The sequence below is a fragment of the Lutjanus erythropterus genome, chromosome 14, assembly GCF_056507025.1.
Source record: "Lutjanus erythropterus isolate fLutEry1 chromosome 14, fLutEry1.hap2, whole genome shotgun sequence".
Classification (NCBI taxonomy): domain Eukaryota; kingdom Metazoa; phylum Chordata; class Actinopteri; order Lutjaniformes; family Lutjanidae; genus Lutjanus; species Lutjanus erythropterus.
The window spans coordinates 29,811,602-29,883,690 of NC_139330.1; the positions used below are offsets into that span (position 1 = coordinate 29,811,602).

The 72,089-nt window shown below is 38.4% G+C and overlaps 3 protein-coding genes across 4 annotated transcripts; 1 reads left to right on the forward strand and 2 right to left on the reverse strand.

Annotated features, from left to right (window-relative positions):
• Positions 1-11,062: 11,062 nt before the first annotated feature.
• LOC146315723 (cytochrome c) lies at positions 11,063-15,607 on the reverse strand. The gene is made up of 3 exons (XM_084735801.1): positions 15,457-15,607; positions 12,956-13,130; positions 11,063-12,387 (listed from the first exon to the last, which is right to left on the reverse strand). The coding sequence occupies exons 2-3, from the start codon at positions 13,122-13,124 to the stop codon at positions 12,242-12,244; spliced, it is 315 nt and encodes a 104-aa protein (XP_084591927.1). The 5' UTR covers positions 13,125-13,130; positions 15,457-15,607; the 3' UTR covers positions 11,063-12,241.
• Positions 15,608-18,479: 2,872 nt separating this feature from the next.
• Positions 18,480-28,027, forward strand: rbm45 (RNA binding motif protein 45). 2 transcript variants are annotated; one of them, XM_084736301.1, is made up of 11 exons: positions 18,480-18,812; positions 20,710-20,832; positions 21,112-21,238; positions 21,432-21,506; positions 23,148-23,318; positions 23,502-23,631; positions 24,158-24,251; positions 25,143-25,300; positions 25,638-25,713; positions 25,863-26,001; positions 27,373-28,027. In XM_084736301.1, the coding sequence occupies exons 1-10, from the start codon at positions 18,537-18,539 to the stop codon at positions 25,977-25,979; spliced, it is 1,347 nt and encodes a 448-aa protein (XP_084592427.1). In that variant the 5' UTR covers positions 18,480-18,536; the 3' UTR covers positions 25,980-26,001; positions 27,373-28,027. The 2 variants fall into 2 exon arrangements, with proteins under 2 accessions (XP_084592427.1, XP_084592426.1); XM_084736300.1 differs by having other exon boundaries at positions 18,482-18,812; positions 21,432-21,557.
• Positions 28,028-29,608: 1,581 nt separating this feature from the next.
• zc3h15 (zinc finger CCCH-type containing 15) lies at positions 29,609-41,222 on the reverse strand. Its single transcript, XM_084735953.1, has 11 exons — positions 41,007-41,222; positions 37,283-37,384; positions 36,779-36,890; positions 36,488-36,640; positions 35,082-35,173; positions 34,317-34,499; positions 32,601-32,681; positions 32,331-32,396; positions 32,115-32,222; positions 30,907-31,042; positions 29,609-30,717 (listed from the first exon to the last, which is right to left on the reverse strand). Exons 1-11 carry the CDS (start codon positions 41,079-41,081, stop codon positions 30,539-30,541), a joined length of 1,287 nt encoding a protein of 428 aa, XP_084592079.1. The 5' UTR covers positions 41,082-41,222; the 3' UTR covers positions 29,609-30,538.
• Between the last annotated feature and the right edge of the window lie 30,867 nt (positions 41,223-72,089).

The following is a 72,089-nucleotide window of genomic DNA, read 5'->3' on the forward strand; positions in this document are numbered from 1 at the left end:
GCAATACTGTAACACTTACTGTTATTATCCCTTTGCATCGCAGAGAAGCTTTATCATGTTTTTAACTGTACACTCTAACCTGTTTTGGGCTTGTTTGAGTTTTAACTACAGGGGCACCTGTTTTAGTCAGTGGACATAAATATGAAGCACAAAGGCTGATTGCATTTTCACACCAGCATGGTTTTTTACCATTTTTTCATTTTTTGAAAGCTTTGTTTTAATTTCTCATGTATACACTAAACTTCTTTTTGTTACATCTTAGTCTGGATGACAGCTGGTGAGTTCTACTGCACTTTTATTATTGTATTATGGTTTTATATTTTTCCTCTTACCTGTTATACTCATCATCCATCTATCTAGGAACTACTTTATTTCTACAACAGGAAAAAAGTAGTTACTACATGAAACTGCTCACAAGAAGGTCTGTGGAGAAACTGGGTCATGATTTTTGGAAAGAGACATTGCTGTTGAGTTTTGCAAATGTATATTTTGCTGTTTTGAGCCAAGTGCCATCCACTTTTATACTAGAGCAGACCAGGGCAAAATGCAGCCCACTGAAGGGCTTCATGTGGCCTGCAAGGCCCTCATGGAAATACCAAAAATTAAAGGTAGAAGAAGACAGTCAATAGCATTTTGCTTGCCATTAAACTGTTATCAGACCCATATTTTGAAAGGGGTCAGTGCTGTGTTCATTGATAGTGTTAATGAACTGTATCTTTTATATTAAACTGCTACTTTATTCAATCAGTGCTGTACATCAGTGTTGTTTCTGTTGTTCCTCTTCTACTTTTGCTGCTGCTGCAGCATACATGGTACACTGTGAAACATCAAGGTTTGGACATTGCCAACAAAATTTTAGCTCACAATTCATCACATGACAATTCAGAAAAGGGTGACCAACAGTAGAAGTGTATGGAACATTTCTGACCATTCCATTTTTGGAGATTTGGCTTTTATTAGGACCTTATATCATTTATCTCTGGCCCACAGCAGCCTGATCAATATCACATGTGCCCCCCACCACCACCCCCATGAAAAATAATTGCCCACCCCTGATCTAGATGGATAAATAGGAGGGTTGTTTTTTTCTCTGTTCAATTTTTATTTTACTTTGATAATTTAAGGGTCTTCACGAGTGAAAGCCACTGCTCCATGACGCACTCTCATTAAGTGGCGCAGTCACGTTGAGCCAGAAGACAGCCTGTAGAGCCAGACTATTTTGACACCCAACTCTGATATATGGATTTATATTTGACCAAACCAGAGCTGGCGATTGTTTTACTAGTGGAAATACTAAAGGAGGCAAGTTTTATTTTATTTCTGACTGAATGAAGTGTTTTATGAAGTTGAGGCAATTAAAGAGAAACTGGACATTTGAAAATGTTTTGTTGTATTTTTCAGTTTAAAAAAAAATTGTTAGTTCATTTTGTTAATTTATTGGACATAGCAAATTTAAGTAGTAAACTAGTCATTTAATGGCTGGTTGGAAAATTTCACCATGTCACCCAATCCTAATAAATAGTACTAAAGGTAAGAGAAAAAGTATGTACTTTTGATTTTGGGATGAATTGTCTCTTTAAATAGTTGCAATTGTTCCTATATTGTATTATTGCACATTCAAGAATGTGAATGTTGTTATGTTTAAAAGACTTTGCAGATAAAACTATGCAAATCCTCAATCTGTTCTGTCTATAAGATGCTATAACACACGGGCAGTTTTAGAAATACAGAGTATACGATGGACACAACAAGACAAACATTTAAGACCTGCAGTGCTCATCAGTTTTCTTTTCAATTCATGGAGCAACTACCTCTGACTGTGGAGGTCAATGTTGTCTGGAAAGTGGACACCTGCTGCTGGCTTTATATGTTATTATGTTATATGATTAAACAGAGAAAAGTCCCATCAGCTCTGGTTGAATGATGCTTTAAAGGGATAGTTCGCCCAAAAATTAAAATTCAGTCATTATGTACTCTCCCTCATGCTGATTTAGGTCAAGTTTAGTTTTTTTTCAGTCCACAAAACACTGCTAGAGTTTCGCAGGAAAAAAGCATTGCAGAATCTACCAAACAATGTAAGTGAATGGTGACCAGTTTTAAAATGTAAAAAAGAACAACTGAAAAAAAAAAACATACAATGCCTCCTTACTGCTCGTCTGATGTAATCCAAGTCTCCCAAAACCCCCAACATGCCAAGCTGACTTGTTTTTAGGCTAAATCTTAACTGTCAATCCTTAGCTTGAAGCCACATTCATGTGTGCATGTACACTGTCTGATTTGAGTGTGTGTGGTGTGACGTGCAACTTACATATTGTGCATTTAATTACATAAATTTAAAGGAATTAATTATGTTGGTGAAAAGTGATTTGTGTGTTTTAATTTGTGTGCATACATTTTTAAAAACTTTACCCATGCTATGTGTAGTTCAGAATTGCTCTGCCACTGTTGCTGTGAGCCATCATTATGAAAACTAGACATTAAATTACATCATCACCTGAAGGCCCATCATATTTCTACTTTTCTGACTTTCTGGCACAAAAGCTGAACACGAGAGAACTTCAGTCAGACAGTTAGATAGTTGGCTGCTGAGGAATGCTGAATAGTTTAAGGAAGGGGCACTCTGGCTTTTAAAAAACATCTTGCCTGATTCCCATGGCAAAGGTCCAGCTTGGAACAGGGGCTGATGGGAGAATTCCCAGTAAGGTCATCCAAATACATCAGGAATGTTTGGGAACAGCAACACTGAAGTGTCTTCTGTTTTGTTTCTCATCTGTTTACACAACAATCATCAATTTTAGACTGAATTAATTATGGATTATTATATTAGTTCCTAAATGACTAGTAATAATGAATAGTAAAGTCTTACTGAATTACATATACCGTGCAGGTTAATGAAATCACCAGCTAAAATTAAGAAATCACAAAAAGTCAGTAAAATTATACAGTATATAGAGAATAATTCTATTTATATGTAAAATTAAAGAGGAATATGCAGCAGTTGTGCATGCAAAAATAAGTGCAGTGGTCCAAATACTGAGATGGAGCTATAGGTGGCATATTGAATAGGTTGTAGTCCTATTTAATACCTCACAAACTGTGCACTGCACTGGCTTACATGATGTTGGAATAGCCCATCTGCTAGGGGTTTACACAGTACCAAAATTGTCAGTAGGTTACCTATACTGTAAGGCAGGTGCAAGAGGTGGTACTGTAGTACTCAAATGTATCAGTCCGTCCATGTCAGAGTCAAGAGGGAACTAGTCAATGAAATCTATACAATTGAAACTGATGGAGAATTGAAAAAGCAAAAAGTGTGAGTGGAAAAGGTCAGAGAAACGTTAACCTTTCACAAAGACATACCTTAGCTATTACCACAGACATAAACTTGTATTATATTTGTGTATTTGCATGTTATGACTGATCCACATACAAAGCAGCTGTAGACATAAAGTAATGTTATATAAAGTGGCTGATACAAACAACAATAAAAGCATTGCATAGCTTTGCACAGCAGCCACATATTCACACACACACACACACACACACACACACACACACACACACACACACACACAGCTGACAAATTAAACAGTGTCATTAATCAAGGTCATGGATAGGTGATAGAGGTACTAACACATTCAGTGACATGTGAAAGCCACACAAAAGCACGGCAGGCGCACACACACAAAGCAGGCATGGCAACATCAGGATAAAATCCAGTTGTACACCCACAAAACTACACCAAATAAAGAATAATACGCTTACTTTTTACAGCAGGAGACAAGTTGGCTCGGTCTCGATTACAGTCCAAAGATTAGGTCAGTTCTCCTTCAAAGAAGAGCAGAGATAAAGAGTTCGGTCTTTGTGTCATCAGTGATGTCCTGATGCCGGTTCTTATCCAGCTGATTGCTGAAAAAAGTCTTTCAACAGCATAGCTTTTTATGGGTGAGGAGGGCACATAGCAGATTTTGGGCACCTCAAGAAGTGATGGAAATACCCTGTCTGCTGTGAACCTTCTCTTCAGCTGGTGTACACACACATTTTTGATGGAAGATGGAAGAGCGTGTGCTGGTGGGTTGTATTAATGCCTTATATCCAAAGGTGTTTGACTGAGGCAAGCAAGAAGCTCTCAGCAGCCTGTAAGTGTCTGCCTTAAAACAAGTGTTCAGTCCCATAGTCAGTTTGTCTAGTATATCATGCCACATATTTTTCAGGTCACAGGTTTTTAATTTGCATTTGCTGAAATAGAGAGTCATCTTCGAGTTATGTGCAGCTAGAGCTTTCAGAGAATTTGACACTTTACTTACTGCACTTGACGTTGAGCTCCATCGGACATTGCAGCATCTCTCTAGTTCTAGATCGTTTCCCTGGTTGCAGCTGTTGTTGGATTTCCATAAATCTATCATGTCTATGCCACCCTGAAACAACACAGGTTGTTAATGGCATAGTGAAATCATATGTACGTCTCCTGGTTGCCGGACACAACCGATGCCCAATCCAAACAAAATCCAATGCACAATGCTGCAGCTCCGGCTGCAGCGGCTCCAGTTCTGGCAGGATCTTTGTTGATATAGCATTTGCACTCATGTCCCCAGTCTCCACAAAACCAAGAACCAAGAACATGTTCATGTATGTACCGGATACACACTGCCACAAGCTCTAGTTTTTACAAATCTTCCCACTCGTCTGTCAGAATGCCATAGTACGTGTCTGTCTCCTCCAAATTCATCTTTACTTTGCAGATGCTGCTATTTCCACAATATCGTTCTGGATATTTGAGCTTGTAAGTTTTCAGTCTCTTGGCAATTCGTCCAGACACCGTTTTATTCCTGGATCAGTTAGAAATCAGTTGAAACAATTCCAAGTTCCCTCTGTCCAGTCCCTCTTCAGTTTCATGAAAAAAGGTCTGTTACTGCTTTGAGATCCTCTCCATTCTTTTCCATAAATTACCTGTTATAGCACTGTTGTGTGGCTGGTTGACAGTAAGTTACATCCCAGTCCAGGATGATGACTTGTATCTTTCAGCTCTGCCCAACGCTGCAGCATGAGTCTGGAACAAATGAACACTACAGTAAAATATGGTTCAAATTGATTTAAAATAATTAAATGTGCTTTTCTGAGTGCATCATTACAGGACAGACTCCATAAAGTTATTTCTATAACATTCCCTGAATGTTATGTCAGTAACGTTTCCGTAACATTCCCCGATGACAGCTGGCCCTGTGTTGTTTTTGATGAGGCTGAATTTTGGCTCCAACGACAGGCGCCCGGGTGTTGTAGTCAGGGATGATTAATTTTGGTTCTGACGACAGTCCCCCGGGTGTCGTTTTTGAAGGGGTTGACTTTGGGCTGCAGGATCGGGCGATCAGGGATCAGGCAATCAGGGGATCGAGTGATTCGGGGGACGGGCACCCATTAGACGGGATTGGATGATCGGGGGAGCAGGGTATAGTGGGCCTGTCAGACAGGGTCAGGGAATCTGGCGGGGGATCAGGTGATCAGGCAATCAGGGGCTAGGGCACTCATCAGGCGTGATCAGGGGATCAAGCGATTGGCAGATCGGAGATCAGAGATAGGAGATTGGAGATTGGGGATTGGAGGTAGGATATATGAGATAGGAGATGCATAGCACAGATCTGCAGATCAGGCAATTGGGCGATCAGCAGCATGGGCGATCGGGGGATTGGATGTCCATCAAACAGACTTTTTATCTCATAATTCCTACTTTTTATCTCATAATTTTGACTTTTTATCTCATAATTTTGACTTCTTTTTATCTCGTAATTATCACTTTGTATCTCATTATTTTGAATTTTCTATCTCATAATTCTGACTTTTTATCTCATAATTCTGACTCTTTATGTTAGAATTCCAACACTTATCTCATAATCATGACTTACCTTTGGGATATTTTTTTTCTCTCAGTGGCGGAAAAGGTCTTCCATATGTTCTTGTATTACATACAGATAAAGATAACTAACAAAATAAAGACTCAAGGTATGCCAAACTGGGTCGGAAGACGGGATTCCTTAAGACATAATCATCTCAAACTGGGGGTCTGTGTTTGGGAACCCCTGGTTTAGGTTATATATAAGTTTTTCAAAAATTGTAAAAATCACTGCAGACATGAGACATCTTTGAGTATACAGTTAGCTTACTTGGAAGGTTATGCTGAAAGTTAAAACTTGAAAACAAATTCATAAGAATGCTGGGAAAGAAAAAGGCCATGGCAAACACCAGTCAGGTTACATAAATGTATTTGGTGGAAAAGGAGGCCCTCTTGTGGCAAAATATATAACTGCAATACTAAAATATATGACAATATTTTTTATGTTAGTCTAGGGGTTGTATTTTTCATCCAGTACCCAACTGAAATAAATAGTTAGGCAAAGAGTCATGAATAAAACATGAACTCCAAGCTGACAGACCGAGTCAATTCATATTCATTCCAGTGTACTGAAAAGACTTGTAGCAGTAGTTCATGATAATTTGCAGTCTACTGTTCCAATAACAAGTAAACAGAGCATGGCTGCAAGGCAGCAGACAATAAGAATGAGAATGGGGGTAACATAAAAAATGTATCGCTAAACAAGTTTGACATAAACATACCTTTTGAGCATCTGACATGATGTGTTAAACAACACAATGCAGAATGTGTTGTTTGTTCTGTGGTCATTGGAAGAGGAAGCGAGAAAAGAAAAAAGTGAAAGGTCGTGACAAGAGCCGGTGTTTGGTTTGTCTGTTCTGGGCTATATGGCGACCTCTGTGGATATAAAACTTATAAATATTATATTCTATTTCTGCACACAACCAACATTTAAAATCTGAAACAATTTTCATGAGGAACAATGCAAGGCATAAAATTAGTTTGGATTTTTCTTTGCCAGAATTAACACTTTGTAGTCATGTCAGTATCGCCAACATTTCCAATACTATTTGTGTGCATATCTTTGTGATTTTGACTATTTTAAACCACCTCAGTGAGGATATTTCTATACTGATAGGACATTTAGGCCGGTCCTCACTACTTCAAAGTACCATTTGAAAGTTACGACTTTATTTTAAGGTTAAAGGTTGGGGTTAGACATTTAGTTGTGATGGTTTTGCCTGCAATAACTTTACATTTTATGAATGTACATTGCCACTTGGGGGCAGCAGAACGCAACATACAACAGCATACAACATATGATCACCTTTTAGAGCAGTGAGAATGAACCACACAGTAACACTGTGGTCTTAATGGCTGAACAATGAGCTGAAAATTACCACAAAGCTCTGTTAAGCCGAGTGGAGATGCAAATCCAGGCAATAACTCTCCCTGTGGGGTATCCTTTAACACTGGGATTTGATACATCATTTTTATTTTTAAAAAAGTCAATTATACTCGAGTGTGTTTGTAGTCAAAGCAGCCCTGTCGTTTCCACTTTTAATGTTTATAAAATAGTGACAATAATATAGTGCACTCATAAGGCCTCACACGACCTCAGACATACACTGAGGTCTCTGTATCATATTTACTAACAGAGTTATCCATCCTGTGAGTCTGTCACAACCACCACCTCCCTAAACGCCACACCTGTTTGTCATTCATAATCCTGTATTTGAGTCATATGCCAGTTTTATTTATATCTCAAAAGGGAGACCCTTGTTTACTCTGTGTGTGTGTGTGTGTGTGTGTGTGTGTGTGTGTGTGTGTGTGTGTGTGTGTGTGTGTACCATATGTCGCCCTCTATAACTGTCACCATAAATCACAATTAAGGAAGTACCATTTTTAGAATATCATTAACATGATCATTTATGATATCACAAGTATGAAATATAGCAAATCTGGGCCACACACATTTCCCCCTGTAATGCACATACGATGTATTGATTTATTTATGGATTTGTCAGTAAATACACATACAATGTCAGAAAATGTTGCAGCTTTTGTTAATCAAACTGATAAAGCTGAGGTCAACGTGAACATACCTCACTGCATATACAACTTTACTGAAACGGTTTTAGTTTTCTAATCAGCACATTTACAACATCACATAATCTGTGTCATAAAAATGCATTTTATTGTGAAACACCTGCTTAGATCACCAGAGATCAAGTCCTCATGAGTCTCACACATACATGATAACTTCTCCACCTTCCTCATTCATTTTAACTACCCATATAAAACTATCTGTATTCTTATGGTCCCTTTTGTCTCCAAGGAAGTTATGAAATCTTTTATCTTTAGGGCTCATTCAAACTGGAGAAAAAGTTAAACCACAATAAATTCTGTGTTTGCATGAGACTTATTTCAGATGTTTAATTAACTTATCCCGAAAACAAATTGCATGTGTTTTCTGGGATGGCATCACTGGTTATTTTCTTAGAATCTGTATTGATTTGGTTTCCAGTCGTTTTTGTGTAAAGGTTTATGAATGGTAAATAGACTGTATTTTATAATGTGGCCAGCGCATGTATTGTGGGGTAGCTGTGGCTCAGGAGGCAGAGTGGATCATCTACTGAGGAGGATTAGGGCCATGTGTAAAAAACTGACTTGAGTTTTTGCCAATTAAACTCAAACTTAAAATTCTAATCTTATTCACAAAATGTTAACTTGTTTCTCAGTATTCCAACTTTGAACTGAATTTAAACTCAGAATTCTAACTTGGAACTCAGACTTCCGATTTTCTCAGCACTCTGATTTTGAAGTCTAAAGTCTGACTTTATTTGTATAATCCTGACCCTAATTCTCTTCTGTAGTCGTCCACTAATCGAAAAGATTGTTGGTTTGATCCCTGGCTCCTTTCATCTGCATGTTGAAATGTCCTTGGATAAGATAGTGAACCACAAAATGATTGTGTGCAAATGTGTGAATGTGACAGGCAGTTCTATAGTGCTTTGAATCTGAGCCATGTTCTTTTGTCTTTCATTACAAAAGTGTCAGTGTTACAAAATTCATTTTATTATGCAAGACCCACTTTGACCACTGGGTGTCACTGACTCCCCATGAATCTGTCCTTCATGGTGCTGGGTTTCTTTACATTTTTCATATTAAACATTATATTAAACATCAATATAGTCATTATAGATAAAATAAACTACACTTATGGCTAATTAATTAGATTAATTAGGTGGAACAAATAATACTCAACAGCTGTTTATCTTAATTACAGTTTTCCACAAACTAGGTCCTCATATAATTTAATAACTTTACAGCCTAACAGCACAAACCCCTAAATTTATTCAGCCCTCTGTAACCAGGCAGCAAGCAGGCAGATTGTTTGAAGACAGATCCAGACTGATCCTGTCACATCTCTGCTGTACGTGAGCTTTGATCCGGGGGGGGGATGTGACAGGGTGCAGGTCCTGAGCTGCCCGAGTTGGCTGACTTCCTAGAAAGACTTCATGGACAGCAGAGGATTATGTAACATCATGTAGTATATGACCAGACGTGGATCTCTGAGTTTAAGACCGAAGTCCAGCTCAGTCATAAGTGATGATTTGCATTTACGCAGGAGAAAGGGGCGGAAAAGGTGATTTTTCAGGGTTACGGTCCAGATCTAATCTGCTCTAAGCTTTTTTAACAGGAAACTATTAAGACTTGAATAAAAAAGGATCAGCACCAGCCAGTTAAAAGTTTAACACACCCGAGGTCGACCTTCTTGTAAGTCATTATAAGTTGGACTTTAGTTAATGGTTTTGGAAAGATTTAATAAGAATATCTAGCATTTAGGATAATTTTCTCCCTAAATAAACCTGTTCAACTTGAGACATAATTGCAGAATTGGACTGGATCTTGTCTGAAGAAAATGGCTTTAATAAAGATAATGGTCCAGTAAGATAAATGGATCAAATTGTTCATATAATTTCATTTAAAGGGACCATTTATGCTTTCTTCATCAATATGGTAAATTTAAACTATATATTTGATCATTTTCTTGAAATTCTTTCACTTCATGTCATTCAACAAAGTAAAAGAATATTCAGCATTTGTTCCCTTAATAAATATCTTAATACAAACATGTTAGACCTCAACACATGCAGAGACAGTTGTAGAATTTCCTGAAGAAAATGGTTTTAATAAAGATAGTGATCCAATAAGAATAATGGAGGATATGTTTAATTGCATTTCATTTGTTGGGACCTTTTTTTTTTTTACTTATTCTTCACCAGTACAATACAAATTCAACTTTTCAAATACGTTTTCCTGATATTCTTTGAGCTCGTGTGTCATTCAACAAAGTAAAAGAATATTTAGCATTTGGGGTCTTTGCTCCCTCAATAAACATCTAAATACTAACATGTTAAAACCCAAAAGCTGCAGAGACACTTGGTCTGGATCTGGACTGGAGTTGACTATGTGTAAGAAAATATTGATAATATTATGTCTTGTGTTATTGTATTGATTCTCAAAAACACTTTATCTTGATACATGCATAGTCTTGTGGCAGTGGTTCATTTTGTTTATACCCCCAAATACTAGATCAGGGGTTCCCAAACTTTCTCACGTTAAGGATCCCCAAACTAAATGCACTTTAAAGAACAGACCACCAATTTGAGAGAATCTTGTCTTAAGGAAACCCCTCTGAGTACTTTTTATTTTTATGTTTGAAGATCAAAGAATCTTTAGAGTTAATCAGTGCAGATCACTATAAATTACAATCAATCAAATGGCCAACTTTATTTCTTTCCGTGTTGTTCCAATTCCCAAAAACATGTAAGTTAAATATTCTATTCCTCCATTTGCTGAGGGACACCCTACAACCCAGTCATGGACTCCTGTTGGTCACTGGACTCCAGTTTGAGAGTCACTGTGCTAGATATCAGTGTTGCCATCTATTTTTACTGTTCTGATTGCATAAAAACTAAATTTGTACCTCAGATTTTATGCATATGGTGGTGTGTTAATACTATGACAATTTTACTAAAAAAGCATTTTAAAAAAGCAGTATCACTTAGCTAACAGTATAGCAGTACATTGAATTTGTAGCCCCTTGTAATCTGTATCATATCACCTGTTTCTTGCCAATACCAGATAATAAAAATAAACAGCTAGAAATGAAGAGACAACCAGTCAGTCTTATGTTTCTGGACGTTTTCTTTTAATTGATCCTTCATTCTTCATCCTGCCCACAACTACACAACATATCTACCACATTATAGTATATGTGCATACAGCACATCTGTGTGCACCAAGAGCAAGCAGCCCCATCCAAACAGTTTACAGATGCAGTCTGTCAGATTACAGAAAAATAAGTTAAAACAACACTCTTTCAGGCCTGTGAAACCAGGTAAATAACGTAATCTTCCTTCACTCCAGGTGGTGCCCTTGATGTTTGTTCTAGATAACAATAATACAGTAGCTCCACGACATTGTCGGGCATGGTGATTGTATGCCAGCTGATTTTCATACTCAGCATGGTGGATTTAAAGGCATTAATAGATATTCATACCCCACAACTGTTTGCTGTAAAGAGGCAGATAAGTATGTCACCCTTAGCACAATGTTTAAAAAACCTTGACAGGCAGTGGATAAAAACAGGAGCTCAAAGGGGGCTGCTTCAGTAACCTAACAGATCAGTCTCTGTTAGGAGTAGTACAATGCAACAACAGGTTTTGTCCAATCATTTTACAGGACAAAATATTCAGTGTGTAGAATCTAAAGAGCATTCATGGTAAGCAGGAGTTTCTGACCATCAATAGATAAGGACAGGTAAGAGCGTTAGAAACTCCAGCTGCCATAAAAGCTGAGTAGACTAAGATTCAGCACCAGTTAACCAAGGCTTCCTCCCATTATCATTCTGATGTAACCGATATTACATGTTTTTTGTTAATAGTTTTTAAAATGAAGTTGATGGCGATGGCTCTGCTAGCAGAAAGTACTGGACAAGTGTTGTCATGGAAAACAGAATGAGAGACAGGTCAGGAAACCTATCATGGATAGTAATTTTAAACAATGTGATTCACTTTTTTCTCTTTCATTAGAGTTGAAATACAGATTGGCTTCCAAAGTGGACTGTAGTTTTATGTTTAGCCACTTGACTGCTCGTACCGTGACATTAAGAGAGGAAGTGACACTTTCTGTGAAATCACTGGCTTACAGGAAGTGTCACTTTTCTAACCCTGGACAACATAAATTAACCTTATATACAAATGACTAAACATAAAACCATATATTTAGCGTGTGCAAGCCTAAACAAAAACAAAAAAAATACAATAAAATGACATTAAATATTCAGATTTTTTTTTTATGACTAGCTCATGATGTCGCTGATTTAAGGTATGCAATGAGGTCTCCGCGCTCTCCCTTCTTCTTGATGCCAGCGAAGATCATTTTGGTTCCGGGAATGTACTTCTTGGGGTTCTCCAGGTACTCCATCAGGGTGTCGTCATTCCACACAATACCTGGGAAAAGACAAAAGATTAGTTATCTAAGCAGACTTAATGACTTAATCAAGAAATCTAAGAGGGATATGACCTCTAAGAAAGGAGTAGGAATGCATGATATGGCTTATTTTTCAGCCGATACAGCTAACTAGAGATAATCTCATATTTCTGTATTTTATATTTAGCAGCTACAATTTAATTAGCAGAATAATAAATATCCCATTATTGATCGATAATTTATCCCTAGCTACAAGTATAAGATATCTGTGTCTATCTTTTAAAGACAGATGTTTAAATTGTGCCGTCTGATATGATGACTGACAGACAGATAATCAACAATTTTGACACTTGAGTCTAGGTGTCAGTTTTCTCAAATATGAGAATTGTCATTTTTTTCTGTCTTATCATTTTAAACTGAACATGTTTGAGCAGCATTTTTGAGATGTTCCACTGTTATGTACACATTCACAGCAAAAAACTTGCAAGTATTTTGATAAACTGCAGACAATAGTGCCCTTCTCTTCACTTGAGCTATATCAAGGGCAGAGGGTTATTCATATCCTCATTTAACTGCTAGTGAACTGACCTTTACTCTTGTTGGCGTCTGTGTATGAGTAGCCCTCTGCCTGCCCGGTCTTGCGTCCGAACAAACCCCAGAGGTTAGGGCCCACCTTGTGCTTGCCCCCCTCCTCTACTGTGTGGCACTGAGCACACTTCTGGACAAAGGCCTTCTTTCCCTTAGCAATGTCTCCCATAGTCAGCTAGAGAAACACAAAGTGAGAAGTATAGTTATTACAAATTGTAATAAACAATATATATATGTGTGTGTATATGTATCACAGTCATGTCCACAGGCTGAATAATGATGTGTGCGAGTTTGGAACCATAAATAAAACTGCCAATCTTCTATTCATAGATCATAGTTGTGGCAGGAGGCTCATTCACTGCCCAAGTCTGACCGACGCCATCTTGTGAAGGTCGTGTAAGGTGAAAACTTTATCTGAACCGCTTTCTTTACAGTACATTCAAACGAGCCATGACATTCCCCTTTCCGCTGGCACCCTGCCGAGGTCATTTCAAGGAAATCCAACATGATACCTGCTCAGGAAACGAGCACCGAAAAGAAAAAGAAAAGAAAAAAAAAAATCACGTCAGCCTCGCTCTCACTCCCTCCAGTTATATCGCTGCTTTAATAGAGTTTCATTCTGTGGTGCTGTGCAGCCGCAGCTCCGGTTACTTCACATTTAAAAAGCTGCCAGGCCTGTGGAGTAAATAAGGTTTGTCTTAACACTGTCCTGCTGTGAGCTTTAACATGCCGCTGTAGTGGAGAGAGATTATACGAGGCGACGTTAATGTACTTAACTAAACGAGTCAATGATACGTGTCACTGTGTTACGAGAAATTATGTTCCCTTCACTCCGCGAATTACCGCGGGAAGCCTTTATAATGCATGAATAACTACATAACTAACGTTCGATAAATTAGCTCGACTTTCGTCTACAATATATGACCACTTCCGTTATAAAGTAGTCATTTTTATTCCTGGTTCAAAAGGAAAGGCTTGACTTAATGCAGGGCTGCCAGGTCCGTGTGACAAAACCAGCCAAACAACCACTAAAACCAACCAATTACCAGAGCTAAAAATATGCCCATACAAAATCATACACACTGCAAGTCCAACAGTACTGCTAACATTGCAAAATGTATTATAATAGTTACAACATAACACCATAAATGTTACGTGCGCCATTATAAATTAAAACCATTACTATGCATTTCTTTCTCTACACTTCCTCCCCGCCTGTCTGGACAACTTAAATGTACTGTTTTTACTTCATATGCATTAACTGAAGTTAATGCCTAACCTTATTGCAACTCAGACACCTTATCATGTACTTAATTGTATTTTAATCATTACTTACAGTAAATACGTGTGCGTAAGCATGTGAATATGTGGGTATAAACATTAATTTAGTTCAAAATATGGACCTATACCATACCTGTACCTATATACCATGGATATTATTCATGTAATTTGCATACAAAAGAGGTCAAGAAACCCGCGGACCTGGCAACCCCGACATACTGTTACCAGGGAACATTTAGAGGGCTAATATTACACATTTTGGCGCAACCTGTTAGTCTGTCCTAACATGACCCCGCTGTGCACCGGCAGCAGCAAGATCAAACCTGTCAATCAGCCAAATGTGAGACCTATAGATTACAAAAGCTTGTATAAAATAACGTTTACAACCGCCTTATCCGAATTTGATAAACTATGATGTCTGCAAATAATGACTTCTTAGCGTATTGATAAGTAGCGGAAGGCCACCCGACATGACTGCAAAGAGTGCAGCAGGTGGATCGAGAGTTATGTAACATGTTAAGATGATTTGATCAATCTATATCGTATGATCCACAAGGTTAGCAGGACCTTATACAAAGTAGCCTTTAAAATGAAAGGGAAGGGTAGAGTTAGCATAAGCACTAGAGCCCTACAGCCTCCAACATGGCGGACTACCGGTCACATCCTTCTCATGAAGCATCAAGGACACAGCACAAACTGAAAGCAACTTCCAAGCACAGACAGCTAATGTGGTATTTATTCACACATTTTCTATTTAACAGTGCAAAGCTCACTAATGTTAGCGCTAGTCTGGCCTGGTTAGCCTGCTGGTAAGGTTATCCAGGGATGTGTCACCGTTAAAGGCTGTCAAGGATGCTTCAATGACGGCGACCGAAACTAGCTCTACTGCTGACACTAATTGGCTGACACTTTATGGAATACAAGAGACATTATGAACGAGCAGTGAGCTGAAATATAAAATTTATCAGACAACAGTACAGCTCTACATACAATTACCGTATTCCTCTTGAATAATGGGCTAGGTTGGATGAACCCCTCTAGCTCACGCAAAAGGAGTAACCGAGCTATTCACCAAGAAAGCTAACGTTAGCTATAAACTACCGTTAGGGCTCAGCCGCCAAGCATCTCTCCCATTGTGTTTCAGCATCATTTAAAACAATAAAGTCACAAACTCAAGCTCTATTAGATAAAACTGCTCAATAGGAAGTATAAAAGCTTACCTTTTAAATAAAATATGCGGGGTTAATATCACTCTGGTGTAGGCGTAGCTTGCCTTTCTCGGCCGATGAGCGCTTTCTGGCGGTCGTAAAGAAGGTCACTTCACTTTACAGGCACCGGCTTTTAACGTCATCGTCCAATCACGTGCCGGCCGGGCGATTTCCACTGAATCCTGACGTGGAACTTCAATCCGGCCCAGTCTCATTTCAACAGAGATACGTTTCCTCCTCCTTACCCGACTTCAGCTGTTGAATTTAATCAGAAAATTGTTTGTTTTGGAGATACAAAGCTCAAATATAAATATATACTAATAAGGCGCACATATTACATATGACAATGCCGAGTTTCCGGTCGCTAGAGACATACTAGAGAGAGACAAGGGTGCAGGGAAGGGAGCGAAAAGGATGCTTTGGTAATGGTACCTGCATCTTGTCGCATTCTCCAGCTTCCATTGTAGAGCAAAAGGCACCTGCTGGACTAACCTTATAAGGAGATACGTATGTACATTAAAATGTGCATTTCTTTGCTGTTAATATGGACAAATTAAAGTATTTGTCATTTTAACAATACAGATCCTTTAGTTTATCAATTATATTTCAGTTATTAGACTTTTGGAATATGGACAAAACTCAAATCCTCACATTTTTGGGCTCTATTGAATATAAAATATTTCAACAACAGATGTAGATGCCGTCAGATAGAAATTAAGGTAATCTAGAGGTGGGTAAACTATCTTTAATATGAATTGGATGGCAAGTCGAGACTTTAATTCATTCATTCACTTTTGACATAAATTGACTTCAGAAAACTGTAGCATGTAAAACGTTAACAAAATGAGGAGCATGGGACACAATTTTTGCATAATTTGTCTATATCACAATGACAATAAAAATCCCTCATTATATAACTATATCTAATCTCAGGATGCCTTTCAGTTGCTTTCTTTGTTTATAACCTTGTAGTTTAGTAATAATAATAGTGAAATAATACGTCAGTAATAGTAAAGTAAAAGTGTATACTTAAAGCACCCTGGACTTGACAAAGATCTGCACAATAAAAGACATATGCAAGTAATGAAATGAGGACAAAATAGAAGAGTAATAAATGAATTAAAACAAAGGCAAGTCAAACCTTTTCTGAAGGTGACCACAGTGTCCTCAGACCAAAGGGAGACACTTAAAGTTTAGGAGCCACAATCCCCTTTTGTTTTCAACCTGGTGTAAAAGTTCAGCTGGGGTTAAGATAGTAAGACTTGTCTTGATTACTCTATACTTTATGTCTGGCGCTATAGAATAGACGACAGCAGATGATTGGTAAGATTCACATAGCACAACACAAGTTTTTATTAAATAAAAAGTGAAAAAGCTGACCCTGCCGGAATCACTTAATATCTGTACCACAACCACAATAAAGCTATGAAACATTTGTCCTCAAGAGGTTCATAAGAGGGTCACTGAGCGCTTGCTATAAACACACACTGGCACGGTGTATGGTGGCACAGATATAGATCACGCCTGAGATCCTCAGTCCCCTCAACAAACAAGTCACAAGCCTCTGACGCCTCTGATCAGCTGAGAGCCTTCTGTATGTGCTCTGTTACGTGGGTCACTTATGTAATATACTAAATACAATATATTAATAAAATAGTTATTCCATATAGTCCTTTCATTCATGTCCATTCATCCCTGTGTTTACTCAACGACATTTCAGAGAGAAATATACTTTCTACTCCACTGCACTAGTATTTTGCTAATTGTTTACTTTTGTCCATGCAAAAACATTTAATTGCTCCAACTTCTCAAATGTGAAGATTTGCAGCTTTTCATTTTAATTATATATATATATATATATATATATATATATATATGTACACATATTTTTTATTTTTTTTTTTAACAATTTTGTAGATACTATTGGTTGGACAATGCAAGCATTGTGGGTGTATCACTTAGGGCTCTGGGTAATTGTTAGGGCATTTCTCTCCATTTGCATTAGGGCTGCAACTAACGATTATTTTCATAGCTAATCAACTGGTCAGTTACTTTCTTAAAATGTGAGAAAATGGTGAAAAATGTTGATCAGTGTTTCCCAAAGTCTAGATGATGTCCTCAAATGTCTTTCATCCACAACCCAAAGACATTCAGTATACTATCATAGAGGAGTAAAGAAACCAGAAAATATTCACATTTAAGAATCTGGAATCAGAGAATTTTGACTTTTTACTCATAAAAATCTACTCACACCAATTAATTGATAATAGAAATAGCTGCTGATTGATTTAATAATTGATTATTTTCTGAATTTTCGCAAACCAAACAATTGATAGATAAATGGAGAATTTAATCAGCACATTCATCCATACTGACAACCATCTTCATAATAATCATCAACAATCATTAGTTGCAGTCCTATAACAAAATAGAGCTTCACCTCAACCAAATAAAAATAATAAAATAAACAATAAATAATAATAAATTCATTAATTAAATAAAAATAACCCATGTATGATAATTAAATGATTTAGTCATAGGGACTATTTCTACATTGTGTACCTTTACCTTTAATATTTGAAGTTCCTATAAATAATATACCTACTTGCATATTTTACTTAAGTAAAAGCCTTGTAATAGAATATTTTTATGATGAGGGATTGGTACTTTTACTGATGTATCGGATCTGATATTGAGCAGTTATGAAAGCTCTCTGCAGCATCCTTTTGTAACGTTCACTAAGAATAGAGTGCTTTTACACCCCCAGTACAGTTGATGGCACTAAAGGTTAATTTATTTTTGCGGCATATTACTTTCAAGTCCACTATGGGAATCTACACAATTTGCATGCTATATTTTAACAGGACAACAGTAACCAGTGAAATAACCTGTGCTAAACACATTTAAAGATTAAATCATATGATTGATGAAAATTTTCTACTCATGTCCACGACGAGCTGTCTTTGGATCTCGGTTTTTACTGCGGTTCATATGCGATTCCCAAAGTTCCGCGTTGAAACAGGAAATTCCGAAGAGCATCTGAAGGTAGCACCAACAGTTCGTATCCGCATTCTATTGAGAAGGAAGGAAAGATGGAGGAGTATTCCTCTAAACAAGCTATCGAAAACCTCGACGACCCTCCCAACAGCCGACTCTTCGTGGTCACGAGTCGGTCCATAACCGAAGATGAGCTTCGGGAAAGTTTCGCTGTGTTTGGGGACATCCAGGGGGTTTGGGTCGTCAAAGACAAGCAGACGAAGGAGTCCAAAGGGATCTGCTATGTGAAGTTCTCTAAGTCTTCGCAGGCCTGCCTGGCTATGGAAGAAATGCACGGCAAAGTGCTGGTGGAAGGGACTAAACCCATCAAGGTAACGTTAAACGGTTAAGCTAGGCAGGTGGGCTAGCTTACAGAAACAATGCAATTTGCCGTTAATAGGGTCAGTTAATCATGGACACTAGCTACGTCTGGGCATTAGCTTCCTAGCATGCTACAGAAGGGGCGTTAACGTTATTTAGCTTAGCTACATAGCTACACCGGTGTGAAACGGGTCAGTTCGCCTGAATTACACTTTCTCGCTGCCCCAAATAGGCTTTTTCATGGCAGACATATTTATATGAAACAGCAGGGTTAACACAGCTGCTACTAATTATACAAATTAGGGTCCCGGTTTCGTTCCTGTTAGCTAGTGTAGCAGAGGTTTTCCAGTGAGCCAACGTGCACTATAGCAGCAGACAGAGTTATTTTCCTTTTTTTGGCCACAAATACCTCTTTTGATTATAAAAGTTACAGATCCCTGGTCTATGGTGTCTAGCAATGAAGACAGCTTAATGTATAATTCGCTGAGGTCTATGATACTTGTGCTTCTGTGGTACTCCAATATAACGAGAATTTTGACTGTGGTGCCCAAAGCAAATGAAAACTAACTCTTGAAAAATCTTTCCAGGAATAAAATCTGTCATTCAGCCTGATCCACATACACCACTTTACTCTTAAAGTACTTCTTACTAAAGAATGGTTTCTACAAATTTAACAGGAATGTGATCTTGACAAACCACTCCGCTTTGGAAAGCTTTGAGTGGCACCTACCAATCTCATTCATCAATTTTCATTTCTTCCTCCTTTGTGCTTGGAGAGGCAGTGGAACAAGTTTAAGAAGCAAACACAGGACTGGGTATCATTCCAAAGTTAGTATCAATACCTTGGTTTCAGTATCAGTTCTTGAACAATATTTTTACAATACAAATCCATTTTATCTAAAAGAATATTACATTATAGATTACAGCACAGGTACTCGCTTTAAAGGATGAAGCTGTTCAAAGAACTGGCAAAACTGAACTATGGACACTTTACACAATATCTGTACATTATTGGACTACATAAAAATATAAATAACCATCAAAACTCCTGAGGTATCAAAATATGGTTTTGACTGACAGGGAATGTTTTTAATACTCAATGATACTGAAGCAATTTGGTCTGTGCCATTAAGTTATCAGAGTTCAGTACCCAGTCCTAAGCAAACATTTTTAAAAACTGGCTCATTAAAAATATATGGCTCTCTCAGCATTATTAGATTAGGGCCGCGACTGACGATTATTTATATAGTCGTTTAATCTGTTAATTATTTTCTCAATTCATCAATTATTAGTTGTGGATCAATATTTCCCAAAGTCCAAGATGTCATCGTCAAATGTGCTGTTTAGTCCACAACCCACTGACATTCAGATAGAGTCGAATATGTTTTGGCTTTTTTTCTTTTCTTATTTGATTAATCGATTAACAAAATAGTTGTCACTTAATTTAATAACTGATTAATAATCAATTGATTGATTAATTGTTGCAGCTGTTGATGAGATATGATAAGGAGACGGGAGATATTAAAATTTAGGTGAACAGACCCTTTCATAAAGTGCTGTTTGAAATGATGTACACATATGTGTGTGTCTGTGTATAAAATATAAACACTGGGCAGATAAAACATGGTATCCTCCATGTCTAGGGTTCTATGTGATGTTTAGTTTTACATTTTGATGACAAGTTAGTCTTTCAGTTGCAGAATAATAAATTTTTGCATCTCAATTTTCAGATTCACTGAAAAAGAAAAAAAAATTAAAATCATGATGATTTCACATTTGTTGGGGTCTGTACCAAGCAAACCTGTTTTATTACAACTGGAGAGCAAGATTTGCAGGCCAGAGCATCTCTGTAGCAGTTGTAACCAATCACTTGTAACATTTTTTTCCTTTCTCTGTTTGGTTGTGTAGGTGTTTATTGCCCAGTCACGGTCTTCAACAAGACACAGAGATGTTGAGGATGAGGAGCTGACCAGGATCTTTGTCATGATCCCCAAAACTTTCTCAGAGGAGGACCTTAAAAACACTTTCAAAGTAACTACACTTCTCAGTTTGTCACATACTTTCGTTGTGCTTTTACATGCATTTGCTCGACTGTCTTTTTGTTCTTCCTGCCTTCACCTTTGCCTGTATTTAAAATGAAATTTAAAACTACAGTGGAAAATTAAGGCCTACAAAATAAAATCCTCTCTATTGGCTATAACTGCTGTCTCCTGCGATATTATATGTAATGTATGTAATCCAGTTCAGAGGGAAAGAATACAAATCCTGGGCTGTTGCCTCCATCCGTCTGTCTTTCTGTGTCTCTTTCAGGAGTATGGTGATATCGAGTATTGTGTGATCATCAAGAATAAGACCACAGGGGAAAGTAAAGGACTGGGCTATGTGAGATATTACAAACCCTCCCAAGCTGCCCTCGCTATAGAAAACTGTGACAAAAGTAAGATTGTATAAGATTTTTACTACTTCATTAGTTGTAGTAGAAATGGCAACTAAAAAAAGTACTTGGATAATTAAATTTGTATGCACAGCTATGGTTTCATTGTTGTTAATGCTTATGTGTGACCTGCTGTGGACTTTTTTGTCACTCAGAAGTGTCACATTAATGATAATGATGGTGTTATTTTTATTAGCTTACAGGGCCATCCTGGCAGAACCTCGCACCAAGGCCTCAACGACAGAGGACTACACCGGTGCACCATCCAGAGGTGATTATGCTGGTGGTGGTGATGCCATGAACCAGTATGCCTTCCCTATGGGTAAGCAGTTGTCTTACTTTCTAATTTAGTATTGTTTTACTGTTGTATCTTCAGATTTTCAGTTTTTTCAAGTTCATGACCGGCAGTTAAGTCAAATCAATATTTAAGGGGATGCCTTTGATGCCTTTGTTTTGGTTTTTAATATATGTTTTCAAGGTTAGGAATATGCTTGAATTTGACTATAGTAATCAAAATCTGATATTTCACCAACACAGTCACTGTAAACCAAAAATATTTAAGTAACTGAAATCATTCATAGCTTGATAAGTCTTCTGTTGATCCCTTACTTTACCATTAAATAATCATGATCAAAACATACAATCAAAGTTGATGTTAATAGCTGGAAAAATAAACACAGTGACATCGATTGCTGTTGTTGTAAAGGAACTTGCAGTTGCATGTATAGTAGAGCTGCCACAATTAGTAAATCGAAAGAAAATTAAATGCCAAGTATTTTGATAAAGATGAATCATTTCAGTCATTTTTCAAGCAAACATGTTGAACATTTGCTGGTTAAATGTCAGGATTTGCTGATTTTCTTTGTCATTTATAACGGTAAGTGAAGAGTCTCTGGGTTTTGAACTGTTGGTTGGACAAAAGAAGCATTTTAGGCTCTGAGAAATTATGATGAGCTTAGACTAACAATTAAACAGAATTATAGTGACAGTCTAGATGTGATGATAAAGGCTGTGAGAATGTGTATGAGCCCTGTTTTAAAGGTTCCCCTCTTTACCTTCAGTAACACAGTAGAGCAGCTTTTCTCAGTCCTGGTCCTTCCGGCCCACTGCCCTGCATGTTTTAGATGTTTTCCTGCTCCAACACACGTGATCCAGATGATCAGCTCATCATCAAGCCACTGCAGATGCCTGATAACAAGCTGGGCCCCGTTTCCCAGAGCCTTCGTAGCGCTACATGCGTCGGAAGTTGTATGTTTAAGATAGGCCCTGATCATTTGAGTGTGTTGGAGCAGGGAGCACCTAAAGCACACAGGGCAGTGGTCCCTGAGGACCTTTGCAGTAGAGCAATGTTTTTATGAGTGGGTCTCTTGTTTTCCTGCCAATGGTTTCACATTATCCCACAGGTGGCGGTAACGCGCCAAGAAAGACAGCAGTGAACAAGCAAAGACAGGGAAGAAGACTGCTAGCAAGTAAACATGGATAGAAACAGTGCATCTTTCACATTTATTTCAAAAAAGTAACTGTAGACACTGTTGGTGAGCTCAGAAATGAATAATTAAAACAGAGCGGTGTTCATGCAAAGTCATGAGATATGAAGTGAGCTCATTGTGGCTTCATGTCCCACAGGAGGTGTAAAGGTTGAGTAAAACATTATGTGTGTCATTAAAAGAAGAAAAAGAGATAGGAGGGTAAAGGGAGAGTCACAAGAAAAGGAGGCAGGAATATTATGGTTACATTAGATGTCCTCCTGTGGCCAAATGATAGAATTGACAGTAAAACATTTCATTAAAATGGCAAATTGAATCTTAATGGACTCTTCTTTAAGGTCTCTGATGTGAGTATGTTTGGGGATCCCCTTACTGCAGTTACCTCTGTCCTGTTGTTGACCCTAGTGTCCCTCCTCCCTCTACAGCTGACCCCAGCAGCTACCCCGTGATGGACTACCGCTCCGGTGACTTCACTCGGTGCCTGATGATGTCAACACGGGCCGCACTTACCCAGGAGCAGATTTTTGCTCTGTTTGACATCATTCCTGGCATGGAATACTGCGAGCTGCAGAGAGACGCTTACGGAATGAGCAAAGGTTAGTGATTAAACACAAAGTATGAGCTTGACTCATCTGGGCACAGGATCAAACATTTTTTGAAACAGTTTAAAAAGTAATGATTTTTAATCTAAGCTGTGAATGTTGATGTGTTGGATTAGTTCATTTTGATGACTGTAAACTTGAAGTATTCTCATTCTGTTGGCTACCATGTGCCCTCAGGTCATGCTTTGATTCGCTACAGTAATCTTGGATCAGCGGTTTACGCCAAGGAAAAGTTGAATGGCTTTGAGTATCCCCCTGGCAACAGACTGGCAGTAAATTTCGTTGACGATGGAGAGGACCGCAGCAGGTACACACACATGCATGTACAGGATATACTTAATGCACAAAGCAGGACACACTTGCTGTGTGTCTGCAGAAGGGTCGCAGTTAATGGAGGCATGAAGCAGAAGTGCCCTTTAAAGTCATTATATGTATTAATTTAAAAACTGAGACCAAAATGCCACTGATAATTAACAGTAACCTTCTCTTCTTGGTCATGTTTTTTTTGTTATTAAATATTCATGGATAAATTTGACTACTGTCCCCTGTGGGCCAGTGACCACCAAATTGAGTCCTTATTTGCTCATGTGGAATACAAATGTTAAGTAAAAGTCCGTACAAATGTTCAAAATGACCATAAAAATAAACTTAGAGGCACAAAGTTGTAATCAAGCATTCTCTCAGTATTGTAGTCAGGAGAAATTGGATCTATTTTTGTCAGGTTCTGTTTGTATACAGCCAGGGCTTTAAGTAATTTGGTCACACATCAACAACTTAATGAGTATGAACCACTTAACATCAGCTTGTAACTGTCTGTTTGTGTTTGTGTGCAGTCCTGTAGGTCGGATGGCCATGCAGTTTGTCGCAGCCCAGATGATGTCTGCAGTGTGGAATGGTCCCTCCTCCAGCCAAGTGATGAAACCCTCTGTGAGTATATTAAACCTGTGCCTGGTTTTAAGTTCTGTCACATCACCCAGCTCTTGATCTTGTTATTTTGCCTTTTGCACTTGTCACCGTTTTTTGTTTGCATAAAATACACTGTCATTTTTCATCTAAATTAAATAACAAGATTTCTGTACATGCATTTTAGACATGTATTGGACCAACGCTATAGGGATCAAAAAATACTGCATGTTCAATTTTTTTCTCTCTCCATCTCCGAAAAAGATTCCTTTATACGCTAATTGATTTATATTTGAGCAGAATATTGTTCAGATTTATGATAAACTATTAGGAAAACTGCCTAAAAATACAGTAATATGAGTTCTATTATTCTATGTTTCTGTCTGTGGTTTCACATTAAAGACAAAATTTAATCATTAACATTATAACCACTTGTCCTGTAAATAAGAACTCAAGGTTAATTACTGTTCTGGGTAATTATACCTCCAGGCCTCCTGTGCCACCCATAGCTCCTTACAAATTAAACAATTCATGAAATAAAAGTTGGTAACTGCATAAGATTTAACACTCTGAATATGGGAATTTCATAAGGATTATACAACATTTGACCATCAGACTTTCACCAACAATGTTATTGAGATTAATAGAAGATTTGGGTGCATTTATTGTGTGTTTTGTCTCTTTTTTCACAAAGGAATTGCACTCAAAATTGAAGGGATGTAGAGACAGAATCTGTAACATTAAAAACATGATTTGGGGTGACTGTAGTAAGCCAGTATGTTTAAGAGGCATTGGATTATTTACACATTTTTTGTGCATTTAGTATGGTATCAATATTCCATTTTAAAATCTCACAATTACCATCATTAAGCGGTATATCACGGCCACCCTAACTTGTTTTTTGGTATCCTTCAGGGCTTCTCCACAGTCTCCCCGGTGTCCCGCATTCAGACAGACGTCAACCTCCCCCCTCTCAAGAAGCTCGCTCCACCTGACAGCAAGACGAAGGAGCGCTTATTTGTTGTGTTCAGCCCCTCCCCGCTGCCCTCGGATGTGCTGGAAGATGTTTTCTGGTAAATGTTTCATACACTAAACTCACAGACTCATAATTTTACTTAATTATAGCGTTGTAAATATACATTATTACATGAATGCCTCAATATGCATAAAGCAGTGTACATATGGTGAAAATAATGGTCCATTAGCCAGAAGGTCAAAGGTTCAGTTGATCGAAACTTGAAAGTTCAGCCACTGCAAATGACAGTGGATGAGTGCATCAAGCTAAATGCTCTTAAATAGCAGTGTAATGATGCTATTACATTATGCTCCAGACAAGCACCATTAACAAATGTTCAGTCTTTACAATTAACTGTTCTTTCTCCCACCGTATCTCTCTCTGTCTCTCTGTAGCCGCTTTGGTTCCCTTATTGAGGTCCATTTGGTTCCTGGGAGAAAGGTTGGATACATGAAGTATGCAGACAAACAGGTGAGACTCTGAACTGATGCAGGATAAACTCTTTAGGAAGAAAGCGAAGTGTTAAGTTTCTGTTATGCCAGAGTCAAACCAAGTATTTCTCCTTCAATAAATGTCACTCCTCCTCACTCTGAATGTCCATCTCTGTCTCTTTCTCTTAGTGTGCAGATGAGGCCATGGCAGTGCTCCACGGACGAGTCGTCAATGGAGTTAAAATGAAGGTGATGCTGGCTGATCCTCCCAGAGAAGAATCTCATAAACGCCTTCGGACCTACTAGGAGCACTTGACAGAAATGACTGGTAAGTTTTTTCTGCTGCTGGGAACACCAGTGTGAATATTTGGATACCAAAGTACACTCAACAAAAATATAAACCCAACCCTGTTGAGGTAAAGATCGAAGACGTCTCTGCACACAAAAGGTTTATGTCTCTCAGGTTTTCTTCACAGATTTGTTAAAATCCATGTCAGTGAGCACTTCTTTGCCAAGATGATCCATCCACCTGACAGGTGTGGCATATAGAGATGCTGATTAAAAAGCATGATTTTTGCACAGGTGTTGGACAAACAATGTGACACGAGACATTTATTAGGCACAGCACTATGACTGTTAGCCCCTGATTGGTTTACTGATCACTCAGCGTGTCTAGACGTAACCAACAAAACCACTGAAGGCAATGAGTACTAGCCAATCGGAGCAGAGCAGGTCACAACTTTGCCCACTTGTGCATCTTTTCCATATTTTAGAGTGGCCTTTTATTGCTACCTGTCCAAGACACACTGCAATGATCCTGCTGTTTCATCAGCATCTCTACATGCCACAGCCGTCATACCTGACGGATTATCTTGGCAAAGGAGAAGTGCTCACTGACAGATCTTAAGAAATTTGTGGATGAGGTCTTCTACTTCAACTCATAAAAAATGGGAGCAAAAACAAGTTATTTTTGATGAGTATATTTTGTATTTTGGTAATAGTGTTATGTATGTACAGCACACAGCAATAAAGGTGCATTTCTCACATTGTTGCATATGAGAATCTGCGTCAGGTAGATGTGCTTACAGAACAGAAGTAAATAACAAACACCAGTCAACAAATCAAAGGGTAGCAAATGAAATGTAACACATATGGTACAAGTCAAACACAGATGGTTAGTGGTAGTTTGAGGAGACTGTTTGAATTAATGCTGTTGTACAAACATTTTAATATTTCACTGTAACCGTATGATAATGGAAAACCAGTGGAAAATGTATATCTGAGAACATTTTGAAAAGAAAAATCAATCTAAGCCAACATGTTAAAGAAAAACATACTTCAACCTAAGATAATTAATTTTTTAAACAATTTGAAGGATAGACTCAATACAACTATAGCATACAATGTTTTATAGTTCTTTTTCTGTTTACTGTCACATACAGATAGTATACAACATCAGGTCATACTAACTAGAAGTTCTCTTTGATTGCACATGTAGATTCTTGACATTTCAGGGACAAAGTGCTTTAAGAAAAGGACAGTGGTGCTTCACCATTGTACTCATGCTTCCATGACAGGATGTTAAATGTATATTATGATAGAGTTTACTAATGGTGAGGAAAGTACTCATACAATGTCAAGTTTCTGATGACAGTTGTGTTTGTTTCTGTGAGTAACACTGCAGCTTCTTGTTCCCCAGGCGACTGTTGTCATGACACAATGACACCTGACCTGACAGACAGACCAACCGACATCAAGACCTTCTCCCCGACCACTGACACGACCTTTGACACCTGTCTGACCTTACCTGTGGTCAGTGACCTTGCTGTGACTCACTGATACAAGTACACAGTAGCATCCACTACTAAAATGGAGTCTTACTCATATCCAGTCTGTGAACAGCAGCAACAATGTTAGTGTGTGTAGTCTGTGCTCAGTGTCATGCTATTTATGGTTTCTGTAAGTACATAATTACAACCCTGACACTGCTTTTGGCTCTTGTCAGCTGGATCGCCAATGTACAACTAAAGCTGTAGCACACCATGATTTATCAACAGACTACTGAAGAAGCACTTGGTTCAAGTTAAAACATCTCACGAGTCACGTGTCAGTTCAGCTGGTTGGCAGCTTTTTCTTCTTTACTCTTTGTAGGAGGCTACAGTCTGTTGATAAAACTAAAAACAGGGTTTGTAAAGCTGGATCTAGACAGTTTAATTTTTCAGATCCGGTCCTTCCTTTTTTCTCTCTTATGGTGTGCTCTGTAATCCATGTTGAACTCACTTCAGAGGTTCTTATGAGACTGACTGTGAACCTTTTTTTGTCTCCATAAAAATAAAGATGAAATAAAGACTCTATTCTGCCTCGTCTCTTCTTGTGTAGCTGCCCGATGAATAATGAACAGTTAATTTTTGTCAAAAATTAAGTTTTAATAACATTTTCCCCAATGTGAAATGTCAAAAACCGTAACTCTAAGCCCTGGTGTTGCTAGTACAAAATGCAGTTTTTATGGCCAGGATGCTCCCTGACTGCTGATTTGTCTATGTTGCAGGAAAATATCTAATTTTTGCTGTTTTATTTTGATCTTTTATCTGATTTCATTCAAATGAACTTGGCTGCAGACCAAATTTGTTGAATAAAATTTATGGGAAAATAGGGTTGTTTTTGCAAAAGGTAAATGTGAATTATAAAGATGTTGAATTTATTATTCAGTTCATTGTCTGCAGAAATGACAATAACATTTTTTTTTAATTGAGAGATTAGGTTACATTCTTTGTAGTTCAAGGTGATGGACTGTCGCTCTTGGAATAAAACAAAAAAATGGTTTTCTTAATCTTCAGTTGGATCTAGATGTGAATATTGATGACTGCTGCTCACCAAATTTTCCAGCAAAGAAATCTTTTTGTTAGGCTTAACAATTCCAAAAGTTTTATCTTTAGAATTAGAAATGTTAGATTTATTTCTGAATTTCAGCATCACTGGCACCAAAACTGGCTTATCAAGTAGGCAAAGTGGGCGTCTGTCTCAAGGCTGCAGACCTTCATCTTCAGGTTCACTCACTGTGCGTCAGTCATAATTAAATTACATGTGAGATCAGCAATATCCTGCATAATTCTGGTGCTTAATCTTGAGGTCTTGTAGAGTGTGTCAAAATCCTGTTCATCATCATATGGTGTACAGCCTTAAATGATGCTTCATCAAAATACCATAAATGTGTAACTCATACCGATATCCTGGGCCCAGGCACTAGTCTAGTATATGTATTGTTTGGTTTCTGGGTGTCTGTTCCAAATGAAGTGAAGCTGACATCTCAAGTGTTCTGTGCTGCACTGTAAGTGATGGGAACTTGGAGGTATCTGGGTCCCCCAAACAGGTTGATCTGGTCTGGACAGTGTAGGGGAAAAGACAAATGTAAAGACACATTTTTATGAGTAGCTGTGTTTGCACCATTTGTACATTTAAACCTGCAATTACAGATTTGCCACTTGGGGGCAGCAGAATCAAGTTGTGAACAACATAAACATCAACATCAAAACCTTAGAAGCTGATACAGTGAACACCTGCACATTCTGGTCACTTGACTAATATATGTTCAGTATTCATTCTCTTGTAGCTGTTTTTGGCATCTACCAACTCCAGCTCTTAAGCTCTTAAATGCTCCACTGCATTCATCATCTGGTCTGTTTGCTGTTGTACAGATGTGTACAGTGGGTTTAAATTATGTTTTTTTAACTGAAAATAATAATGACAACAATGAGAGTGATCCAAATCAGTAACTGGAAAATTAACAATGAGCTGAAAGCCCAGGGGAGCTTCAGATTTCAGTGTTTGTTCTCTTAAGGCTCATCAGTACAAGCAACACTTATTACATCACATATTAGATAGATCACTGTACCATTATCAAGTATAGTTGCAGCTTCACACAAGGAGACACACACTGGATGTACAGTAATCTTTTATTTCTTCAGGAGGCAACTCATGAGAACATTATTTACAATACTGGGCTGACAATGGGACCATTTGGTTTGCCCACTGGGCTTTAATTTTAGCACTAATCTCGTCACAGAAATTTGACATTTTTGAAGCTTCGTCTGGGCTTTTCCTTCAAAAAGTTACATGAAATTTCAAGAAAACAAAATATTTTTCCAAAGGGATTTTAGCTTGGCTAAATGAGAAAAACAATCTCCCCAAGAAAGATGAAAGTGCAAGCTCAAACTACAGCTTTTATTTTGGTATGAGAGCAGGTGAAGATATGAACAGATTCAGTTTCTTATAACAGAACCACTCCTGTTCATTTCCCACTTCAGTTTGCAACAGACACCCATCGATAATGTTATTAGATTTATTTATTATCTCGGTACAATCTCACAAGTATAGTGCTTTCATTTTTAAGCCCTTGCAATGTCTCAGTCTGTAAATAACTATTCCAATATTTAATCGTGATCAGGTAAAGAACCACTTGAACAGATTTATCAAAAGTAATTTCAGTTTCAACTTACGCCAGCGAGCGTGTCGTGCAACAGAAACAACAGCAGCCAAATTCTCTGAAGTGAAACTGTGACACATTCATGTTGGAGTTGGCCCTGATGAACCCTAAGTGGCCCTGCTGTGGAAATCTGGACACCCAATGGACAGAGAAGCAGAGGACATGGTGGGATGTGAGAGGGGCGATACAGAAAACAGAAGGGGCGGAGACAGGCAGTGATGTCATGATATAATCAGGCTTTATTACTGGAGTCTCTGAAATTTAAAATCAAACATCTGGTCTCTTTGTTGTTTTAGCTCCATGCATCCGTCAGTCCATCCCTTTAGCACTTAGTCCGTCCTAATGTCCACCTCACGCTCCCTCGTCGTATGCGCGCTCCCTCTCAGTCCTCCAGTGCCAGTGTGTTGAGTTCCTCGTCAAGCTCCTCCAGATCTTCTCCTGTGAACAGGTTCTCATCCACCGGTACTTCCTCTTCTTCGTCCTCCCCTCCTCCGTCCTCCCCGCCTCCCTCCGCTCCTGAAAGCCCATTGGCCTCTTCGCCACCACAAGCTCCGTTCAGCTCTGTAGAAGACAGAAGTGAAGATTAATCATGTTGTTTTGTTTATTATTCATGTATCAAAAGGATTAGGTTCACTTTAAGTTCATCTTAACTTGTGATTTGAACACCATGTATTGACTGATTAGATAGTTGTCAAGCCTACTAGTTGACCAGTGTTGACATGGCAACTAGGCAAAAATAACTTGTCTTACCACCGTCTGTTGCCGTCGGCTGAGTCTTATTCCTAGAGGTGAAACGGTCCATGGATGCTACGGTAATGCCTGTGTTGTCGACCTCTTGTGGAACAAAGCGGGATAAGTCTATGTCCTGGACCTCTGTTGTATTGATCTGTAATTTAAAAAACGAAAATGAGGAGTTTTAAACAAGACAGAGGTTAAAATAACATGTAGAGAGGGAGGGGAAGTGTTATGTTGAGGGAACTCAACATTCTGTGTCCTGCTGGATGCTGAATAGAGAGCTCAAGTCCCTCCCCTTCCAGTGGACCCACCACTTTTTTTTGCTACGAATCACACAGATGATGTTTGTCAATTTAAAAGACTTTTTCAAGACAAGAATGTCATGTTTGTCAAAAAAACTGTTGACGTATCAGACTGTAAAGATCCATAATTTAAAAAGACTGCACATCCAGAAGTCGTAGAAGCTTGGTTGTAAACTTAAGGGGGCGCAACTAGAATTATTCCAAGCCATGACACCAGTAAGCTCTTGCTTCATAACTTTTCATTTTGAGTGAAAAACTTTTACCAAACAATCTGCGAATGCTTTTTTTCCCTTCATACTGTTAATTGACCTTAGTATAACCAGGATAATCAACTTGTAGGTGTGCGTTAAACGGTTTGAAGTCACTTCACATCGCCTCTACATCCTTCCTTCAGTTTTACACGCACCTACTCATTGATCGTCTCTTACTTAAATGGAGGGATTTATTTGAATAATCTGAATAATGTCAGCACTACAAAAGGAACACACTTGTTGCCTTTGTTTACTGTCTTCAAACTATTTAAATACTTTAAAGCCCCATATTTAAATTTCAAACTTTTTTTCAGAGCTGCAGATAACTGCCTGACAACAGCTACCTCACAGCATAACCAAAATAACTTGGGAAACACCAACAGACTGAGAGCAACATCACAACACTGTTATACTGCAGATATCTTGTAACAACAATGCAAACTATATTAGACACCAAACAATCCTGAGTGCAGTTATTGTGCTGGGACATCTCACTTCAAGTGCGAGGACCACAGAGCATAAATCAATATGAAGTCATACAAAGCTAAATTAAATAATCATTGACTGTGGGAGGAGGTTATGACTGCTCAGAAGGCTCAGAGCAGAGTTCCACAAACTCTGTGACTGTGAGGCACACATACATTTCAAGTGTTGATCATTTCATATTTACCTCTTGCTCATCGCTTTCCTCGTCGCTGTCATATTGAGTGTCAGTGGCTTCAGCATCATCATCGTCGACCAGCTCTGGACGGAACTCGAATACCTCGCGGCCGCTCACCTACAGATGTATATGTTTTCATTAAAGTCTGTATTACTGTGGAAAACTCTGCTGGACGTGAAATGAACACTGATAGAGAGACAAACACACCAGCTAAACCAGACTTACCACTAGCGATTTTCCAGCCTTAAAGTCAGCCTTCTTCTTCTCCATCTCCTCCCTCGCTTTGTCAATCTGTCAATCAGTTTAAAAAGTGTATCCACTTAAATTCTTTCGTTTTATGATTTATGCATGGACTGAAACCTCATGTGATAATGTCCTGAATCATCAGAAGACCTCATTTACACAGGGAAATGAAGGTGCTTATAATTAAGCGTTTCTGAAGCTGCCCTGAGAAACTGATCCTACTGTTCTGAAACTGATTAAATGTGTTCCAACCTTCTCCTGCCTTTTCCTCTTCTTCCAAGCCAGGAAAGTCTCCAGGGTGATCCGAGTCACATCAACACCCAGAGCAGAACGCTGCAGGGAGAGAGATGAGGATAAGGAGAGCAAAGACAGCTTTCAGGGTAATGTCAGTCACATGGAGTATTTAGACATCAGGTGCTGTGTGATAGCCATGATGGATGTCTACATTTTATGGTTACATTTTTTTTAAATTATTCATTTCAAAGGCATTTTTGCCTTTATTGGACAGAATAACTGAAAACTTGACAGGAACATCAGGGAGGAAGGGGTGATGCTCAACAGGCTGGAATCAGAGCGTTCTGGACACCCCCTGATTACATGCCTTAACATCTGATTTAACTTTGTCAGATCTCATTTCTTTGTGTTGTTTTTGACATCTGATCTTTAAATTGTTTTACTGTGTTTCACTGTTGTAAACTTCAATGTGCATATGTGAAGCACGTTGTAGATTTTTTTAAAGCTGCAATAGAAATCGTTTTCTTACATTTATTATTACTTGTACTAATGTTTGCTTGTTTGCCAAGATCTAACAGAATGGTGAGCTAACCATCACTGTCCTGTCAACAAGTATGATTTGTATATGTATATTCAAAACTAACATTTCAACTAGAAGCTAGCTGTGGTTAGTAGTTGTGCTTTTGTTTTTTTTGTTTTTTTTAGCAATTCCTGAATAAAAGGTCAATTAAATGCTACTTGCAATTAATCATTCTGCACCCAGATCAACATCTCTATTTTTTATTCTCTTTTAGTAAATAAATGTCTTTATCATTTACACAACCACTCCATGATGGCAACAACCATGCTTGTTGATCAGTGTTGGATGAAATGTAGTAATTAGTTACAATTACTAGTTACTTCTCTCAAAAGTAACTGAATTACTTTACCACTTATTGCATATAAAAGTAATTATCTACTAGGTAAAGTACCTCTTGTTTTAAATGTCTGCTTTAATTCTGTTATTAATGCACACAGAGCTTTACTTTATCATTTTACCGTTTATCACTGATAGGAGTTATGAGTACTCGACCACCACAGACTCGCAATGATTACCATTCCTATGTGTGAGCTACACTTTTACATTTTTATTGACTCTGGGTTAGATAGTAGGATTTAATAGGAGACTACAGACAGGGTTTAATATACACGTTAACCATGTGTGGAAACGGTCGTTAAACAATAATAACTGCAGAAACAGCTTATTTTTTTTACAATGATGAAAAACAAGCTCACATTTTCTGAACTGTGACCATTAAGTCAGGTGAAACTGGATCATTAGACTGGGTAAGAGTCTGCATTTGTCTGCTACATCTATTTTCTTCTGTGGCTGTCCACTGTTTTCAGTTAAGACGAAAGTAACAAGCCCATTTAAATTTCACTAATTATCATGTTATTCTAAGTATTTTGTTAAATGTGTAGTTACCAATAAAAATTAGTTGGAATTATAGTAGCATGTTACTTTCTAACACTGTTATTGCGATAAGGGATACAAACGCAAAGCCCATATTGTGTAATGAAGATGGTTTGTACATCAATTAATATGATGAAGCGTCTTCACATGCATCTATTCCAAGCCCCTGTTCTGTCCTTATTCAACCCAATCCTCCAAAAATAAGACAGGATTGTAATAATTTATTTCCTCAATCTATTAAGTGCAAATTGCAAACCCTGCATCCCTCCATCCATCCATACCTCGTTTTCTATCAGTTCCTCCAGTGAGATTTCCTCCTCTTTCTCTTCCTTCTTCTTGTCTTTTTTCAGTACAAAGCCGGGTGGCAGGGCGTGCCGGTACATGCAGTTATCGCCCCCTCCTGGACACACCCAGAACCAGCCGTACTTATTATTCTCTATGGCGTCCAAGAAGTACTTACACACCTGCAGGCAACACAACAGAGTAGTTGATGTTACATAGTTGTTGTTACAATGGTACAAGCAGACAGAGAACACAGACAGCATCTTGTATTATAACTGCATTCATCTGGCAGAATTTCAAGTTGAGTGACCGTGTTCCGGGAACCAAGAGCCATGAGATCACAGATTAAGTGGATCCATCACTGACGGAAATTCTCTCCATTTTTTGTCAATTTGAATGACTAATCTGCGAAAAAAGGAGGCTTAGCTGGTGCCCAGGGGTCAGACAGTTTAGCTTTAATTAATGGCCAATCTGGCTCTCGGTCAATTGTGAATGCCCCCAGCAATAATAGGAATATATCAGGGATCAAAGATTTATGTAATGATTGATCAAATCCAATACCCAATGCCCAAACCTAGTCCATTAAAGCCCTTGTAGATTTTTTTTGGCTCTTGGGTTTGCTCCTCTTGGTCCTTTTCATCATTTCCATACTTCCTGATCTCCACATTCCTCTCTCATCTGACTTTGATGTCTGTAACATGACTTAATTTCTCTTGACCATTTGATTTCCCTGTCTTGATCCAATATCATCAGAGCAGACTTACGATTTGTGTTTTGGCTTTCTTCTTCTCGGCCTCTCCGTGTTTTTTGTTGACCACCTCCTCCAGCTTCTTCTCATCCCAGTTCTCCATGGTGTCTAAAGAGACAACAGCAGTGTTCATTGAATCAAGTGTTTTACAAAAAATAAAACCCAACACAAAAAAGAAAGTTAACTTAGAAAGCACAACAGTGATGTATGGGTCAGAGTTCTGAATAGCTGCACCCACCTGACCCTCTATGAGAGCAAAATAAGAGAGCCAAAAATGTTTTAATCAACCACCCAAACCTGACCTGACCCGACTTGCACACCAACAACTTTGTGCATTGTAGAAGCACAATTGTCAGGACTGAGCGGGGCTGATCCTGCTGTTTAGAAGAAGTAGTAGAAGCTGTCAAGAGTGCACACTTTCTTCCTCGCCCACAGTAGAGGGTAGAGGCTAAATAAACAGAAGAACTGTTCCAAACTGTGTGTTTTTATTACTGAATAAAAGCAAACCAAGTAAACCTTCATAAATTTTTCTGTGAATCTGCTTTTGAGGGGTAGTTTGGCTTCTGCACCAGTGTGTCAGACTCCTGGTGCTTGTATGGATTTTCAAGAAGGTATGAAGTTTCAGCTGTTAAAAGATTAAATTTGCCTCATTTCTCATAATGCTGAACAAATCACTTCAAGTTGTATCAACTTTAAACAAAGAAGAAACACAGCAAGCAGAAAGTGTGCTGATGATTCATGTAACTGTAAGATGGTGTTTTTCCAAAGTCAAATTCAAGCATTTTCAAGCTTCTTCAGCCCCTTACAGCTGTGGTAATCTGCACATTTACATAAATACACTCAATGATTATTTATCACATTAAATCAGAGGTTACTGTGCTATAAACAACCAAAATTATTTTTCGTGATAGAAGTCTACAGAAGGGTGAGAAAAATATAGGTCTAACAAAATGTTTTTTTTTTTTTATGTGTGTAAGTAGACTTAGCCTCCTTTATAAACTGGCTGACAAATATCCAACTTATTTTATTTCTTTATCTAAAAAGAGAACAATTCAGTAAGGTAGTGATTTATTATGAAAGGACTGCAATTAAAACTGCAAGCAGTTTCATGAATTTTATCCAAAATCCAAAGACTTTTCAAACCTTCAAAACACTACATTAAAATTCAACTGTTTAAGAATTTCCAGCACCCACAAGAACCCTGTAATATTAAATGTAATTTCCAAAACTGTCATAAGTTTTTTTTTCCTTTATCAGAAGGCCTACTTATAATTCATTTTAAGATTAATATATTTAAAGATGATTATATAAAACATTCTAATTTGTCTAAAGTAAAAATCAAGATGAGTAAATGATTACATTGCTCTGCACTACGCAGCATTCGTGTATAATATATCCTGGTCACCTAAACGTCACACTCACCTTTCTCCAGGTCTTCATCTCTTTCGTCCACGTAGACGCTTCTCTTCTCACATTTCCTCTCCATTGACAAGTCATGGCTGAACTTGCACTTGTCACCTTTAGTACATTGGCCCTGCTTAAAGAACGCACACAACACTGACTTTGGGTCAACACCTGCAGAAAAGAGAGAAGAGGGAATAATTAATTATCTTTTCTAGCATACTGGTCAAATTTTAATGTAGACTGTACAACTAAAATGAAAAGGCTGTTGAAGTTCTAAATGATTCATTTTCTGTCACTTTCACTGGTTACCTTTGCTGACTTTCTGGGCAGCGACGACAGGTTTAAACAGCTCATTCAGTTCCTCCAACTCTTTCTTCTTATCAGTCTTCTTGCTGGCTTTTTCTGCATCGGCTTGGGCAATCTAAACACACAAGGATGATAGATATATTTAACAGCGATCTGATCCGATGAAATTACCTCACAAAGATTTAAATAAGTTGTTTTAATTTGTTGTACATATCTAGGCACATACAACAGTTTATTAACTACACAGCTGAGTGATTACAAAAACTCTAGACAGGTGGTGCAATATAGTCAACAACCAGTTGTATTTTTCTTGTTCTTTAGTCTTTTACAAATGTGGCATTTTCACAGCTGATATTTAAATTTGTTTGGTAGGAGGAGAAAAGATAGAGGCAGAAACACTGAGGCAGAGAGACAAAAATGTCTGAGTGACAATTTGAGCAAGAGACAGTGAAAGACAAAGTGATGGAGAAAAAAACACACACTGATAACAAAGAATTGCATTCTAACCTGTCTGGCACTTTGTTGTCCATATTTGACTTGCTGAGTGACATTCTTGATGTACTTCTGCTGCTTGGCCCCCTTCTTGTTCTTCAAGCCAAATGTCTTGTCCTGGAAAAAATAAAAAACACAAATAAAGTCAAAATTGTTAACTTCCACTATAATCCCCCAAGAGGCCACTTTGTATTGTAGCAGCATAGAGCAGAAAAGCTCTACACACCGTGTGATTTTTGGCAGATGAATGTTTTAGAAGCACAGGAAAATCCTTGACTAATCCAAAACGGTGCCTCTACATTGACACATCAGCCAATTAGGGTTGGGCGATGTCTAAGAAGCTGGCACTGGACAATGTCCACAATGAAACATCACCATGGATGATGATGATATCTTTGGTCTATCATTGTTTCACATCCCCAAGCCTGGTTTAAAAGGGTCTTTGTCTCTGTTCCACATGCCTGTAACTTGTTGTGTTCAGCCTTTAAAGCTGTTATGATGTTAGCTGGCTATACTGAGGATGCTACGCTAAGAAAACAATAGCACAAATAACAACTCAGTGGTTAACAGAAACACAATAGTCCACTGAAAAGAAAAGCTGCTGCAGCCAATATTCTTTATACAGAATAAAGAATATCTAAATGTAAACTCATGATTTTTGCGATGACCCTTCAAAAGTGGTAACGCTTGTGACGAAGATATGCAATAGAGACTGGATATTTTTCAACCGTCACTGGTTAATTTTTAATAATTATAAATAACTTAATAAAAAAACACAAATAGTGCAAACTATATATATATCAGGGCTGAACGATTTTGAAGAAATATCTAACTGCAATAATTTTGACTGATGTTGCAATTGTGATGTGATTTCTGATATTAGTGGAAAGGATCATTTTTACATCATTCTCATTTTCATTGAAAAACATTAAAATGATTATGGTGTGTTATTTTTTTCATGTGTCTGTACTAAACAAAGATGTTTTTCTTAAGTCTAGAGAATGATGTGTTGGCCAGAACACCTCTGCAACACCCCCATATTTAATTTAAAATTATATTTTGACACCCATTCCGCCTTTTGCAGAAAATTGCAGTGGACTATAATGAGATTTCGATAAAATTTAGATTAATTGTTCTGCCCTAATGTATATGTTTAACCTGATATGATTTTAGAGTAGAACATGACTGATATATCAGTTGAACAATATATCAGTCATGTTCTACTCTAAAATCACTATGTTTCAATGGTGGATGGCTCAGTGGTCGATGACTGTCAAACCCCACAGTGTGACTGCTGCTAGTTGGTTTACTAGAACTATAACCACCATTACTGAAAAGAGTTAAACAAACCAACAAAAAAAAGGTTGTTCTTCACTCAATTTCCAAATCACAAGAGAGGCATAGAAGGACCTCAGTTAATGCATCTCTGCTTGCCTTTACTTCTCATGTATCACTACAATTCAGAAAGTCATTGCACAATCTGACATGCAGAGCACAAAATTAGCACCAGTCAAAAAAATGGTAGTCTATATTGAGTGGTGGGTATAATTTGAACATTTACTAACCATTTGGCTCGCCATTAATTTTACACTCTGCCGATATGCCACAAAATTGAGATTATACTGTACTGACTCACCCCGCCCTGTACAAGGTAAAGATCACTTACTTTTCTGGGCACGGGAACAAAAGACACAACAACAAAGACTCATTATGTCATTTTACTATAATCTGTCACCTCTTAAGTGGCAACAACCACTGGGTCAGCAACAATCAGTCTCAGCAATTGACCAAGTCTGTTAGGAGGAAAGAGCGGCAATAAATCAGACGTGACAACTGTTTTCCTGGTGGATCAGTGGAATCGCTGCTGACAACTATACAAGATGAATTGTTTCTAAATGGCTTTCTAATTCAGCAAAACAATTGACAGACTCTTGTCTTAACTTGCCAGTACACAATGTGATATGATTTATTAGATTTCCAAAGAAACAAGGCTGTTAGAAATTGAAGGATATTGCTATAATTAGATTTTTGATAAATAGTCATTGGTACTGTGTATATAATGACTAAGTGGGTAATGGTAAAAATCAGAACAGCTAGAACATGCAGGTCAGAAAGTTACATGACTTTAATGCAATGCAGCCTTTAAAAGCAGGAAAAGACAACAATTATGCATATCACAATATCCAAAGTCTGAGACAATATAGAGATAATATCTGGAGTTATAAATCACAAGTTTCATCACAACATGATCTTATATCGATTCTTTGGACAATAATACAATATTTGATGATATCATACAGTCTGCCATGATACGATTTCGATTCGATAATTCAGTTCAAGGGTCTGTGAATTATATGGAGCGATTCATCTGTCAATTTAACACATTCAGTTACATTAATGTTCACTCACAAAAGAAAACTAAACTATGATTCAACTATGACCGAACCCTTCCAGACATTGTGACAAAGACACGCCATGTCACTTTGCAACCATCATATTGGATCACTGAACACAAAATCAATATGTCGATCAAGACTTATGTATCGTTAAAACCCTAATAATATCAATATACTATCCAGGCCTAGACTACTGTATATTCAGATTTGCATGTCACCTAGTGCAGCAGTGTGGCTCATATGGGTTTTCAATCATTTCTGGACATCAATGGGGTCTATTGTACAGAGGATAGGTTATAGCAGGTTTTGAACACACATTTAATACCTACTAACAGAATCAATCAATTGTTAGTTTGGGTCTTTTAAAGTGATTTGTAGTCAATCAACTTTAAGACTACAGATTACAGATGACTCAGAAAGTGGTGTTTTGCTGTATCACTTGTGACAGAGCAATAACACCACTTCGTGAGATTAGACAGGTAAATATTTTACAACTCTGACATTCAGGGCAGATAAAACATGACGCTTTAACAATTGAATCAGCTCGAGTAAACTCATTTGACAAGCTCCCGAGCTAATACACCATCTAGCACACGAACACGTTGCAGTAGTTACGATCTGTGGAACATTATTGAATATATACAGAATCAAAAGGTGGCTAAAGCTAACAGGCAAGTATGGTTAGCTTGATAGAAAGATATGGAAGATACAGATAACGGAGTCAACATCGGCATTAACAATATTCTCACCAACACTCAAATCCCCCCTAAATTGATGAACTTTTCCCTGTTTTAGCTGGGCATCCAAACAGGCTCAAATCTGGTCTCTGGTCTGTCATGTGAGGCCGACCAGCAGCAGGCCGATCACACCGCGGTGTGATGCCCTTTCATATACAAAAACAAAGCAGCTAATCACATAATACACTATAAAGGAGTTCTGGTATAGCTCCTGATCTCAGCTGCCGGGTTTATGTACATATATCAACCTTAACAGTACAAATGGGAACTCTTATCGCGGTGACACGGCCCTGCTAGCAGCTTGACCGCCTCAGATAACGTTTACGCTAACGCAACATCCACTTGTCTAAATGGACAGTTAGCCTCCTGACAGCTGCCTAACTCGGATGGGGGTGAATTACTGCTATGTATATTGTTGTAAAAAGACAGTTTAATTCATTACAACGACTAATGAACAATTATGTAACGCTGACAGCTGCCTTGAGGCTAGTATAACTTCAGCTTTCACTTGTGTTAGCACTGAGCGACACCCAGCAATACTTAAGCCTATGGCGTGTGCGACCAGCTAACGCTAAACACCGACATGCTAACTCGTGTTATTTTTACCTCAATTATCTTTTCCTTCTTCTTCTCTTGAGTCTTTTTATTCCCCCCGGGCGGAGCGGGTTTCTTCGGAGGCATGTTGGCTCAGGAACAATTGTGTAAAAAAGGCGTATAGCCGAGTAATATTTATTTTATTGTGGTGTTTCGGCTGGGAAAGTCAGCTCCACATTACCCGGTTATTGCTAGCACAGCACAGCAACGGCGCGAGTAGGCCACATGTAAGTTGTTGATGTTCTCTTGCGTCATCACGCACAGCGGGAGGCATGGCGGGTACTGTAGGCCACAGAGAAGGAATTATCCATCTAACAAAAAAACAGTGGTGGAATGTAAAGTACATTCAGTCAAATACTGTTCTTAAGTACAAATTAGAGCTATTTGCACTTTATTTGAGTATTATCATTTAATGCAACTTTATACCTTTACTCCACTACATCACAGGACAAATATTAGTCCACTTAGTTTGTCTCACAGCTTTGGTTACCAGATGTTCTTTACTTTTTAGACTTTTTAGACTTTTTAGATTAACTATTTCATACTCTGTCTGTCCAGTGAAAACCAAGTATCTCCAATTGTGTTCATTCTGAATTTTTGTGACAATTTGAGTGAAGTGTTATGTGCTGGGAAAATTCTCCTACTTCTTAAACTAAATTAAGTCTTTAAAATCCATCTAGGACCAGCTGGAAAACGCATTGTCAGATAGCTGAAAACAGAGATACATGACACATATTTTTGTTCTTTTTTGTTCCTTCCTTTTGCCTTTTTGGGGAAAATATTGAACCGAACTCTTGTGTTTTTTGGAATCAAGTGGATTGTTTGTTTTTTTGCACTGAATTGAATTGAACTGAACTGAAGTGTGGGAAAGGAAATGCTTTTTGTTTGGGATTTATTGGGGGAAATAACAGATTGGATTTTTTGAGTTTTCTGGAAGGGAGTGACGATTTGATTTCTCTGTTGCTGTTTTGTGGATTGCTTTGCTTTAATACACTGGTTGCACTAAATCTTAAACACAGTCGTATGCTGGTTAAACTTGCCATCAGTATATGAAGTAGTTAAAATGTGCTCAACCACAAACATTTACAGCAGTAAAATGCAACATTCCTACACATGAATACAGTAGTAATATTAGCTCAAAAACATCATATTTTATGGTAAAACGCTGACAGGGAGCTTTTTACTCCATGATGAGTGCTTTTACTTGTATTACTTTAAGTAAATGTTTTTGGGGTCATCCAATTCTTGTCAACACAATATCTCAAGAACGTATTCAGGGGATTTCTTCAAACTTGGCACAAATGACTACTTCAACTCAAGTGATTCGATTTTGGTGGTCAAAGGTCACTGTAACCCCACGTCCATCCCTCATGAACACAACCTCAGGAACACTTTGAGAGAATCTCTTCAAATTTAACATTTGAGTGCCCTCTTTTAGAAGTGGAATATTTTCACTAATGTAAAGTATCTGATTACTTCTTCTCAATAATAAGGACATGTACAGATTGTAAAGTCCCCTGAAACAAGTTGTGATTTGATAATATTTTTTGGCAACTGCACAGCAAGTGGAGTGATGGGGTTTCTCTCAGGGGCCACTATAATTTTAGTGCAGTTTTAGTATTTAGCCACTAGGTGGCAGTGTTGCAGTGTCTGCCAGTGGAGGTGAGAAGTAACAGACGAGAAAGGCACTGACCAGTTTAGTGGTCAGGTATAACCAAAACTCCAACATACAGTATGTTCTTCGAGAGCGCAGCCTTGACATCAGAATGTGAACAAGAATTTAAAAAATGTGATTCCAAGGAGCAACAAGCACCAAAATGGAAACTGTGGATCAAAATGAACCGTGGTGTATATTGGAAAAGTCTTATTGAATTTTGACTAAACAGATTTTCTCAAGTTTTAGAAAAGTGCTGTGAAGTTAGGAGTATCTGATCATTACAGAACTACCTATGCAACATTCCTGCAGAGGTAAGATGATAAAATTACCAATTATGTCACGTTTGATTAAGAATGTCATTCGTTTTAACCAGTAACAGTTTATTTTGTTGGATTCATGCCATATCCTAGCTCCTGCAGCAGTCAGATGTTTACACAAATGCATCATTAAGAAAATTAAATGTGCTGCATACCAGAAATCATGAGAAAAAAGAATTTCTATGATTGGTGGTTTACAAATAATTGTCCTCAGTATAAAAAAGGTTGTTACAGAGCCACCATCTGGCTAGTGGGCATAAGACTGTTTTATTAGCATTTTGCCTCTATTTAATAGTTTGATTATGAATGCCGCTGGTCAATTAAGACACCCCTGGTATGACTTTTACTGCCTGGGAATTGGATGAAATTTTAGACCTATCTGGAAACCCTGGCTGTGCAGCTTGCATGGTCTCTGAGCTCTAAGTGCATTGGGAGGGGAAATTAGGGGAAAAAAAGAGGAAGAGAAACAACCTCTGCAACAAACAGGGCTGCAGTCCTTTGTGCGTCTGAACTCCCGCTAAGAGAGAAAAACCTGGTTTTTTTTTTGGTAACCAGAAGCGTGAGCTCGTGTCACGGCTGCGGGGCAGGGAGCCAACCAGCAGCAGTTTTACCGCTTCAGCTGCTGATTCAAGTTGATTTAATTAGATTTCACTTAAGTTACTAATGTGATTTCACTTGGCACATTTGACATGTGTGGCCTTCGTCCACGTCCTGTCTCAGTTTGTGTGTGTGTGTGTGTGTTGTAGAGCAAACTACGGTGCAGGCAAAATGGGTCACACACGCCTGCTTCTTTTGGGCTCTCATTTGCTCTTGTGTGTTTTAATGAGGCTTAGTTTTAAGGGACAACATTTACTCAATTTGGGTGCCTGCGTAATGACAGTACTAGTGGTGTGCTTTAATGAGTCCCAGAGTGAGACAATGAATTTGCTTTAGTAACAGTGTCCCTGTCTGCCAACATGTCATCAAGTCATGTGTCTGCACCCTCTTTGTGCCTGCTCACATGCTCTGAGCCGACTTGATTTCATTTCATCTAGTGTGGAGATATTTATTTATAACACATTTGTCATGCATGGCGCCCTTCCACCATGCAGCTCAGTTATCTGGCAAGCACGCATGTGTGTGTGTGTGTGTGTGTGTGTGTGTGTGTGTATATAATAACCTATATTGACACAACTCCTCGCTGCATGGCTGAAGGCTAGATTTTAAGATAACAGAGGTGGGTAATATTGCCTCAAGCAAACTTTTTCTCTGTGTTTCTCCTTTTCTCTTGCTACCACTCCCTCTTCCTCTCCTTCAGCGAGGATCTTTGTTTGTGTAAGGGCAGTCTAATAAATCACAACATCTGCTACATGACCGTTTTTTCCCTGCAACAGCCTTCTTCATATTCATACAAACATCGATCTTTTCAGCAGAGGCCACGCATGTCATGTACATGCGCACACACATGAATGCACTTGAATCCACTAACGCCTGCAGATGGAAAGGAAACATCTCCCACCTAATTAGCAGAGCACACAACAGTCGATCTTCTTCCCGTGGCATCTGACAACGTACAACCTATCCCGGTCCAATTTTTTCGAGGCAGTAATCGAAAGCGTCCTGGTATTCAGTCTGGCTCGGCCTCCTCCTGCTTCCAAGGACAAACTGCAGCACCTTGTCGGCACTGCTGACTGCTGAGCAGGTCATCGGCTGTCAGCTGCTCCCCATCAAGCAGCTGCACGACACCGGGGGCGAAGAAAAGGGCAGGAAAGATTGCCTCCAACCAGGCCCACCTATAGGCAACTACCTGCTGCAAAAGGAAAAAAAAAACAAACTTCTCTGTAGATGGAAAGAGAGTGTAGCACTGTATAAAGACCCAGACCTCCCATCACCTCAGCGGCTTTTTTCCCCCCGCACACCGCTGAGATCTCATCAGTCTGTGATGGTCCTCGCAATCCAGGAGTTATTTTGTGCTCAAGTTGTTGCAATGTCCTCTTTTTTTTCTTTCCCTTCTCAACCTGACTTGCCTACATTTGCTTTAGATCAGTGGTTGTCAACATGGGGGTTGGGGCCCCCAAGAGGGGTCACAAGATCATCGCTGGGGGGGGTCGCCAGAAAACAGTAAAATGACGCAAACACTAATGAAAAGTAACAGCATTTTGAAATATGAAATAGCAGACTTAACTAATTACTCCAGCACTTGGCATGATGGGCCAAATTTTAGACAGGGGGATGCTTTTTACATCACATTGCATATTCCAGTGCAGACCATCTTCACCAGAAAAACTATGCATGTTGGTTTAAAGTGTAAGCAGCTTATTCCGACTAATATGTCCGTTTATTGTTAGGTCACGCCCCCCTACTGGACATAATATGACAGGGGAAGTATAAAGAACAAGAAAGCCTCTTGCATGAGTGATGTCACTTCCATTATGTGGCATATATAATGTAGTTATTTTAATCCAAACCACAATTTTTTTCTGAACCTGACCATAAACCTTTATTGTGTAAACCTAACCAAGTTGATTTTGTGCCTAAACTTAATCAAACTGCAACTTTTTTACAATGTAAGCCGTGTGCGTCACTCCTCCCATCATGTGACATATGTAACAAAGTTATTTTCACTCAAACCATGGTCTTTTTCTAACCTTAGCCAAGTAGTTTTTGTGCATAAACATAACCAATTGCGATTGCTTTAATGTAAACTACATGTGTAATGTGAAGTGACTTATATTGTTAAGGTTGCTGTTGATTCTCTTCAATATATGTTGTTTTGGGAGTGGTTGACATTTGACCTATTGTGGTGTTTAGGTATGAAGATGAAAGTAATATATTGTGGCAAGCAGTACAGAATGAGAGCCAGGAAGCAGCTATCAGCTATGTCAGCACTTTAAAGACCTTCAACATAAGGTTCAAGTTCTCAAAAACTATGCAAAATACAGCTAGCCTTAAGAAATGTAATAACCACCTCAATAAGTGATTTTTAATTTAAACTATAAGCCAGCACAAAAATTTGAATTGAGAGCAGCAGCATGTTCTGATCAAACACTAACAAAGAGTAACGTTTGCATTTTGCAACATAAGATGGCAACCTTAACAGTAACCCTGAGAAAATTAGCTGCCAGAGAACTTTTAATTAATGGGTAACTCCTAATAAAATTTTATAGAGTTGCTAATTATTAGTTAATGAAGAAACGAATGAGGAATGAATGAGGAACGACTTGGTAATTGAATTGTTAGTAAGTGCTTCCCCTAATTCCTAAAGGAGGACGGGATGGTAGATAATGAGTTACTAGAGGACAGACTGGGAGATCCTATTAATGAATTAGGCAATGGTTAGTTCATGAATATCTGTGAATCGGTCATACTGACCACTTTCTTTATGAATGATTCCTGATTAAAGGGGTAGTTCAGCCAAAAATGAACATTCAGTCATTATCCACTCACCCTCATGCTGATTGAAGGTTGGATTTAGTTTTTCAGTCCACAAAACACTGCTGGAGTTTCACAGGAAAAGAGTGTTGCAGAATTTCCCAAACAGTGGAAGTGAATGGTGACCAGTTTTCAAATGTAAAACACACAACAGAATAAAAACATAAAATGCCTCTATACTGCTTGTCTGGTGTAATCCAAGTCTCCTAAAGCATCAGCATGCCAAGTTGACTAAAAAAATGTTATTTACACCATGTTTTTAGCCTGAATCTTCACTGCAGATCTTTGCCTTGAAGCCACTTTAATTTGCACATTTACACTCTCTGAACTTGATGTGTGTGTTGTGACAGTGTGTAAACGCCATGTTGGGACTTTAGGAGACTTGGATTACACCAGACGAACTGTATGAAGGCATTTAATGTTTTTTTTTTTTTTTTCATTTCCAGCTGGTCACCATTTACTTCCACTGTTTGGGAGACTCGGCAACTCTGTTTCCCTGTGAAACTCCAGCAGTGTTTTGTGGACTAACAAAATAAACCCGACCCTCAATCAGCATGAGGGTGAGTAGATAATGACTGATTTTTCATTTTTGGGTGAACTGTCCCTCTAACACTGAACCTGCAGGTGAACGGCACAAAACTAGTAACACCTCCTTAATTGCTAATTACTTAAACATTATCTCTCATCAATTCCTCACTATCTTATGATTACTGGCTCTTTATTATGTCCCTAAAGTAAAGTGAAAACTAACACTGAGTAGTTACGGAGTAGACCCTCATTCCCTGTAACTACTCAAAAATATGTGTACCTTAGTGTAAAGTGTTAACAAACTACTCAATTCAGTGTGAGGCATGATGGGAAATGAGGCCCTATTTTAGACATAGGAATGTTTTTTACATTACATCACCTGAACCAGTGATACAGTTTGCCTTGGAATAGATTTTATAATGTGTTTATGAGAGCCAAAACTGTGATCTTCAACTGTATTTTTTCTGGGGCTGCCACTCGAAAAGGTTGAGAACCACAGCTTTAGATGATGATTTCCTACCTTTCCCACAACCCCAAGAGAACAGGTGTGAACTTGTTGTATTTAAGCTTTTTGTTTCATGTTGGGGTAATGAGCAATAGCAGGAGCAGGAGTGATAGTGACAGCGAGAGAACACGTTTTCTTCATCCGAGAAAAGGGAGAATCGGATCCTTTTACTGATAACACAACTTGTCTGCTGGATGTATTGTACTCCGGTCCCTCGGGGGTACTGTCGGCGGAGAGATTGTTGTGTGTTTCTCCTCTCTTGGTGGATTTCTTTCTCCCCGTGTGACGGTTGAAAGTCTGTGCAAAATGAAGACTCTAGAAAGGAGCGCTTTGCTCAATAATCCTGAGGGACTGACACCAAAACAGAATGTTTAGTCTACTGTTGATGTTTTAGTGGAATTTAGTGCTGCATTTTTTTTTTTTTCTTTTTTGTACTTTTTTTGTGCTACACTGGAAATATCTTATAATATCCACAGAAAAACACAGCACCAAACAACAAGAATTTGAGATATTTTCCAGTTTCTATTTTTAAAACAATGTTAAACTGCTCTCAGGAGGATTTTTACTTTAACTAGCTGCTCCATTATTCACTCACTGTAGAAAAAAAAAAGTCCTAGACTCCTTTTCACAACTGTATAGAGCTGTTTGTAAACCTTATTACTGTCAGTCATAAGTGCTACCACCAATTCGTTTTGGTGGATGCACCGGCAGCTGATGACTGAGGTTTTTTTTATTGCAGTATATTCAGCTATTGACTCCCTGCAGGGTTTTTATCAGCTCATGCTCGTCTGTGTGGCATGAAACCGCTGCTTGTTTTTTGCGATTTTACTTGTCTTCCTTTATTTTATTGCATTCCCACTATGCCTTTTTATTGTGTATTTCTATTTCATTATTTTATTGTTAACTCCATCTACAAACCATATTTTTCTCAGGGGACAATAAAGATTGAATTCAACTGCAATGAGTCACTCAGGGAGGAATGGAAGGTGATGGTGCACTGGCAGATAGCTGGGAACGATGGGAACATCAATGAATATGGTAATACCATCAGAGTTTTTTGGAAAATAATATCGCTACAAGATCCATTTTGTACCTGTTCTGGGCTTTTGAACATAACACATTATGTTCATTGGGAGATGAAATCAACACTGATGGAAAAAATGGAAATTTGAGCATTCGGAATTCCACAACAACACTGCAAACTCCATCTGCAGATGAAGATCACATGATATGAATGAAAGATCATTTTTCTCATCTTCTGAAGTTTGGACCTCAACATAAGAGCCACTTCTTATGTGTTCTGCTGTTGCAATTATTTGTGTAAGAGCCCAGAAACTAGAAAAGGCTGTTGTTTCGTACCAGCAAAAAAAAAAATTTAGTTGCATTTTATTTTATAGTACACACTAATGACATAAATTGTATTTTGTATCAAATTAGATAAAAACTATAAATACTATGTCCTTTTTTAGACATTAAAGAAACAAAACTATACCCTAATTAGAAACCATGAACCAAACGGTACACTAGTAAGACAAAAAAAAGCTGCACTTTGTATGAAATCAGACAAAAACTAGTAAAAATATGTTCTTTATTAGACATTATTAGACTTTTATTAGACTTTTTGAGAAGGTATTTAGGGACACATTACAACAGAGCTGTACTGTAAACTAAAGTGTATTGTTTCCCACTGTTAGACCCTTTTTGGACTTTCTTAAAAGCCCATTTGGGACACATTATAACAAAACTATACTGTAAACTCAAGAGAAATCTCATATCTGCAAGTTCCCCATTTAAAAATAATATGTTAACCAGATCTACCAAGTAAAAGGCAAGGATTATAGATGTAGACGAATATTTTCTCCATGGGTGAATGCACAGACTTACTGTAATACTGTAGGCAGATAATGTGATTTTATCAAAGATGTAGGCATCGGTCTTGGCGACTCTGCCAATTGCTTGGGCCCAGCCAAAGAAGATGTTTCTCAAGTAGCAGATATGTGATCTCACTTTAGTTTACAGTTCTGTTGTAATGTGTCCTTACCTACCCTCTAATCAAGTTTTATAAAGAACACATTATTTCTATTTTTTTGTCTAATTTGATAGAAAGTGCAGCTGGTTGTCTTGGTTTACTGTAAAATAAAGTGTGAAAGAAATCCATCAGAAATCTAAATGTTTACTCTCTGTCCAGATCTTTGATCCTGTCAGTGATCCACACAGGTTTGCTGTTTGCTGAGCTCATTGACACCGTGGCTGCGCTCCATTTGGCCGTGTCGATGTTCCGCTTGTAACATAGCGGCAAGGGAGGGGAGACCCACTTAAATGGGATGCAGGCAGCAGGTACGACGCCGAATCTCTGTCAGCTGATAATCAAACAACAGCAGGCTGTGGAGATGCTGCTGTAAACTTTAATTTCATCTTTTCACAGCTTTCAGGTTGACGGCACGGAGAGTACAGTGCCCTTTCCCATTCAGATTCCACTGTGACGATCCACGTGAAATAAATGTTTATCAGTCTGTTATTAGATGTTCTTGACATGTGACATTTTGTTAACAGTCACAAGCTGTTGGCACAAGTGGTGTGTGTGGCTTTGTGTGCTGAATTGAAATCAAGTGGAAATCATGCTCACTTGTCTTGACTTGTACTTCATGACAGAAAGGAACATGGAACATGAGCACAGAGGAAGTGAAAACAATAATAACAAGTGAGATCAAATAAACAGGAATACAAACAGTGGAAATAACTGGAATTACCGCCTCGTTGTCAGAGGCCTCCGCCAGGTTGCTACTCACATCCGTGTTTCTCCAGACTATGTAATGTATGTAATCAAGACCTTGAGGGAATTTAATAGAAGGTTTGAAGTGCATTTTTTTTCAGTATACTGGCATGTCTTCACTTGATTGTTTCCAGAGAGGAGTACAAAGGACTAGAGAGCTTTCATTTATTTATTGTTGCAGAAAGTTCACCTTTGACCTCTTGGTTATAAAATGTTATGCCATCATTTTACCCTAACAAACATTTGTGTGAAATCTTGTCATAATTAGCAAGTGTGAGTTTAGTCCAAGAATGTGTCTTGTGAGGACACTGTGACCTTTACCTTTGACCCATACTTGCAAAACTTGAGATGTCAAAAGTAGGGAAGATTTCAGATCCAAAGTGTGCGGTCGTGGGTTCCTCACCCTCCAAAAATCTGTTGACTTTTAAGAGTGAAAATAAGAAAATAATAAGCATACATTGTTGGGCAAACAGATGTACACGTACAACTTACACTTGTTGGCTGGAAAACACAATGGGACCACGACATTTAAATTTACCCTGTCCAGTTTAAAATTTGATTGCAACAACACAGAAAATGAATATTTTATAAATGTTTTCTCTAAGGTGCGTTAGTTATGTTCCTCTTTTAAAAAATGTGACCCTTTCCTCTGTGAAACAGGAATTCTTTATCGCAGTGCTCTCTATTTCTTTCTCTGTCGCTTACTCGCTGAAGAGGACGAGGAATTAGCATGGATGTTTTTAGGAGGCTGGATACAGTGGGTGCAAACAGCTCTTTTCTGGGAAACAGCCTTTAGTGTAGCTGTATATTTGTCTGGGTGGAAACAGAACACTTTTGGAGTCGTAGGGTGTATACTGTACGTGTAGTGCAGTGCCAAAAACAGGTTGTGATCATGAAAGGGGAACAAAGGTGTGAATATTTGTCATAAGTTGGGAAAGTATGAGAGAATTGTGACCCCAGGAAGAAACCGGGACACGAGTCTCCTGGGTAAATCAGAAAGGGTTGAGTAGTACACTTTGACCTCCAAAAGCGAATCACTTCATTCTTGAGTCCAAGTGGACGTTTGTACCAAGTTTGAAGAGGTGTTCTTGAGATATCGTGTTCATGGGAATGGGATGGACATGAAGTCGCACTGACCTTGAGCTTTGACCTTTGACCACCAACATCTAATCTGTTCACCCTTGAATCCAAGTGGACATTTGTCCTAAACTTGATGAAATTTTGTCCACATATTCCTGAGATATCACAATCACAAGAAAGGGACGGATTCACCACCCATAAAACACAGCTGTGGCTTGAACAGCTGCATCAGACGTTTCCAAAAGCTTTTAGGAGATGAAAAGTTTTAAGTGGAGATTTAAAAGCAATAGAGACTGAGATCTATAGTGTGAGGGCTCTAATAGCAAAATCCTGATCACCAGGGATTGTTGTGATTAATTGCAAATTGAAAAAAAATGCATTTGGAATAAGGATGTTTTTGGCTTTTGCCTTTATTTTTCATAGCGACAGCTGAAGATATGACAGGAAAGGGAGTAGAGAAAGGGGATGACACGCGGCAAATGGGCCACAGGCGGGAGTCGAACCAGCAGCCGCTGCAGAGGACTGATAGCTTCAGTATATGTGGCTTACAGTTAGCAACCCTACTTCTGGTCTTGTCACAAACCATGCACCTGTGTTTCCTCACTGGTCAAGAAGGCCCATACTGGATAATTAAATAATGAATGTATTCAGGAGCAATGAAAATGAGCAGTAAAATAAGCCAAAATGAACATGATAGCACACATGCAAGTGATTAAAATATGATATATTATATTGATGGGTTATCCCCGCACAGTCAAGTCTAGAAGAATCTCCTCTAGATTAGATTATGTCTGACAGCTAACTAAATGTCTTCACATTAAAAATGTATATGTTGTCTCACTGTTGAATGCAGCCCTCCTTCATTATTGATACCAAAAGGCACAGTTAAGGATCATGCACCAAAAACTAGTGAGCACCTCTTTTGCAGATTTGCCACAGCAAGTGTTTTTAATGCTGCAGCATAAGAAGAAACGGTGACGGAGAATAATTACTTTATGAGCCTCTATAAGAAAAGATAAGAAGCTCATGTTTTTGTTTGATTCAGTCCAGATTATGACAGCAGAGAGTTCACAGATTATAACATTTCTTTTACGCCTACCAGCAGATGATTATTGCTGGCAGTAAAGCTCAGCACTAATAGAGTTAAGAGTCATGTCACGTTGGCTCAGCAAATTGTTACGATTTAAGGACTTAATAAACTGTGTTTCTGAAATATTAACAGATGAATTTCAGACAGTAAAGACAAATTTATTGCAGCTTGAAATGAAACCTGTAAATCAGCTGCAGATCCATGACTGAGGCTCTTGTTATTGCCAATAAAACAATACAGATGAACATTTCACCTGCTGTCATTCACAGCTTGTCAGAGCCTTGCGGGCATGCATTTTAATAATCTTTTGTTTTTATTAAAGCAACATGGAGGATAATTTACACGCATAAACTGTTAGTTCAAACTTTGAATAAGTAAAAGGAACTGTATTTTGGATTCCAGTCACGTCCTGTGTGAGCAGCGTGCAGCTCGACTCAAACTATTTTGATTAGAGTTGAAATGAACTCGGCTTTAATGATCTGAGCGTTTCAGTTAAGATTTGCAATCAGCTAAATGGGCTCAATTTAGAACAACTGAAATAAACCAAATAATTAATTTGGAAATGTTCGAGAAGCGCTAAAAGATTAATTTTGAGAGTGGCGGAGAAGTAAATGATTCATCTGAGCAGAAGTGGAAGGAGCTTAATGTTGAATGGAAGCAAGTGATTCATTCAGAGGAGTCAGTTCTATATGACTCTGAGCCAGTTTCATCCTGAAGTTAAAAATAGACTTTCTGTGGTTGAAGAAGATCACACACACTCACACACACACACACACACACACTCACGCACAACGCTTTGCTCGCATGCATGTTGGTACACATACTGTCGCCATGCCCGTGCACGCGGATGTACACACAAATGGGGAGGCAGGGACCTCAAAACACCACAATTACATTTTTCTGAACTCTCCTACACACACACACACTCACACACACACACGGTGTCACACTTTCTGTCACTAGCTCTCTTTTTTGTTCTCTCACTTGCTGACACACAAATACACACACACATGTTCCCTGACACAATCACACTCCCTCTCTCTCTCTCTCACACACACACACACACGCACAGACACGCACACACACTCTCTCGCGCTCTGGCTCATGAATTAAAGAGCAGAGCTGGTCCAGGGGGAAGAAATTATTCAGGCAGATCTGCTCTCTGACAGAGGAGTGGGAGGGAGGGAAAGAGAGGAGAGGAGGAGAGGAGAGAGAGAGGGGGAGAGGGATGAGGAGAGGAGGGGGAGGCAAAGAAGGGAGGGAAAAAAGAGAGGAAAAAAAGAGGAGAGAGAAAACAGAAGGGAAGAGAAGAAAAAGGCCGTTAATAAGGAATGCACTGATTTGACATAGAGAGGCGATCAAACCCCCAATGGCATGCTGTCTGTGTGAGTGTGTGTGTGTGTGTGTGTGTGTTTCAATGCAGTTCTCTCCCTCTGAGTTTGTGTGTGTTTGCGTGTATGAGAATGTGTACTTCTTCATTGATTGTGTGTGTATAATGGATGTGGGAATGCATGTATCATCTTCTTCTTTGTATCTGTGTGAGCGCTCAGATGTGTGTGTGTTCCCTGTTAGCGTAACCTCACATGTTGCATTAAAACAGGTGATAAAGGAGGTTTTCTGTCCAAGCTCCCCGATGAGGTGAAAATTAAACGCGGGCCGATAAACCCGCCGAACGTCCATCTCATCGTGGCACACAGGCGGGTGTGTATAACAACTATGACTCTGTTTACTGGAAGGTCGTAGAATAGAGGTCTTCACTGGTCCAACATTTGAAACAGGAGGCTGTATTACAGAATCATAATTGTTTGGCAACCTTGGCAATTAGAGTTAGGAGCTGATTCAGGAAAAAAAAAGAAAAAAAGCCATTACACTTGAGCAGTTCCTGAGTTAATGCTCCTCTCCCAACTGAAGTTTAGAAAAGTGTATTACACAAGCATCCTAACTTCCTCAAATTTTACATGAACTCAACCATTAAGCTGTCCTAACTTGCACTTTTTCACCTGTAGAACACAGTGCACACAGTGCTCACGCCACGCTGAGGCGTCTGTCTGTACAGGATCCATATTGTGCACTAAGGTTTAGTCTCGGTAAACATGATCCCCGGGACATGAACTTCCATACCATTTCCTGTTTCCTCGGTAAAGAGAAAATGGGTAACCGTGAAAAAGCATTTGTAAAATATTCAGAAGATATGGGAATACATTTAGAAAACATGTGGGCCTGCTTTACTTTCTTAAAACATATTCAACAGCTGTGTGTGTGTGTGTGTGTGTGTGTGCGTGTGTGTGTGTGCAGGTGGAACAGCTGTGTGTGTGTGCGTGCGCAGGTGGAGCACACCAAGCACTTTAATTAACTGATTAACAGCCGCAAAGCACCATGAATTCAAATACTTCTGGCCGTGAACACAGTTAGTACAGTAACTTGTGGCTCTACCATCTAAATTAGACTGATACAGTGGCGACTTGCATTGATCTACGTTACCTTTACACATAAACAATCAATTATTTTAACACATCAAGATTAACAGTCACATATACACAGCCTTTAGGGGTGCAAAATATTACTTCCAGTGCATGGGTGTGATGGGATCATAGTATTTTATAGTAACATTGTGACAAAGTGAGTACTATGGTATCAAAGTAGATTACCACATATCAAAATTATTGTAAACAAGTGTAATAAAAGCTGTGCTGCATGCGTCAGTAGTAGCTCTTGCCTGTGATTTTAGTTGCATATAAATAAAACTGAACATATCGAAGTGTAATTAAAGTTGCAAGCAGTATTGGTCGTGCCCTCGCACCCCCGCACCCGTTTGGTCATGCTGTGGCCGCAACCATATCGCCAGACGCCGACTGGTCAATGAGACTTTTTTTTCACACGCATTTTCATATGCCTTGTACACTGCAGGAAGGAATTCGATGACAATTCCTGTGTCCACTAGGTGGCGCTATCACTGTGCCTCCTGATTGTCACGGAGATGTGTTTCAGCCGGGTCTCTTTGGTGCAGATCGGACCATTTGCAGCAAAGTTATAGCAATTTCTTGTTTCGTCGCAAGACATCAAAATTCTACGCAATGCCGCAGCCACGCTCTTCAGCGAGCGCTAAATCTTTCAATAGCTTTTGATTACAAAGCAGTCTAGATGGCACATACTGATTTGGAAGTCAATCTGGTGATTTCCATAGGAGGAGCTTGTTAAAAAAAAAGTGTGGAAACTGCCAAACTTGATCACGAAATTCAAAATGGTGTTCATGCGATGGGTCCAAGAGACTTATTTTTTGTGCATCTAGGCATGATACATGCATGTACAGGTTTCTGTGCATAGTGGTGAAATGTGCCACAGGGGCTGCTGCGTGGCCAAGCCATTTGGCCACAGCCACCACCAAAGGCTATACCCAATGAAATTTTTTACCATGACTTATGCATGTGGCAAGTTTCATGTGCCAAAGATGAAAAATGCAACTGAAGTGGACAAATCTAATAGGGTCCTCATACCATTTGGTGTTTGGCCCTAATAAAAAAAAAAAAATAAATTTATATGTAGGTAAAATTCTGATTCAGCTTAGAGGTAAAAAGAATATATTGCTCAAAGGTGCATAAGTCAACATTACCAATCACATACCAGTAAAATACATCACATATGCTACCTTCAGCAGTGCTGCACTGTCCAGCTGTGTGCTGGTCATCACATTCAAAATGCATTACATTCACCTCTCTCATCCCGTTTCCCAGTACATTGTGGGGGTTTTTTTTCACATAGAGTGCAAAAAGTCCTTCAAAGTAATGGAGGGAATTTATGTTAGTGTCACATAAATATATTGTGTAATACTTTTATATTCTACCACAAACAACAGTGTTATTCTTTCTGTGTACGCCAACGTACGTTCTGTGACCTTAAGAGGTTATTGACTTCAACAGACTCTGACCAAGCATATTCTTAAGAACACCAAAACAATGAAGTATCTGGGGACGGGGTTCTCAGAAATGACCTACTGAGGAAACATCTGAGTTCCATCAAGGATACACACATGCACATGCACATACACACACATACACAGATAGGACTATAAGAGGAGGTCCCATGTCTTTACTCTAGCTTTCTATTTGTCAAATAAACCGCTCCTTTTATGCACCAAGTTCCTGTCTCTGGATCCACTCTCATTTGCCACCACAATGCAGAATGATTTCTGACCCTGGCTTTGTGTGGAAATACGTCAAAATTAAGTTAAATTATGAGGATGCAAAGTGTACGCTGCACTGTCTAAACAAAGGTGCTGGACTGAAGTTCAATAGGCGATTCTGCAACATATAAACTCTCAGATAAAACTCTGAGTGGAGCCCAAAGCTTCAAGAACACTGGATTCGTATCATTCATTCTTTTTATCCAAGACACTTCTGAAATACTGAGAGATGGCAGCATATTTACCTTCAAAAGCTGACACTGAAGAAATGCACCAAACACCAAAACAGTGCACAGTGGTTTCCCGTGAGGCTGGACTGTACACCTCTGGAAAATTATCCCAGAGTTGTTGTTTTTTATCTTCCATCACGATTGCAAGGTAAACAGCATGCAGTTGCACATATCTGACTGGACTGATTTGATTGGTCACTGCACAAAAGGCAAAAGTTGAGTCTGGTTCAACTTTCTTGCCAGATGACCCTGCAATTTTTTTTTTTTTTTTGCTGGCATCCCCTACCCTCGTTGCCTCATTCAAATGACAGATGGGGCTGCATTTTCTTTCTTAGGTTTTGGCACGTTATTGGTACGCCGGGCTGATCATGCAACTGGGATCTGGGAGCACCTGTGTCCTGTGCTTCCAGCCACTATTAAAGCTGCTACCTCAGCACTCCATGTGTTGTGTTTGACATCTATTGTTTTATACCAGCAACACTCCTCACTGACACTTCTTACACCACTGATCTCACTGACTTCCTAATCACATCTCTTGTTATTTAATTTATGTACTTCTAAATACATGACTCACTTTTATTTGCCATGGTCATCACACAACTTTGATTTTGACTTGAAGCCGAAAGACTAAGAATAATATTTAAAACGTGTATATCGACTTGTTTGGGACTTGAAATACTTGCAAAACAAATGCTTTGCAGCAATTCTTGTCAAAGAACGTCACACTTTACACTCTTACTCACTCACTCACCTCAAAAAACACATTTTCTACCTGTGATTATTAGTCCACAACATGTCAACATGTCATAAAATACAAGTAAAAGTCCTGCAATCCAAATATTACTTACCTAAAAGTATGTCAAAAGAATGTACTTAATCATCAAAAGTAATCCAAAGCAATCATGCTGATAAACAACATTTAATGTTGTAGCTGGTGAAGGTAGAACAAATTGGTGACACTGGTAGTTTCAATCAATAATAATGCATCATAATATATATAAGATACTCGTATATTTAAAGTTTTGTCTCTTAGTCCACCCACACTGGTGTTTTCACTTGTGTTGCCTCTTCTCAGTGCTGTGTGGGCGGGTACAGACTGCGCTTGACTGACAGCTGCCTCACTACCTGCTGGAGCAGGACAACTTTTGTTGACATTCTTATTGGTGCAGAGAGTTTTCTGAAAGTCACTGAGGTCTAATCAGCAATCAGAGCAATGAAAAACACCTGTGTGGGTGTGCAGAGCCTTTAATTTGCAAAGCAACAAGTAGCTATAGCTGTTAAATAAATGTGTGTGAAGTTATAATAAAACATTTTTGTCTAAAGTGTTAGAAAAGTAGAAGTAGAAAGTAGCATAAAATGAAAGTCCTAAAGTTAAGTACGAGTACCTTAAATTTCTACTTAAGTTCAGTAGTTGAGGAAATGTACTTGGTTACATTCCTCCACTGCAAACCTGACGCCCACAGCAATACAAGACCACACCCAACCAAATTAGATAGAATATACAATACTAAAAAAAACTAGTCCTAGTACTTTACTTTTCTTACAATTCCAGTGTTACTTAGTATCTCAGAATTTTGACTTGTTGAGAGTATTTTTTTTCGTTTTGGTTCTCATGACAGTCGTACTGATATGAAATAGAGGGGTAAAACACAGGTGACATTAATTAAGGTCTTTCCCAGTGAGCCAACATGCACAACAGCAGCAGCCCGACTCTGTTTGACCTGAATGGAGCAGAACCTTAATTAGTATCATTGATAACACCTGTGATAACACCTACTATTCCAGGCCAAAATGGCTCCCGAGGTAGTCCAGGTAGTTCTGTTGGTTTTACTTAAGGAAAGCAAGATGAAATCTATAGTCTTTAATTAAAAAATAGTTGTCAGGTAAAAGATATTGTGAGGTGAACTTAGAAGCCGTTTCAACAAAATAGACGGTTAACAAGATTTTTCAAAAGTAAGAATGTGTAGAATTAGCAGTGGTTGAAGGTGGAGAGAATTGGTTCTGTGTGTGTGTGTGTGTTGAACTACTTGCTGCAGTGTTTCTCAAACTTTTTACACCATGTACCACCTCAAAAAGTATTCTGCTCTTAAAGTACCACCATTATGACCGACATTAAAATACAGGAGCGCAGGTCAACCCCATTCAGTACAGTTAGACATATGAGGGAGATTTATTTCTAACAATAAGATAATTTATTGTTGGCTGTTTTCAGCCACGAAACACTACCTACACAGGAAGGCAATGATGACGTATGTACGTGTAACGTTCATGAACGTGACTATGCAGCAGGGTGAGATTCAAACAAAAGGAAAGATGAAAGTTATTTTAAACGACATTTCAGCGATCTCATTGTTTAAGTATTTTTAATTTGAGATTCGGTACTATTTTGTTATTTATTTATTTCATGCCTAAAATTTTCAGAGATTCCTCAGTGCACCACTTAAGGGGCTCGAGTACCACCAGTGGTACAAGTACCACACTTTGAGAATAGCTTATTGAGGTTCTACTGTATATTGTGACTTGTTTACCAGGACGCTGAAGCTTTCATTGCTGTCACAATGAACAGTTACAGAGCCTGCTGAGGATTTAAATAGCCAATTTCACCTTTATTGGTTGTTCAGTCACCTGTTGACTGTGTGTGATTTGTCAACAATTGTAGCCTGTGCAGAAGTTCTGGTTTTGTAGTAAAGGGACAGTTCACCTTATACACCTAGATTTTTTTTGATGTGAGTTGCAGAGTTGTAGGCTGTAGAGATGTCTGCCGTTGCTACAGTGTAATGAGGCTAAATGGCGCTTGGCTTGTGGTGCTCAAAGCACCAAAAAATACATTTGAAAAAAACAAAACAAAACAAATCTCTTTCCAAAAATCATGTCCCGGTTAATCAAGATAATCCACAGACTTTGTTGTGAGCAGTTTCATGTAGGAACTATTTTCTCAGTAGAACTGGTTCCAGTAGATTCTGCTGCAGAAAGAAAATAGTTCTTACATGAAACCTCTCACAACAAGGTCTGTGGATTATCTTGAGTAACCGGGTCATGTTTTCAGAGAAGAGACGCTGGTTTTGGATTTTTCAGATGTATTTTTTTGTAGTGCTTTGAGCACCGCAAGCTGAGTGCCATTTAATTCCATTATACTGGAGAGAGGGCAGACATCTCCATGGCTCCAAAACTCTGTAGCTCATACCAAAAAAATTGACAGATAAATAGCACCAAAAGCCAGGGGAAAAATGTGTGTCTCTGATTTTGAAGCTAGGCTGTACTGTTGGCTATTTTGTGTATGAAAACCGTACGGATAAGAATGATTAAGACATTAGATTAGATTGATTAGATTAGGTGAGTATTCAAACATTATTTGCCCGTATCACAACATGTACACATACATGTACAAAAGCATGTATTTATGATGTGCATTGTTTGTTTTAACAAGATAAATCTGTCGTCTACAAAACTGAATTTATGCAATAAAATATTTTAAAATTAATCCTTTTTTTTTGTTGTTGTTTGGCTTTTTATAGATTTTCTGAAGCTCATCTCTAGTAAGGATGTCTTGGGCTGATCTCAGAAATTGGTATCAGGGCTAATCCGGCTATAATGAATCAGAATTGGCTAAAATAAAGCCAATCAAAGTATGATTCTTTTCTTTACTTGTTTTTGCCGTGTGTTGCCACTCTGCCTTAACACAGCTGGGCTCTGTGAGCATTTCGCCCACATGTGAGTGTGTAGAATCATACAGTCACACCATGACTGACTCTATTCTGACTCCTGCAGACTGGCTAAACCCAGGCTCTAATCTGTTATTAGCGATGGGTACAAAACATTCATTTAACAACCTTTCATTTTTAGTTGTGTTGACTGTCTCTTTCACCAGTTAAAATGAAAAAACGTAGCCCGTGGCAGGTCAAATCAGCTGTCACTAATTAACGGCCAAAATAAAACTTGGCTGTTGTCGGGTTTGTGTGCTCTCTGTGAACCGGCGTCTGCATGGAGCTGGAACAGTGACTTAAAATTTTGGCGTTCAAAATAAAAAAATAAAAAATTGGCACTGAAAACAAAATCTGAAATGAAAAAGGAAGCACTGGAACTGAAACAAGTTCAGCTGAAAAATAAAACACATATCATTTTAGTTTATTTTTTTGTATTCTGGTGTGTTTTTCAGTGTCGATCTTCAGGTTTTTGCTTCACATTTGATTTTCTGTTTCAACTTTTTGTCACCATTTTGGTGTGTAGAGGAGGAGTGTGACAGGAGGGGGAACAGAGAGAGTGATTTACATATAATCTGCATAGAGAACGTCACTCCTCTGGACCCAAGGTTCACTCCGAAGCTCTGACATGACACACTTAGCATGCAGCGATGGCTTCCATGACTGACATAATACCGATTTGCAGAGGTCTGGTAGATCAGTTATTTAAGTTTATCAACTTAGGACCTTCAGTATTTGGATCAAGCACCATGAAAAATAAGGCTCTGTACCTTTAATTCAATGTGCCAGATACATATTTAATCAGCATTCAGGTAAATATCAATATCTGATTGGACTTTGTCTGGCAGATATCCAATATTAAAGGACTGGGATTGAGTCTGGGGCCACAACAAACTTGATGGGGACATCCCTTGTCTCCAGTGCTTTCAGTCTTTTTCCCAGGGTCCTTGCTGTTTCACACTTGTCGTGTTCCCCACAGCTGCTGCGAGCGTTTTCATTCACCCCTCTGGTCTCATCGTCTGGGGGAAGGATAAGGTGTTGAATGGTTTGTGTTAGGTGTTATCTCCTGTATCCGTGTGATCCTTGTGTTTAGAATATTTTATCCCAAGGTCAACAATGTACATCCCTGCACAGAAATTCTTCAGCGGTGCCACTGTTAGAAGGAGCACTTCATCTTTCAGTTAAATTAATGTAAAATTCCATATCCAATTAAGAGATCAATGCATTTATTCTGCTATGATATCTTTTAACAAATGAAATGACACTAAAATGTAAATTTTGGGAAGTTTAATTTTGTATTTATCGATATGCATGCCTTCATATATAGTAAATCATCCATTCAAAGCAGTGTTTTTTCTGTAGAGCGCTACCATCAGAAATCCCATTCAACGTTTAAATTAATCTAGAACTAATCAGAACAAGAAACAATTCATTAAATGTATAAGATGATGAAACTTTTTAACATTTACAACAACTTAACTCCTAAAACCATGACAGAAAATGATTGTAGCCATACAGGAAAAGGCTGGAAATGAGAAAATGTTTAATAATGTAAAATACATTAATAGGGTCATATTTCCAGCAGGTAGCAATGACTTTTGTTCTGCTTGCATCTTCTCTGAGCCTGACACTGCCTCTGATTTGGTGTATGCAGCTTTGCCTTTGTCATTTTGTGTATTTTAAAGCCATCTCTACATTAAAATGTCTAAAAACACTAGAAATATGTTAGATACTTTGCTGAGGTTTCCAAGGCCATACCTAAAGCCATACGTAATTCATGCAAGGTAACTCGAGGTGCATAGCCGGTAGTTGCTATGACCTTCATGAAAACACAAATTTGTTGGATATGTCAGAGAGTGAAGAAGGAAGTTGGTGCATGTGACTGTGAATATAATTTATGATATATATTATATTTATTAGTCATGTCAGATGCACTTTCCCCTTCTCCACGCTACTTCAGACGTCATCAAACTACGACTTAAATTGTGTAAAAAATGCAAACAAAAGTGTTGGAAACATTACTATTTGTAATAGGGTAGTCTGTGTCAAAATCAGAGAGCTCTGATACAAACAATGAGCTGTTACTCCCCAACTTAATGTTCCTCAGATTCTTCAGTTCCTCTACTGATTAGGACAATTTAGTTTGATTATTTGCATTTTAATGTGGCAAATGAATGGAATGGAAGACTGCTTGTGAGGTTTCTTTGACAGATACCAGAATTGTAGTTTTTAATTCGAGTTTGTAAACAGTCAAGATGACCCTCTTGGCCATTCTACTGTTAAAAGCCTCGGTATGAGATAGCACAGGTACTTATGTAACTCACTTATGTGTCTCTTAACACACTTGAATAAGTAGCTTAATGTAAAGTGTTTCCAGTGCTGAGAATATACACACTAGCACACACCAGGAGTTGTGTAATGCATGATGAACACATCGTGGCGTGTTTCAGGTGTAGGTGCAAAATGCAAATGCCGCTAATTGAACAGGCACAAAGAGAGAAGCAGTCACATCCATCAGTGCCCAACATGTAAGTGCTGCAGCTGCTAATGACTGCTGAGTGATCACAGTCGCTGAGTACCTCGGTATGACAGCCGCACTTGTCACGGGTAATCAGAGGTGCAACATAAAGAAAGAGATTGTCAGGCTGAGATTTGATGCTGATATCTGAGGACGTGGGAAATGCTCCTCTTCAGGAGAACTCCGCCAGGACGAAACAAAAGAGCAACAGAGCAACAGCTCGTGTTCTTGACACATGTGACGTCGGCTTTCAGATACTTTAGGGTTTCATTTTCTTTTACTGATTTAAAATGAAAAAAAAAAGACTCAGGAGTCATGTTGTAAATGCACAGCTCGGTCTGTACAGCACACTTGGCAAAAGTACAGATACTGTTGTGTGTGTTAAGTAAACTGGTAAAACAAAGGATACTCATACTCAACACAGCGACAAAGAAACAGAGAAACACACAAACTAAATAGACAAGCAACTAATCAGACACAGGTGGAGCTAACAGGTGAAACAAATGGGAATCAAAAAGAGCGGGAAAAAGACAAAAGACTGGAAGTAAAGTCAAGACACATGAGGGAGAACCAGGACTACAAAATAAAACAGGAAATAGGCCACAAAAAATAGAATATTATAAAATATATTAAAATATAATAGAATATAAAAACATATTTGTGTAAAATGAAAAACAGACTCTGGTAAAAGTAGAAGTAAAAAAAAGTACAGTCTCTGAAGGACATTTCTACCAGCTGATTCTGAACAAAGCCAACTGATTATCACTTTTTCAACACCGTCAAATCTCTTCTGTCGTTTTCATCTTGTTATGTCTATTACTTTTTTTTGTCTTGTTACGTCTTTTATATCAAATTCATTTTGTTACCTCTTTAATGTTTTTTATGTCCTGTCACATCCTGTTACATCTTTTATGTTGTTTTCCTCATGTTGTGTAATGTACGTTTCTTTCATCTTATGTCTTGTTATGTCTTTTACATCATTTTCATCTTGTTATGTCTTTTATATAATTTTTGTCTTGTTACATCCTGTTACATAATTTTCTTCTTCTTTCATCTTTTAAGTTGTTCTTACCTTGTTTGGTCTACATCTTGTTACAACTTTTATGCCTTTTTCATCTTTTATATAGTTTTTGTCTTGTTATGTATGAAATGCACGGATGAAAGGCAGCGTGCAATGGTGCAGAATAAAAACAATAATTCCCCTCAAATGCATAAAAAAAAAAAACTAAAGTAACACGCCTTCTTTGAACATGAAGGGAATAGAAAGGACAGATATTTGTGTTAAAATGTGGGGAGTAAAGTTTTCCTCTTGTTACATCTTGTTTTTATATTTTATGTCATTTTGTCTTGTGCTGTCTGTCATATTCATTCATGACATGCACTGATGGAAGGCAGAGATGCAAAATGGGAGTAGAAAGCACAGATAATTGTGTTAAAATGTAAAAAGTTCTAAAAACTCTAAAACTCTACTCAAGTACAATAACAAAGTATTTGTATTTAGTTACTTCTTACCTCTGCCGTACAATCATCATGTCACATCAGCATTATTGGACTTAAAGTCACTGCATCATACGTGTAAAAACAATACACAATCATGCTCCTTATATCAATAACTAATAACCATATTTCTGTCAGAGGTTTAATCAGTCTGGCACAACATGGAGATAGTAACAGACAGTGCATGAAAATGTCTTTTTTTTTTTTTTTTTCTGTATCAGGAGAGCTCAGAGGGTATTATCATGCTAATGCCATGACAACAAAAGAAGATGCGGCGGGTTATGTCGGAATCATAAATCATTTTTTCCATTTCGCTCATGGTGAGGCCCATTTTCTTGAGGTGTCTTGCTATGTGATTTTTAATGGACATCTGTCAGCCAGTCAGAAATGAGGATTTTCCGTTGCCATGGAGTAAAATACATGACATTGCACACCATTTTTTCACACACATACGGCAACAAAGCTCTGAACAAACAGCGTACGTATCCATCAGACGGCTCATCTTAGCTGCAACCTCGGTGCGAAATACAAGGGGTGTCAGGAATTCCAAGGCCCTCGATTGACACGAGAGCCCCTGAAAGCCTCACAAGCAAAATTTTGGTGGATCTCTGTTGTAATTGTCACTAAAGCACACTTTGTTCAGTATTAGTTATTAAAACAGCAGAAAATGTATTTAGGGCGTTTTCTCTTGCATTGCCACAGAATACTTGTTGTTTATGGTAAGGCCTTCATCCACGGGTGACGCTGTTGGACAACAATCCACATGTTTTGTAGTTGAGAACAGTGGTTTTCTAAAGTGGGGCCCTTGAAAGGTCCCTTCAGGGGGTCACCGGCATTCATTTCCCCCTGTAATTCCACCCACAACTAACACAATGCCAGTATGATTAATTTTTGTCAGGGGTTTCATACACTTTCTCTAATAAAGCATCTAAAAGGAAAAATCAGATGGCAGTCTGCGGTCTAATTAGTGTCAGTTTAGGGGTTCTTCATGTGAAAAAGTTTGAGAAGTACTGGTTTAGAAAACCTATTGTTACCCTGTACAACCTGAAATGCAGTGAATTTTTTCCTGCTTCGACATCACTGTTATACTCGGTTAAAAAATGCAGACTCAAATCTTGTATACTGCATATCGAGTCTGTGTGAGACTCCAGTATAACACTGGAACAGCAGGTACGAATGGCCCCATGATTGCCACTGGGCATCTCACACACTGGTCGGAGCTGACAATTATTTTCATCATCAACTCTGTCAAATATTTTAAATTAATCAATACTGAAAAATGCCTATCACAATTTCCTGTGGCAAACACTGACTTTTTTTTAGCCTATGAACCAGTCCAAATACCATTTTTCGTTTCAATTTACAGTGATATAATTATATAGATATAATATAAGAAAATCAGCAAATCCTCACAATTTTAGGTGCATCATTTTTTGATAATTGATAAAAAGTTTCATTTCATTTGACATTGACCAGGAGAAAAAAAGGTCATATTTAACCACCTCACTTTGATTTTTTTTTTTCACTCAAAACTACAGATTTTCAGTAGAATCGACCTTCTTTCTACCAGACAGAAAACAGTTCCTACATGAAACTGCTCACAATAAGGTCTGTGGGTTATTTTGAGTAACCGGATTATGGTTTCTGGAAAAAGAGTGTATTCGTTATGTGCATTTAAATGAAAGATTTCACTGAATTTCTTATTGCTATTGATGAAGTGTCTGTTTGCCAAAAAATATCACTGTTGTTTTATTGCCCAGGTCTATAATTCATTGACTGACTAATCCAGAGACGGCATAAGCAAACTGAGCAACCCCCATGGCAGCCGGAGCTCCCCCAACAGAGCTTGAAATAGTTTTTTGTCATATATAATTGCCATTAATAATCATACAAAAACACAATATTATGTTAATGGACTGGCTCGCTAATACTACTGGTTTAATACATTCCATCTGCTGCTGTCAGAGCCCGTGTCATGTTCATGCACACAGTGAAGGGCTATTACTTTGAATAATAAAGTGTGAATTAACATCAGACCAGTCTGGTGAGTTTGCTCCCTTTTTAATATTAAAAAGGTTAAAAAATATGCCATGTTGACATTAGTATGATGTAAACAGGTGCATTTCCAGACTTTTTTGACTGGAGTAGCAGAAGAGGGGCAGCACACTATAAAAGCATTAATTTATTCAGAATAGCATTAATTTATCATTTCTCATATCTACTATAATTACTATAGTATGTACAGTATCATTGATCAAAGTATATTACATTCTTTTTTGATCCTGCTTTTAAAATATTTATTTCAAAGATAAATAGTTTGACCAATCACAATGCAACAGGGTGGCACCATACAAATATATTATTAATCATCCATACTTTATTCTTTACGTTCTCAGAAATAAATTGTACCATCATTCTGCCTCTATCCTCAGACTCCTTAATTCAACCCCAGTATTCCACCATGAAAAATAGTTTTATTTTTATGATTTATTATTCTTATTTATTATTTATTTGCTGCACATAGTTTTTTGGGTATGTTTTTTGTTTTTGTGAGTAGCATAAAGAGAACTACAAGTAACATCCCATTATATAACCCTAAAAAGTAAGCAACATGCAAACGTAAGCAACTGTCCAATCACCAATCATATTTGACGGTAACAGTGCAACAATTGGACAATGGATGCCCCCCCCCAGGCCCCTCCTCTAGAAGCACCCCTGGATAACAACAATACAGTTACAACTAATAAAATTAATGGATGTGTTAGATTTGCAGTGGGTACACAAATGAACGAGATTAACAATTAACAACAGTCTATAGTTTTGGCAGCATTGAGGCAGTGGGGGGCCCCCAGATCAAATTCAGCTCCCAGCCCATTAAAAGCTTTGGCCGGCCTTGGAGAACTTCAATTAAAGAAACCATATAATGGTTTAAATAAAGAACATGTTTTTAAATAGAAACCTATAATATATGTAATAATTTATTTCAAGAGTGGGGTGAAATATATGACAAATCATATATAAAAAGGTTTCGCTGTATTTTTCCTGATCAGCATAAATTGTCCTGCATAGTTTCCTAGAGCCACTCAGCTACACCAGTTGCACTTTCTTGTCCATTTCCTCTGTTCTCATTCACATTCACAGTCACCTGCTGGGTTTGTAACAGCAGCAGAAGTTTCACATTGAGAGGGCAAGCAGTCATAATAGTACATAAAATCAATTTCTATCTGTTTCATCTTGTTCTGAGTGTTTTCATTTTTTTTTTTTAACACAGGCTCAAGGTTGGCAGGCGATGGCTTTTTCTGTAGCTTTCAATATCAATATGTGGAGACAGGGGACCATTCCTCTTGAAAAGTATGACCCTGGGCGCAGAGAGGAATAATATTCCATGGCTCTATCGTGTGTGTGTACAGTATGTCCTAGAAGTGGTGTTTATCTATGTTTTTAAAATAAATGTAAGTGACTGTGGGTCCCTGGAGCAGCTAATACAGCAGCTGATTATTCCCACACTCCTGCAGAGAAACGCTTGAATGTCCTGCCAAAGGTGCACAGAACATTAAATCCATTATGTTGTTTTTTTTGGTCTCATCTTGCTTATGTTTTTTTCATAAAAACAGTTGTTTTTGGATTGTGCTTTTGAAACCAAACTGCCCTTGACTCAAGTATTTCACCTCCAGCTGCTCCATCAGAGCTGCAGAGCTCCGTCAGCCAGCAGTGGGGTGAGATCGGGCAGCTCCCAGAGCTTTATATCTCGAGCTGATCTGTCGGATCAATATCTGGACCAATCACTGCATATTGTAATGATTGCTATTGGCTAAGTTAAGCCTGCCAAATCCATTTCAGTCGTTTATTGTTGCTCACTGTGCTCCAGGTGCTCCAGCTGTCAGAAAACGCCTTGTCGTGCTTTGTTTCAACACCGGATCACTTTCTAACTCAGACTTCGCCGTGGAGTCGCACAAAACTGATAAACAGCAGCCTGCCGTTTAAACATCCTCACTCACTGCATGCATCACTAAGCAACACAAGCACTTTGAGTTAAAAACAGTTGCTTTGCATCTATTTCAGCAACATTTTACAGGTGAACAATTCCACTGGAAGCTGCATTTGATCTGCAGGGTTCTCTCAGTGTTTTATGGTGGAGACGCACCGCCTCGCCTGAAACGAAGAGTCAGAAGACATTATTACAGTTTTATGAAAAAATCAGCTTCAGGGAAAGGCAGCGCAGGTGCTATGCTTATATTTGATGGGTTAGCCGATTCTTTAGACTCATCTAAATTGATAATGAGATGTGTCAGGATCTGTCTGGTTCAATTCATTTTTCACAGTGTTTAAAACCTCTACTAACCCTCGTCTTTAAAGCACCTACAAGGAAATTTCATTTCGTGATGATTTTGGAGGCCCCTGTGGCCAAAAGCGGTATGAGAACCACAGCCTGGTGTCAGAAAGATTGTGATCCGACCTGCAGGGGCATTTGTTTTGGAAGCCTATATGCATAATGCATGCACACTGATGCATAAAGATGAGGTAATGTATCTATTCCTGGCTATGTAAGATTAATAACTGTAATATGTCGGATGGTGAAACAAGTAAACTTTGTATTACCATTCACACCTACACAGCAAAATCAGCATACCCCAAAGTAACACTGTCAGAGTTGATTTTAACACTCTTGCACAGAGTGTTTCTTTAACTCCTTTGGAGAGTTGGTACCTTAACTCAAATTTAGCATAATTATTGACTCCCTTTGGGGTTACAATGTAATTCTTCTTAGCACCAACCAAAACACTGCTAGAGTTTCACAGGAAAACAGTTTTGCAGAATCTTCCAAATAATGGACATGAATGGTGGCCAGTTTTCAAGCATAAAAAAAAAAAAAAAAAAAAAAACAACTGGGAAAAAACATAAAATACCTTCATACTGCTCATCTGGCATGTCTCCAAGTCTCCTAAAGTCCCGACATGCTGTTTGTCCCGGCGGGAGATTCAGTAATGCTGTTTTCCTGTGAAACTCCAGCAGCATTTTGTGGACTAAAAAACTAAACCAGACCTTCAGTCGGTATGAGGGTGAGTAGATAATGACTGAATTTTCATTTTTGAGTGAACTATCCCTTTAACACTGCAAGGTATACATACAGCTTGTCTGAGTTACTAACAGTTACTTGTAGTGGGGTGGCAAAAATCAATATATAACTCATTCATTTTGTGATTAAAGCACCAGAGTTGGCGGATGAGTTGATAGATTCAAAATGCAATCACTATAACATGTACAGTCAGTCTCACCATTTTGATGCATTTTCTTCCATTTAGTACTGCTTTATGTTGTAATAAAACTGATTTTTCACTTAAACTTGTATGTAAATAATACTTATGGTGCTGAAAACATGGAAACAAAACCGCTGGTGGCCATTTTGAAAAATGTCTGTCACGACCGCCAGCGGGCAAGCTTGAGATGGCCCAATATCCAGATTTGTTCCTAACGTATCTATCAACGTATCCGCCATATTTGGTGCTTTTATCACAAAATGAACGACTTGTCAGCTATGCCGCCCCACTATTGAAAAATAAAGTTTGCTAAAATAAACAGTATGCAGCCCAGAATCAAAAACACAGCTTAACTTTGAACGAAATGAAAAAAAGACCAGAGAAATGTCATCATCAAAACATAAAATTAATAAGCAACACCTCATTTTACTGACTCACTGAACAGTGTAAACTTAAAATTAAGGTCAAAAGCACAGTCTGCATGTTTGGCACTTGAATTTGACACTGTGTCAACTGAGAATAAAATATAAGGTCCAATTAACTCTTCTAAATTTTCTGTTTAGGTTATGTAAGCCTACAACCAACAGAGTCATGGGAGGATGACATTCCCCATATCGTATATGTGTCTGAGAGGAAGAGGATCAAGTCAGGATCAGCTTTGAATCCAGCAACTCTGTTGCATGACTTACCAAGTTTGGTTTGTATTTTTGCCTTCGTACTATCTTTGTTCCCCTTTTCTCTTTGCCATGAACATAAAATAAAACATCAAAAAATAAAATTCTCTTTAGAAAAATCTCCTCTTGCTTCCTTTTGAATGTGATGTATAAGCAATACCTGAGAAAGACAGTTCCAGTTCGCTTTAGGTTGAGAATCAATGAGAAACAATAACCAAGCCAACCCAGAACATCTGTATTTGACTACCCAGGAATGAGACTTCTTTCCAGAATCACTTACCACACCTTCAACTAGATAACGTCCTGTAACTTTGACTGGAAAAATGTAATCAGGATCTTCCAGTTTACATGCCACAAATAGTTTCATATGATTTCCAGAAGAATCCGACCCAATGGCAGCCAATTAGAATAACTATACAGAAACAGCCAGTCCTCTAGATTATGGTCTCTTCTGCTTATGTAGGTCATATAGAGGCATTATTATTAACTTGAGACTGTTTTATTCTCAGTTGATTCCATGTACCATGTTTAAATAAAACTTGCTGGTACCAGTGTTGGTGTATTTAATTCTGAATTCCTGTCTAGTTTTCCCCAACCAGTCATCTCTTTTGTAAACACTTAACCTTAAACTCCATATCTTACTGGACCAAATATTTAAAATATTATTTCCATAATGTCATTGTCTTTCTTCATATTGTAATTCTGATACAGTCTCTCCTGGCTGGTCTGTACATAAAGTTCCTGTTCTATGTCTGTCCTGGAAGATGGATCCCTCCTCTGTTGCCCTCCTGAGGTTCCTACCATTGTGTTTTGTAGCTGATTTTTTTTTTTTTTGTGGAATTTCTCCATACCTGAATCAAAAATCAGATATAACTTGCAGTATGCTGTATCGACCCTGTGGCTGGACGAGAATGTCAATATTGGATTATATTCAGTATTTCTTTACAAGTTTCTGTCCAACTGCTGGTTAAGGTGACGGTTTTGGAAAGATGAGCTTATAGCAATTTAACCTCAAGTAATGCATAGTTAGGGTTAACAAAGATGGCTAATTTTAACTGGAGCTCTTTGGTGGGCGTGAAACCCCATTTCGTCATTCCATTTTGTTGCGTTGTTCTTCACTTTTCTGGTTCTGACAATAGCCTGCCAGAATTTCCTGTATTTGGTCCAAAAAGTCAGAACAAACCGAAAGAAGTTTTCACACCAGAAAGTGAACCGAACCATGGTTCAATTTGATCTGGACCAAGATTAACTCTTTCAGTTGGACCAAGGTTTGGCTGTTTGGTCTGGGGAGGTTTCCCAGCTGTAATTTACATTTAGATCACACTGAAAAGTATAAAAGTCTGCACAAAACAAAGCAGGAGTGAAAGCCAGTGGGTGTAATTCTCAGGGATACTGGGCTGATTGTAAAGCACTCCGAGACAAATTTGTGATCTGTGATCTTTGACTGGACTTGACAGATAACTATAAGCCTAAATCTCCTGAGCTTTATCCCCAAAACCATGAACGGCAGCAAAACACTATTTGATGAAACAGAATTCGACAGATGACCAGTATCAGCAGCACCATCAGGTAAGTTAATATCTATACAGCAGAGGAGCAGGTTTATGTAGGAGAGCTTCTTTGATACCAGGTCATCGTTGGGCTTTAATTCCAGTTTGACACAGACCCAAGACTGA

What these genes read in the sequence shown, in the direction of transcription:
- LOC146315723 (XM_084735801.1), bottom strand. Translation starts at nt 13,124, where the DNA reads ATGGGAGACATTGCTAAGGGAAAGAAGGCCTTTGTCCAGAAGTGTGCT. An exon ending in AGACGCCAACAAGAGTAAAG is followed by an intron (nt 12,388 to 12,955) that starts GTCAGTTCACTA and finishes GTCTTTTCCCAG; the next exon opens with GTATTGTGTGGAATGACGAC.
- zc3h15 (XM_084735953.1), bottom strand. Translation starts at nt 41,081, where the DNA reads ATGCCTCCGAAGAAACCCGCTCCGCCCGGGGGGAATAAAAAGACTCAA. An exon ending in AGAAGGAAAAGATAATTGAG is followed by an intron (nt 37,385 to 41,006) that starts GTAAAAATAACA and finishes TATTTTTTCCAG; the next exon opens with GACAAGACATTTGGCTTGAA. An exon ending in TGCCCAGAAAGTCAGCAAAG is followed by an intron (nt 36,641 to 36,778) that starts GTAACCAGTGAA and finishes TCTTTTCTGCAG; the next exon opens with GTGTTGACCCAAAGTCAGTG.
- rbm45 (XM_084736300.1), top strand. Translation starts at nt 18,537, where the DNA reads ATGGAGGAGTATTCCTCTAAACAAGCTATCGAAAACCTCGACGACCCT. An exon ending in AAGGGACTAAACCCATCAAG is followed by an intron (nt 18,813 to 20,709) that starts GTAACGTTAAAC and finishes TTGGTTGTGTAG; the next exon opens with GTGTTTATTGCCCAGTCACG. An exon ending in GTGCTGGAAGATGTTTTCTG is followed by an intron (nt 25,301 to 25,637) that starts GTAAATGTTTCA and finishes GTCTCTCTGTAG; the next exon opens with CCGCTTTGGTTCCCTTATTG.